The sequence below is a fragment of the Jaculus jaculus genome, chromosome X, assembly GCF_020740685.1.
Source record: "Jaculus jaculus isolate mJacJac1 chromosome X, mJacJac1.mat.Y.cur, whole genome shotgun sequence".
Taxonomy (NCBI): domain Eukaryota; kingdom Metazoa; phylum Chordata; class Mammalia; order Rodentia; family Dipodidae; genus Jaculus; species Jaculus jaculus.
In genome coordinates, this window is record NC_059125.1 from 8,084,198 (window position 1) to 8,156,286 (window position 72,089).

Here is a 72,089-nt window from a genome sequence, read left to right on the forward strand (position 1 = left end):
AAATTTCTATTCATAAAATAGTGATTGACATTTTCCCCTTTGCAAAGGGTGGAGATGGATTCAGAGACTTGTCACTGCTGGGAAAATGAACTATATCACTGATTCATAAGTAGAAAATTTCAGATTAACTAAATACTCTAAAATTGTTTATCTGTTAAACATCCCCCCTCCACCAACCCTGCCGCTTTATGTACCATACAGTGCCTGCAAGGAACCATGTGTCCCGCCTATCCTAAGCAAGCACTCCATCCTTTAACTAACTCCCTATACTGAAAAATTTCAAGTAGTTTATAAACAGAAGTATATTATGAATCTTAAGCAATATAAAGCACAGTACTTTGGTGGTGAAATCAAAACTGCTCAGAAATACACATCACCTCTTGAGGAAGGTGTCCTTGAAAGTAGCAGTGCCTCCACAGGTACCAGGAGAAGAACCATTAGAAATGGTGCTGGATCCTTTTACTGCTGAAAGGAAAAATCCAATTGTCAAAAGGTTTCTATCTCTAACGAGCTCTTTTCAAACTGAGAATGAAAAAAAAAAAAAAAAAAAGAACACTAGCAAACCCGACTAACTCAAATGAAACTTGCCAGACACTGCGCAAACTCTGCTCTCTGCAGGCTCTCTAGTCTCACCACAAATAATATGCGCAGGGAAGTGAGAAAATCAGAGATAATCCACCAGGAAAAAGATATGCACAAGGTCATTGAGGGCCAAACTGGCACAATCAGCTTACCAGAATTGGTAATTACAGTTTCTGAGATTTCAGCCTAGGAAGTTTTGAAGCATATTGACTGTTGGAATCTGTAATTCACAGGAAGATCATTTAGCTTACTACAGAATACAGACCCCACACAAAAACTGCATGTCAATATATTAATTGAATCAGAAAATACATACTTTTTATTTTAAATTTTAAATAGACACAGAAACATATGCAGAGATATGAATGACTTGAATATCTAAACATAAATCTACTAAATACCACAGAAGGCAAAATTTGATAAAAATATAAATGAATAAAATTAAAAGAAAGAAGACAAAACAATATTGATAATAATCCTACAATTCAAAATAGAAAGTGTAGTTACACAACTCTGTTGGAAAACTTTGGCAATTAATAGATAAGTGAATAATGTTACTGCTACATTACATTATTTATTACTATTACAACATTATACTGTTACTGTTACATTAATTTGCATGTATATCAAAACTGGAGACAAAAACACAAAGAGCTGATCATGGTGGCACTTGCCTTTAATCATAGTACTCAGGAGGCTGAGATGGAAGAATCACTGTGAGTTTGGACCACTCAGGAACTACAGACTGACTTACAGGTCAGCTTGGGCTAGAACAACACCCTAACTCAAAAAATTTTTCAAAAATGAAAACACTGTTGCAGTCCACATTTGAAAGTTTCCCAGTTAAGTATACCAATTATACTTTTAAAAAGCTGCTTTCAAGCTCGGTGTGGTGGTGCACACCTTTAATCCCAGCACTGGAAGGCAGAGGTAGATAATTGCTGTGAGTTCAAGGTCAGCCTGAGACTACATAATGAATTCCAGGCCAGCTTGGGATAGAGTGAGACGCTAACTTGAAAAACCAAAATAATAAATAAATAAAAGTAAACCTGATTTCACGTTTAAAGCATGAATGCCTCAAGAGGCATACAAACAAAAGTTGCCACATGATATAAGAAAAAGAAAATGTTGGAAAATATTGAAACTCTTAGCTCATCTAGAGAATTTGACATGGAAATGTAAAATGAAAATAAAGAAAAACATACAGTAAAATCATGAAGTAAAATCTTCCTATCAATAGTAAAAGACTAATAATTTTAATAGGTACAAATATAAAATAATTCCAGTGTTTTCTCCTTCATAAATGTCAATTAATTGCACAGATATCTAAATGGAATGGAAAGATAAGGAATCATCACGACATCCTAGAGATACAGACATAAGTGTCCACAGGAAAAATGAAAAATGCATTTCTATATACCATAAATAAGTAGTGTTAACTATTCAAACTAACTTCATGGAGAAACAATGAACACCAAAGTTTTGCTAGGATCTTTAAAAAAAGATATAGAAAATATTTCCAAAGAACTTTACAGAAAAGTGTTGAGTGTTATTGATAAATAAATAAGCACCGGCAATGGGGTAGGAACATCAGGGGGCATAGGGACAGGGCTTGCTGGGCAAAAGCACCAGCTGCATAACCATGAGGACTTGAGGGTGATACCCAGCACCTAGGCATAAAGGTGGGCATGGCTCCACATACCTATAGACTCAGAGCTTGGGGGTTGGAGATAGGAGCATCTCTGCAACTATCTGGTCATCCAGTCTGACTGAGAAATGGCAGAGGCAGGTTCTGTGACAGAGAGGGTCTCAAAGAAATAAGATGGAAGTACAATGGAGAAGGAAACTTGTCATGGTGGCTAGGGTCACACAGAGTTCTGGCACTCAGATTGTCTTTAGCAAAGCTCTTCCCCACACAAACAGTAAGGAGGGGAAAAGGGAACCAAATATCTACCATTTGATCCTGGATCTAAGTGAATTTGAACCAGAGCTAAGAGTGCATTGAGACCAACCCACCTACCTATCAATGCAACAGTAAGGAGGAGGAAGGGGAACCAAATATCTACCATTTGATCCTGGAGGTCAAGTGTATTTTAACCACAGCCAAGAATGAACTGTGACCAACTCACCTACCCATCAATGAAACCATATGAAAGCAAAGCAAAGCCAAGACAAATGAACATAAACAGCCTCATTGTTCCAAGTATTAATGCAGGTATGCCAGAAAGGCCTGACCAATGCACTGTCTCCAAATGTGTCTCAGTGTAACAGGCAAAAACAAGACACCATGTCCCTACCCACCAAAATAAACCAAATGCATAGCAGATAACCTCTGTGACATGTACACAGAGGGAATTCCAGACAACGTTCAAAATAATGATAATAAATATTTACAATGATTGCAAAGAAGACACAGATTAACACATAAATGATATTGTGAATCAAGTCAAAGGTGACAAAACTAAACACCGGTATGAGCTCTAAGAGAACACAGATTAAAGACAACATACCAAGGTATGTAAATGGATTGAAAACACAGATAGAAATCAAGAAGAAAAAAGAAAATTGAAATAACCCTGGAAAAGAGAAACACAGCTAGTCTAACAATAACCTCCATGAAAATCCTCACCTATATAATAGATCAAATGGAAGATACACTATCAGGCCTTTGGGAAGTTGAATTAGATCAATTAGCAATGACCAAAGAAAAGTTTAAAATCATAAGAACAGAACATGAGAGACACATAGGAAAACTTTGAAAAGAACAAAGTTCATATTATGGACATAAGTGGAGGAGAACATCAAGTGAATATCATAGAAAGCATTTTTAATAAAAATATGGATGAAATCCTCCTAAAAAAGAGATGGACATCAAGATACAAGAGGCATGCAATGCAAAGATACTTACATTGACTGGAATGGACCATACATAATTAGACAGGACCTAGATTAATACTTTGCCCTGCAATATTTTTCTTGATAGAAATGTAAGATGTTTAAACTGGCTTAAAATGGTCAAAGGGCACAAGAGACATCTCTGTATTATTTCTTACATGAAGACAGGGAAGAGGAATTAGATCAATTAGTAATGACCAAACAAAAGCTTAAAAATCATATGAACAGAATATGAGAGAGACTTACAGAAAGTACACTTAAAATGGTTTAATGATTTTATGTTGCTTTGAGACAGGCTTTAAACTCCCTTTGTAGATCAAACTGACCTTTGGTTCCTTATCCTTGCCTCAATCCATCAAGTGCTGAGGTGATGACCACATGCTACCACACCTGATATGAAATGATTTAACATCTTAGTATGCTTAACTTTAACTGGGAATGAGCCAAAGCACTTTCAAATGAAAAAGATTTAAAACAGTATTTGTGAAAATATCTCCTTGCTATAATAAAACACCACATATACTATTCCTAAACTTAAGCTGGAGAAAGTTGGAGAGATATAACAGATAGATTTGAAATTATTTTATTATGTCAATTCAGCTCACCTGGTAGGAGTTCTGGTGATAGGAATCACTATAGATACTCACTTCCCACAGAGTATCTCACATCAAAGGAGGCTGAAAGAACAAGACTTTGTGTAGCTGAGAAACAGCCTCCTGTTTTCTGCAGCTGTAAGTCCCAGGGGCATGCAAATGAGAGCTCAGGACCCACCAGGAACAAGGGATTCAGCAAACAGTCCAAGAGTTTAACAAATATATCCAAGGAATTTCACTCCCCATGTCAGTAAGAACCAGGAACAGAACATAAATGTCAAGGCATAAGACTCGGCTTCAGAAGGAGCCAATATCTGGTTTGGATGACATGAACCATCTATATCTCAACAATCCACTTTGCCCCTGCAGGCAGGTAACTTCCCTTGCAACACAAAGAAAAATGCTTTAATGGAGGAAAAAAAAAAAAAAAAAAAACTAAAAAACAAAAAAAAAAACAAAAACAGAGCCTCCAATATATTCTTTATCATTTCAACCACAAACCACTATGTTCCATCAAGACTAGCACAAATACAAAACAAAAACACTAAGAAAGATTACCTTCAGTTCTGTGATTTATTTTTTTTCTGTCTACTTGTGTTGTCAAGTTTGCAAGAAGTGTAACTTAGTATACCCATGCAAGCTACAATGACACAGATATGAGTGACGTAACTATAAAATGGGCTACTATTTAAAATCATCATAACAACTGTGAGCAGGAACATACAAAAGTAGGACACTTGGGCTGGAGAGATGGCTTAGTGGTTAAGCGCTTGCCTGTGAAGCCTAAGGACCCCGGTTCGAGGCTCGGTTCCCCAGGTCCCATGTTAGCCAGATGCACAAGGGGGCGCACGCGTCTGGAGTTCGTTTGCAGAGGCTGGAAGCCCTGGCGCGCCCATTCTCTCTCTCTCCCTCTATCTGTCTTTCTTTCTGTGTCTGTCGCTCTCAAATAAATAAATAAATAATTAAAAAATATATTAAAAAAAAAAGTAGGACACTCATACTTGGGAAATTAGCATAAAAACAAAAGAAATAAAGAAAACAGGTATTCTCTGAAACACCTAAAAAATGCCCATATCAGGACTCTCCTAACTCCATTCCACAATCAAATAATTGCACTACCACTATCATCAGCAAGAACAAGGAATGCAGCAACATGATCACTACCATGTCCATAAGCAGAGATATAAAGGCCAACAGGAAAGGCCCAGTTTCAGTTCCCCACTATGCATGTAAATCCACATTAACAAAGTGGTCCTTGGATCTGGAGTAAATTTATAGTAGAAAGAGGCAATGGAGTGCCCATTCTCTCTTTCTCCAATCCTCCCCCCCCCCCCCGCAATCTCTCTCCTGGAAAATAAATTAATAATATTGAAAATTTCTCTTAATACAGTCATTTAAAGACAATTATCTATAAAAACTATATGGAAATACAACATTTTAAGTAGCAAATTAACACCCCAGTATAGCATTATTTAAAAATGCCTCAAAATCTGCTGCATTCAATAATAGTATTATCTTGTCATTGAACTACACTGGTAATAATTTTAATAGGATGTATATCATATACCTTTAATTAGCATATTTAAGAAAAAAAATGTAACATGTAATTATTTCAATACTCAAATTGTAAGAAAAAATATATATATATATATATTTGCACAAAGGCTTGGTTCTTTCCCAATTATGGAACTGTCTCTGATGTACACCCTATAAACTATTTTGCTAATAGGGCTTGTTTTCTAAAGAAGAATGTCACAATGTATTCTAAAACTACACTACTACCAACACATTTTTTTTTTTTTTGCTTTCTAGTTTACAGATATTTCTTTTTATTCTTTGACAATTTCACATATGCATACAGTGTATTTTGATCACACCAACACATTTTGATATAGGTCATAAAGGTGTCCCTTCACATTTTTTTAGCAAGATTTGTATCTTACAATTTTTTATCAATATCAACATTAGCAAAAACTCAATGATAAAATCAATTTTGAGATTTTGCTTGTGACTATGCTAAATTTAGTAAGTATTATCCATGTAAATTTTAAAATGTACTTCAAGTGAGTTAAAATGTTTACCTTAAATGTGTTTTACAAAGGAATTAAAACAATATTTTCCATTTTACTATTTTTTGGGTAAAATTTTGACTTGTTTTGCACTTTGTTTCTGTGGCCAAAATATCCATTGCCCTTTTATTAAAGCCCAAATGCCACTCAATCCCACTGTACCTCACAATGTTGGAAGTTCAAAAGCTCAACCTTGACCAAGCTAGGCAAACTCTCCACACTCCACTGAGCTTCACTCACAGCATAATTTTAGTACATCACTAAAAATGTAGCGGTAGGCTATGTGCACATTTACAAATCCTTTAATAGAGACAATTGAGCTAAACTCAGAAAATGAGTGGACAATATTTGCATTAATAAATTAGCTAATAAATATATTTTAAGAGTAAGTTGACAGGAATAGGACCCAAGGCATCAATTTTTTTTTGTTTGTTTTTTGTTTTTAGAGGTAGGGTCTCACTCTGGTCCAGGCTAACCTGGAATAAACTCTGTCATCTCAGGGTGGCCTTGAACTCATGGCAATACTCCTACCTCTGCCTCCTGAGTGCTGGGATTAAAGGCATGCACCACCACGCCCAGCTTGACATCAATTTTTTTTTAGGCAACATACCACCATGTATTCACAATGCTAAAGCAAAAATGCAAATTTTCAGGATGACTAAATAGCTACTGCAATTATACAAATCTGACCCTCTATTTACAGGGATAACAGTACTTTGGATGGAAGAAAGTGCTTTGCCTATCCACCACAACCAAGCATTCTACAAATTAACTGCATTCCCAGGCCTTAAATGCTAAATTATCTTACTAAAGAGAAATATATTAGAAAAACTAATGCAACCCCAAAGCACTCTAGTTCCCTGTAGAAAATCAAAACTGCTCGGAAAGCTACATCACCTCTTGAGGACGCTATCCTCCAACATGGCGGCGCCTCCACGGATTCCGGAGAAGAACCCTTAGACCTGGAGCTGGGTACTTTCACTGCTGAAAGGAAAAATACAACCTGTCAACAGAACTCCATCTCCAGAAAGCTCTTCTTTACAAACTGAGAATGAAAACCTGCCAAACCACACTAACCAAAGTAGACTTGTTGCAGGACACAGGGCGAAGTCTCCGCTCCAGGCACCTCTCCGTTCTCACCGGAAATCATATTTGGAGGAAAGTGAGAACATTCGAGACGCTGGAAGGGGTGGAGCCTGTACACAGGGATGCTGATGGCAGAAATTGCACCTCCTACTGACTGGAGTGGCTAATTACAGTTTCTTTGTTTACTGTCCAGGAATTTAAGAAGCAATCTGACAGCTGAATTCTTTGATCCACAAGAAGATCATTTAGTTTAGTCCCGAATGCAGACTATGCACAGAAACCGCTTGGCATTATATCATTTGTATGAAAACATATAGACATATCTTTACATAGCTGGAAATAAGGATTCAAAATCACAGTTACCAAAAAATAAATGATAAATAAATAAAATAGCTAGAAATAAATCCAATGAAAATGGCAATGGGTACAAGCAGAGCAAAACAGAATAAATAGAACTAAAGCAAATCTGATAAAACCATACTAGCAGTCAATTTATAATTCAAAAACAAAGAGGGCTGAAGAAATGGCTTAGCGGTTAAGGCACTTGCCTCCGAAGCCTAAGGACCCAAGTTCAATTGTCCAAGTCCCACATAAGCCAGATGCGCAAGGTGGCTCATGCACCTGGGGTTTGTTTACAGGGGCTAGAGGCCCTGGTGTAGTCATTGTCTCCCTCCTTCTCTCTCTAGATAATAAATAAACAAAATGTTTAGAAAAAAAAACGAAAGTCTGCTTATAGAACTGAGTAGGAAAACTATGCAATTAATAAATATGTTAACTTTTGTCACTGTTGATAATTTAACGAATGTGTAGACATATACAAATTGTACACAAGGGGCCACACACGGGGCGGTGGGCAGATGCGGCTGCCGCAGGTGGTGGCTCTGCAGTGCCACACTGGGCCAGGCCGCCTCCTGTTCTCGGGCCACTGCTGCCCCCCCCCCAGCCCAATGCCCTGGTTGTGTGGTCACCATGATGTCCAGCCAGATAGATGGAACCAGCGGTGGAGCCTCAGAGACCCCCAGCCAGCCGAGACTCCTGGGCTGCTTGACCACCGCCTGGCTCACCTTCTGTAACACTGCCATGATGGTAGGTGGTTGGTGCTAGCTGTTGCCGTGGTCCGCTTTTATATGGAAAAACAAACACACAAGGGTTGATATAAAAGTATTCGGGAGACACTGACATTTTTCCAAACATTTGCTTTGCTTGAGATAGTCCACTGTTTATTGGGAATTTTACCTACTTCTTGGGTCCAAGTAAGGTCAAGAATCTTCATGGTGTGGCTCTTCACTCACAGTATAAAACCAATATAAATTTTTTTTTTCATCTTATGTCCTGTCGGAGTTGCTGGGGTACTTCTTACCATATATGCTGTGTTGCCTCGTGTGAAGAAATCGGGAATATTTTCAGTAACACTTCCTAACAAATACAATGTCTCGTTTGACTTATTTTTTTCTTATAACCATGGCCTCATATATACCATTGTTTCCACAAATCCATGTTCATATGTTGTGCCCAAGAAGAAAGGTGCTTTATGGAGAAGTGACTGTGGAGAAGGATGACTAAATGATCAATATAAATAAGGTGCTTTTTCCAGAATAACCAGGATTACTTGAGTTCAAGTGTTACTAAGCATAAACAACTTCATAACAATGTCATGGACTGAATTGTCTCTTAAAATAAAAGCAAAACACACAGTGTTTGCCTACACTTGTCTTCATACTGCCCACAGCTATGTTTTCTAAGAACTATGCAAATATTAGAAACTCGTGGGTAGGTTAGATCATTTAGAAAATAAGTGAATATAACCTGGTGTAGTAGACAGCTTCAGGTTCGTTGAGATGAACTTTCAGACCAAGCACAGTTATGGAGGAAGGGATTTATTGAAGCTTACAGATCCAGGGGAAGTTCCATAATGGCAGAAGAAGCTGGCCTGCTTTCACAGGACCAAGCAGAGAGAAAAAGGTACAAGCCTAAAGGTCAAAAGCAACAGCACACTTCAGGAACTTCAGCTAGGCACACTTTGCATATCTTTATATTGAAATCAGAAACCCACCACCAAGCCTTAAGATCACCCAGTGACATTGCCTCCAGCCAGGTAGACAGCAGATGCAAACTACAAACAAACAACTGAATATATTGGGGGCCATCTATTCTATTCAAAGCACCACTCCTGGGAAAAAAGTTGTTTTTTTTTTTGTTTTTTTTTTTGTTTTTACTGTTTTATTGCAATATATGCTCAAAGCTTTTACAATCAATATTTAGAAATTAGTTTAATTACATGATGATATTTGCCAGTGAAGTTCATATTTATAAATGAAAGCAAATATAAAATTATAACAACTTCTTTAATATGTATTGGAACCTACAATCTATTTTTTCAAGTCATAAGGCAGCATTCAAGGTTTACTCAACATTTGGAGTATGGACATCACTTGCTATGGTATGACTTATGGTGTAAAGTAGCAGCATCAGAAAGCAATATTGAAGTAAATGCCACAAGCAGAGAATATTTTATTTCTTTTGTGGAGGAGTTGGGAGGGCTGCGGATAGAACCCAGGGCCTTGTGAAGGTAGGCAAGTGCTCTGTTGCTGAGCTGCGTCCCAGCCCCCCCCCCAAAAATAGTCTGTATAGATCTTTACAGGCTGCTGAAATTATTTATTAAATAAATTTGTTTTTATTTGAGTTAACCACTTAAGAAAAACCTGTAAGAATTACCAGAGTTAACAAAAAATATGAATGCATACTTTGCCCACTGGTGAAAAAAAAAGGATCATATTATTCTCAGAATTCTGGCTGAAAAAAGCTATTTCATATTGTAGAAATATCTTCTAAAATCAAGTTATGATAATCTCTTGCAATACTTAATTAACTAAATTTTCCAAAGATCATCTGAAACATAATTTTACTCTGAATTTCACTTGTAATAAAGCTCCTGACTGGTGTGTAATAAAGAGACCCTGAGCATACTTCACTGCTGCTTGAATTTCTAAGTAGGCCCTTACGTTTTCCCTCCTGTATTAAAGTGTGCTGATTTACTGCCCAGGTTTAAATCTTCAATAAGGATGCATAACAGTTTTTCCTTATTATAGTTCTGTAGATGTAATTTTGGCTTTCAGTGTTCTGTATTGTTATGTTCACAATCACACGTGACATTACACTTCTCAAAATGCTTGGTTGTGTGTTACTGTTTCCTCTACAGATTATTCTCATGTAGCTATTTAGAGCTCAGAACAACTTGGCAGACTTGTTATTAATCACTTGATGTTTTAAAGGTGCTATCTCTTGTTCCACTTTGTCTCCTGGGCAGCTGAGCGAGTCCATGATCAATATATGTTAGGCCACCACTCCTTCATGTGCTGTTGCGCTCCTTCAGTTTCATCTTGAACTTTTATATGCAAGGACTTTTCAGGGAGTTACATCCCTTTGGTAACATAGTACAAAAATTCACATTTACTAAATTCCTGTCTTATGAAAAAATACTTTAAATTATACTTCTAAAATTTGTATTAAGTCAACAGGCACTCTTTAAAAGCAGCTGTAATACTTTTCGCATTCAAGTTGCGGTATATTTTGAAATAGGAATTGTGACTAAATTCAATAAATATGAAAATGAAAAAAAATTATACACACTGGAGCTCACGTCTGGCTGGCTTGAGGCAGGGGCAGGCTGGTGTTACTTGCTAAAGGGTTTTAAAGGGAGGGGAATATTTCCATTGGGAACTCGTTCAAGGTCCAGGACCATTCTATTCCAAATGATAAAGGACAGTAGAGAAGGGCTGCCTTGCTCTAACACAAAGTAGTTCCTGCACAGGATGGCAAGGGGTTGTAGACTCCCTTCTATATTTATTGTTTCTCAGAGAGAAATAAAGACTGGCCTCCATTGGTCGAAGACCGACAAGGCCAGGTGCCATGTTTCCAAACATAATGGAGCACCTGGCAAAGAAAAACCTGAAGACATTATGTGGATATTAGATATAGCTTAATTACAAAGAAAATGCCTTAACCTGCCTCTGAGCTGACTAAAGGGCAATAATGGTGATTTTGCGCTGAGCTTAGCCATCTGCCTTCCACCAAAATCAGCAATGAATTTTGGCCATCTCTCGCTGGCCTTGTCTCAAATAAGATACCTGTGGACAATCTAACAATGAAAACTACCAAGCCAGCCAGCAGGAAATACAGCATATTGTGAATCAGCATGATCCTGAGGCAGACAGGATTTATTACACTGTCTTTTTTCACATGTGGATTTCAGTGGCGATGGTAAAAAAGTTTTTTGCAGTGGCAAAAATTTCCATTAGATTCAGTTTCTGATTCAGTAGTGTGCCTCACTGATTACAAAACCAAATTTTATCTCAACATTGTCATATGCCATTGATAATCCATTGCACTATCAGAAGAGTTTATAGCCTGCAGCCCACTTATTTGCCCCGCTGAGTAAAGTTTTCAAGTTAAGCAAAGTGCAAGACGTAATTTTTGGTCATGTCCTCTTGAATTCTTTCAGCTCAGATGGATCTTCTGCATTCTTACATTGATGCAGATGTCAGTGAAACTCAAGAAGGTGGCTTTCAGGATACAGCAATAGAGGTCCTATCCCTCCTTCTCTCCCATCTCCTGTTTGGGCAGAAGGAAGCCTTTGGAGCTGGACAGGAACAGACTGACACTTTTCTTAAGATGCTGCACAGAGATTTTCATCAAGAATGGTATCCTGGGGTGCCTGTACTACTTTTACACTCTGTAAAAATGTGACATTCCAGTGGACAGAATCTTGCCTGATTCTGGCGTGGGGGGGGGGGGTAGCTGAAACATGATGGAGAGCTCTTTGGCTGATTTCATGCAAGAAGTATGCTATGGATTTTGTTCGTGTATTGAAGAGTGTTGTAATATAATCATGCTGTTTGATATTTGGGTGTGCACTGCTGCCCAAGTTGCCAGGGTTTGGGGAATGATGGTTCAAGCTCATTCAGAATTAACAGATGGTATTCCATTACAGAGTACCTCTGCTCCTTGAAGTGGGGTCTGGAGTGATGGGAAAGATAAAATTGATGTAACACAGACACATACATGGAATGTCAAAGTCCTCATTGATGTTCTTAAAGAACTGAACCCAAGTATGAAATTCAAGGAAGTAACTTATGAACTGGACCATCCTGGATTTCAAATTCATGATAGTAAAGGAATTCATCATGTAGTGTATGGCATTCAGAAGGGTTTGGGTATGGAAGTATTCCCAGTGGACTCATATACAGACCTTGGAAACATACAAAAGGAAGCTCTCCTTTACTCAGCATTCCCTTATAAAATCCCGAGATCTTGTTTTGCTGACTATCCCTGTCATATTGTTGCCAATAACATTCTGAAAGCACCACCAGAGGATGGCAATCTAGAAACTGTCACATGCAGGAGTTTGGACTTGATTGAGTTTCTGCTGAGGGTTGCAGAAGTTGGGCACTATGAACAACTTAAGTAGATCTTCAACTTCCCTATCAAACACCATCCAGACATGTTGGTATTGGCTTTATTACAAATCAACACCTCTTGATACACCTTACACCATGAATTCATCTCTACTTTGATGCCCCTTTTCCTTGGAAACCATCCTAACTCTAATATTATTTTGCACTATGCATGTCGTGGGCAAGAACAGTCTCCTACAATTTGCCACCTTTTCATGCATGCAATGCAAAATGGTATATGAGAGGGGAGCAGTATGACCAAGCTGAATTGTCTTGAATACTTGATGTGGCCCAAGACTTAAAGGCCTTTCCAATGCTAACAAATGGCACTCCATTTTCTTTTATCATTGTTCTAGCTGCACTGGCTTCACATTGGGAATACCTCAAAGTTGAAAAGTGGCTCACATACAACATGAGAGAGCATGGGCAGCCATTTATCCAAGCATACAGGACTTTTTTTTTTAAAGAGAAGAGGACCTTCTATTTTGGGTGGACTTGCCCCAGAGAAATATCAGCCCAAAAGTGCTCAACTTCCTACTGAAACTCTGGTAACAATGTTGGCCTGTCTACAGGCTTGTGCAGAAAGTGTTTCTCAGGAGTTATCAGAGATGATCCTCACCATGGTAAACAATTGTAGCAATGTCATCAATAAGACCAGCCACCTACCTCCTGGAGTTATGCCCAAAGGTCACACTCCTAGTGCTAGCAGCTTAGATGCCATCTCTCCTGTTCAGATTGATGCTCTTGCTGGAATTGCACCTCTTAGTATAGCTGGTTTGCCTGCCCCTCACACAGAGATTATGAAGGGTTTTCATGAAAATTTGGGTTCTACAAAAAGTACCCCTCAGTCACTAGCAAAAGCCTTTTCACTTCTTTCAACCCAAATCAAGCAACTGCATTCAGTGTCATTGGGGGGGGGGATGTTTTCATCATAGATTCCAATAGGTGGTCTTTGCACAAGAAGCCTGACTGGCATAGGAACTGGGGTGCTTGGACTTCCTGGAGTGAATAATGACCCCTTTGTACCAAGGAAACTGGACACCTCTGGACTAAAGCAGCCTACATTCCAATAGACTAAGATGAATAATTCTGCTTTGTCTCAGGTGGGGCCAGAATCAAATCAGCACTTTGGTAAAGAGATGAAGAAGCAAGTAGCTGTTTTCTAGAGAATCTATTATCACCCACCACACATACCCAATTATGTCTGTTGATGAGATATTAGAAATGCTGCTAAGATTCAAAGTTTCTACTATGTCATGGAGATGAGAAGTATTTAACTGTATGCTAAGGAACTTGTTTGAAGAGAATGTGCCTTTGCCCCAGTACCCTAATAAAGAATTGCATATAACAGCGTGGCCAAATGAGCTAACAAGTGCAATAGTGATGTCTGTTATGGGGGAAACTAACTGCCCTCTAATTTGACAGGAGGACCGCAACACAGGAGTGAAGACATCCCTGATACTGAAAACCTACAACAGGGGTATTCATGAGCCCTAAAGGTATAACATCTGCTGGTTTCTGGATAAGTGAATATATTAAGCTCATCAAACTGCCCAGTAAGCAGTTTTATTAATGTCCATACACATATGTTAATGCTACTCTCACTTTTGGTTAGAGAACTTTCTCTATTCAGAGGGTAGTGACCTTGGGATGACTCAGAAGGCACCATGGTGCTGAGAAAAAATGGCTGAGGAGTGCTTGGTACTGATATATTTCTATCAAACCTTGCAAGGCTTAGGGTCCATTGTAGAAGAAGTGGTAGAAAGAATGTAAGAGAGAAATGAAGGTTAAGACACCTTACAAAGTGCTCCTCCAGATACAAAATGGCCTGGATACCCATGACCCCCTAGTGCCTGATACTACCTACACAAGACCATCATAATAGGAGAATAATATCATGACATCAAAATTAAAGAGACCCGGGTGTAGTGGCGCACACCTTTAATCCCAGCACTCGGAAGGCAGAGGTAGGAGGATCACCCTGAGTTCCAGGCCACCCTGAGACTACATAGTGAATTCCAAGTCAGCCTGGGCTAGAGTGAGACCTTACCTCAATAAATAAATAAGTGAATAAGTAAATAAGTAAATAAATAAATAGAGACAGAATGAGGGGAGGAGGGGATATGATGGAGAGTAGAGTTTCAAAGGGAAAGTTGGGGGAGGGAGGGAATTGCCATGGGATATTGTTTAAATCATAGAACTTGTCAATAAAAAGCAAAATTAAATGAATAAAAACTATAATAAAATAAATAGAAGTTTCCAGCTAGAGAAACTGTTTTAAACTCTCTCAAAAAACAGACATAATCCTTGAAAAGTTAAGAGAACTATATGAGGAAAAATGTGTGGAAAATTCTACAATCCATCTGAGTAATGTGTGTGTCAAATTCCTTTATCGAAACTGTAAGGTATAAATTATAATTTACAATTCATTTTAATATCACTCATTAAATATATATATATATATTATAAATGAAGGGTTATAAATGTAATTTAACTGGTAGAATTTTACTTCTCATAATATACTAAGTAGAAGACGCAAGTGACAGTCCCTAGAGCAACATTCAAAACAGTGCATGTAGCATTGAGAGTACTAGTGCTACTTAACAAATGATGGAAAACCAGAACAAAGGGGAGAGAATGCAGCCCGGGCTGTACCTGCCAGCACTTGCACAGTTCCACGTGTCACAGCCCTGTAGCAGGCTAGACTTGTGCTTGGTCCTGGGCCCCGTCTTTTGGGCCCAAACACATAGAGTCACACATGCTTGTACAAATATAGCTGCTTCCTGTCAGAAGACCCCAGTGCCCTTTTTCTCTGTGCAACCATCCTAGATTCAGAAACAGTGATTTCATCTTCATTGTCCTAGGGTGTGATCTCTGTGGCAACTGAAGCTGTGACCTCACCTAGCACACAGTAGCTGATTGAGCCATAGGACACTAAACCTCTTGGCATGCCAGGACAAGGACCCCCGGAAAACATCAGAACCTGCTGGGGCCCAGGAACCAGCTGTGGAGTGCTGAACATCAGTGTGGTAAGCACCCAGGTTCATATTGGCAGGCCTGCCTCTTAGCAGAAGGGGTGACTGATCAGTTCCCAGAGTTATGCAAGGAGTCTTACAGTTTAGGAGATGAAACTGTAACTCCAAGGCAATGGGAGGTGAGTTGGACAACATTACATAGATTTAAGTAAAAGAATGAATGAGCTGAGTTTGGAATCCTGATCCACAGGTCCATGGTGATCCTCTTAAGGCTTAGGGTACCCCTCACCAGAAGGATATAGATGTTGAGATTTGCTGGGTATGGAGACACACACCTTTACACTCAGCATTTGTGAGGCAGAGGTAGGAGGATCACCATATGTTTGAGGGCACCCTGAGACTATAGCATGAATTCTAAGTCAGCCTGTGCTAGAATGAAACCATACCTCAAAACAAACAAACAAAAAAGTCCTAGTCTTATACAAACTACCAAGGCTTAAAGGCACTAGTTATGGGAACACGCACAACAAAACTCCTTTGACTATATTAAGTTAGCCCTCACCAACACACCAGGCTTGAGACTTTTAGGTATGTTCAACCCTTTCTTTTCATAAACACATGGGCCTAGTTTCTTCTTCTATATACATGAGCATAAGCATACTGGCATGGTGGTGGGAGCCCTCACACAAATTTTAGGGTCATGGCACCAGCCAGTGATTTTTCTCTCGAAACAAATTGAGTTAGTAGTACAGTGCAGACTGCCTTGCCAGCAGGCATGCACAGTCATGGCCTTTCTAATATTGGAGGCTGGTAATTTACTATGAAAAAAGAGCTTACAACCCAAGTTTCACATGTCGTCATGACTCGAATGGAATATAATAGACAATACTGGTTAAATAACCAGCATGATTAAATATCAAGGAATGATATGTAGAATCCACACATTCACAGTCAGGTAGTGCAGACTTTAAACACTGCTACCCTCTTGTCTGTTAAGCCAGATCGTGGCAACATTGATGATCATGAATTTAGTATTTTCCAATTGGTTGGACATAGAGACCAGCCTCTCAAGGATCCCAACTATTAGTAGTTCATTGATGGCAGCAGCTTTCTGAAGAAGGGAGAATGTATTGCTGGGTGCTTTTGTTGACCCTGAATGCTAGCAGATTTTGAAATCTCTCCAAAAAGGGACATGAAAACAAAAGGAAGACCTATTCTGCTAACCCAGATCCTCCAAGTGGCAGCAGAAATATATGTCAATATGTACTCATATTCAAAATATGGCTTCTCCACCCTCAAACCACACAGGTATTTATAAAGAGAAAAGGGCCTAAAGAACTCAAGATCTGTGCTCTCCAGCCATTACTCACTCCTGCCTGCTTGCACCTATGGAGTTCCACCTTCAAGACAGTATAACATGGGGCGTACCTATTAAGACATATCGACATATATTGAAGACAAAAAAACCTGGACTTCAAGCAGAACTCTCAGTGGCCATAAAAAGCTAGACTTTTTCTGTATCCCTTGCAAGCTTTTGGCTCCAAACCTACAGAAACCCGTGTCTCTAGGTGCGCATTCTGCAACACTATGTCACCTATGTTATGGTAATCATCTATTTGATGAACATTAAGCTATATCTCAATAAGGGCCTCTATAACATAGTTGATACTTGTCATAGGTGTTGAATTGGGGGAATTTAATTGGAGTACATAAAAGAAATAATTATAGCATAATTCCATTGCTTGGGCAAATTATTTCCCCAAAATACTTCTACAGACACATCCACAAATCTAATTGTGTATAGGAGAAATAAAAACCTGAAACATATCTGAAATGTAGCATGTGGGAAACTGTCTTCTCCCAATAACAGGCAAACCAATCACTTATATCTAACCACCCTGCTGAGCACAACAATAAAACATGAACCATATCGTTGGACAGCTCCCCAAACTCCAAGAGACAGGCAATAAACCTGATATTAAAGAGATGAGGGTAAGCCACCCCCTAACACACTAGTTCTTGCCTTTTTTCTTTAATTTCAAGAGGTGTAAATGATTATATTTCTGAGGAAGAAAATGGAAGCCAAGTAGTGTTTCAAAGCTTCAGACTACATTCAAAATACACCATCACTTCAAACAGAAGCAGTAGACAAACACTGCTCATTTAGATGCTGCCATCAATATTTAATCATTTGCTTATGTTTATTCATCCAGAAAGGAAGATCAGTTACCACTATACTTTGTGTTCAAACCATCACCATCTTCCATAAATAACAAGATGCCATAATAAAACATAGGCTCTTTTATCCATTACTAGCCATCTTTTGCTCACCTCAAAGCCTATAAAGTTTCATAACCATTTCAAAGGAACATACGGGAACAGAGAATCCATACATGGCATATTAACTGGGACAACCCCAATGCTGAGGCTGAGATACTCCTCTCTCGTACCATTTTCTTGTATTTCTGGTGTTTCATCTAATCATAAAGTCAAGCAAACCCAAGCACCAAAAACAAAAACAAACAAACAAACAAAAAACAACAACAAAAACTAAAACAAGACAACAAGGCAAGGCATTCACACAAGCATGATGAGTCCCATAGTTAAAGACTGCTTCAAATGAAAACAACTTAGAGGACTATAAACAGAGAATTCCGAAACACAATTATGATATACATATACAACAAACTTAAAGGAAACATGTACTTAGGCCTGAAGGAAATGAAAGAACATCAACTGAAAGAACTCAATAGACACCTGAATGAATTCCAAGAGGACAGGAACAAATAGCTGATTAAATTTCAAGACAATACAAATAAGTAAATATAATGAGAGATTCAAACCAAGCAATGAAAGTGAAACAATAAAAAGGTAGAGATGCTAAAGAAAAAAAAAACATACAGGAAATCAAAAATGGAATAACTCAATTAAAAAGGCCCCAGGAAAGCCATACCGATAGAACAGTTCATGTGGAGGACAGTGTATGAAGACTTGAGGATAAAGCAGAGGAAGCCATAATTAATGACAGGATCAAAAAAATTTAACAGAGCATGAGAGAAATTTAGAACACTTCAAAAAGACAAAATGATCAAACCATAGGCAAACTAGGAGAGGAACTTCAGGAGGAGAACTTCAGTCAATGACATAGAAAATATTTTCAATACCACTACAGGAGAAAATTACCCAAGCCTTACAAAAGAGAAATCCATCAAGGTATAAGAAACACACAGAACGCCAACTAGACAGGAGCATAAAAGAAATTACGTAAACACTAAACAGAGAAAAGAAAGACAGCATAATAAAAGGGGCAAAAGAGAAGAAATTTATCACTGATAAAGAAAAGCCAATCAATATAACATCTGATTTTTCAATGAAAACCCTAAAAACCATGAGTTGGAATGTAGTATTTAAAATATTAAAAGACTATGGCAGACAGGAGAGACAGATTACCGAAGGACCCAGGTTCAATTTCCCAGAACTGGGTTAATCCAGGTGAATGAGGAGGCGCATCTGTGTGGAGTTCATTTAGAGTAGCTGGAGGCCCTGGTATGTCTATCCCCCCCCCCCGTGTGTCTCTCTCTCTCTCTCTCTCTCTCTCTCTCTCTCTCTCTCTCTCTCTCTCTCTCTCTTTATATCTTAATTTAATAAACAGGCTGGATATGGTGGTGCATGCCTTTAATCCCAGCACTCAGAAAGCAGAGATAAGGGGATTGCTGAGAGTTTGAGGTCACCCTGAGACTACATAGAAAATTCCAGGTAGCTTGGGCTTGGGTGAAACACTACCTCAAAAAAGTGAAATAAATAACCAAAATATTTTTAAAAGACTGTGGCTTTTCTCTATAACTGAGGGCTACTCCCACAATGCACAATCCCCTGACCCCATGGGGATAACTGGCATTCCCAACACAGAGGGTCTCTTTCGGGGAGACAGAGATGAGGGTAAGGATGTTACCAACATATGCTGTTTACATACTGAGTATGTCCATAACTAATTAAAAAAAAAAGACTATGGCTGCCAAACCAAACAACTATGCCCTGCAAAACAATCCCTTATAATAGGAGAAAGAAAAGCATCCCATGACAAATGCAGGCAATGTGAATACATAAGCCTGAAACAAGCCCTCCAGAAAATACTGGATGGAACAGTTGCCACTGAGGGAAGAGTAGATATACTGTAGAGGCTACAGACAGAGACCAACAATAATTACTACTAGAACACTTTTTAGCGGAAAGAAAGATCAAGAAAAGCCCACATTCCAAAAAATCATCTACATGACAGGGATTAACCTTGCAATAATACCTCTGAATAACAATGGACTCAACTTCCCAATCAAAAGATAAAAGTTAACAGATCAGGAATTAGTATCTACCCTTTTCTATCTTCAAGAAACCCACCTTGCCATCTATGACACCACCTTATGGTAGGGGCAGTGATACACATCTGTGATCATAGTGCTGGGAAGGTGGAGGCAAGAGGGTCCCTGGGACTAAATGGCTAGACAGTCTAGATGCATCAGTGAGCTGTAAGTCCATCTAGAGATTCTTCCTGAAAAAACATAAAGTGGGGGTTGAGAGATGGCTTGGTGGTTAAAACACTTCCTATGAAGCCTAAGGACCCAGTTTATTTGTTTGTTTTTATTTATTTATTTGAGAGCAACGGACACAGAGAGAAAAACAGAAAGAGAGAGAGAGAGGGCGCCCCAGGGCCTGCAGTCACTGCAAACGAACTCCAGACGCACGTGCCCCCTTGTGCATCTGGCTAAGGTGGGCCCTGAGGAATCCAGCCTCCAACCGGGGTCTTTGGTTTCACAGGCAAGCACTTAACTGCTAAGCCATCCCTCCAGCCCAGGACCCAGTTTTGATTGCCCAATACCCACATAAGCCAGATGCACAAGGTGGCACATATGTCTGGAGTTTGTAGTAGCTAGAGACCTGACCCACCCACTCTCTCTCTCTCTCTCTCTCTGAAATAAATTAATTAATTACTGTAAAAATTCTGTGAAAATAGATTGAGGAAGACATCTTATATTGAGCAGCTCTGGCCTCCTCCACATGCACAACCCTCATGAACTCATCCACATACAAACATACATATACACATGAAGGCATACCACACACACTGTATAAAATAAATTATATCTGGGGGTCTGGAGATATGGCTCAAGAGTTAAGGCATTTGCTTGAAAAACATAATGACCCAGGCTTCATTCTCCAATACCTATATAAAGCCAGATGCACAAAATGTCGCATGCATCTATAGTGCATTTGCAGTGTCTAGAGACCTTGGTGTGCCCATACTCATTCTCTGTCTCTCTCTGCTTGCAAATAAATAAAGTATTGAAAATTGCATTTGTTCTGAACAAGTAAAACATTTTGTCTTGCCATCATGTCTGAAGCATTACACTAACCATTGACACAACATGCATTACATGTCACATATTATTCTATGAAGAAATATTTACAGTGTACAGGTGGATATGCATTGGTTATATGCAAATGCTGTGCCATGTTACAGAAGAGTAAATATCAGTGGCTTTTGACATCTGTCACAGTTGCGTTTTCATTCCTGAGATGAAACAACTGACCAGAGCAGCTTATGGAAGAAAAGGGTTTATTTCTGGCTTACAGTTTTTCAGGGATGTTCCTAACATGACTAGGAAAATATAGGAGAAGTAGACAGAGGAACAACACATCCCACAGCATCAGGGAGGTAACAGTGAGAGCAATTTCCCTAGGCCACGCTCTGTGACACACCTCTCCCAGCACAACTCCACCACCTGGGGATTAAGTATGAGGTTTAAACAAAACACATAAGGGTATGGCGGATACTTAACATTCAAACCAGCACAGTGTCTGAGTGGACAAAAGGGTCATTCAGCATGAATAGTAATGGAAAAATATATCTAGTGACAATAATCTTGGCCTGCAATAATTGAGCCTGGTCTCAGTCAAAGAATATCCTCTATTCTTTTCACTTTAATTACTAAATTGGTTCTTTGAGACAGGGTCTCACAGCCTAGACATGCCTGGATTTTTCTATGTAGGGCCTACGCTGGCCTAAAACTTGTAGCAAACCACACACCTCTACTTCCCAAGTCAAGCCAGACAGGTTTTATTACCCAGTACCTACTTAAAGCCAGATGCACAAAGTGGCATGTGCAACATCTGGACTTTGTTTGCAGTGGCAGGTAGTGTTGGTGTGCCCATTCTCATTCAATCTTTCTCTCTTTCTTTCTTTCTTTCTTTCTTTCTTTCTTTCTTTCTTTCTTTCTTCCTTTCCTCTTGTCTACTTACAAATGTATTTAAAAAGTAATTTTTTTCAGAGTTCAATCATCAGTGACGCTTACCATTAAAAAAAAAATAAATGAAGGTATCTTCCAGGCATGGTGGTGCATACCTTTAATCCCAGCACTCTCGAGGCAGAGATAGGAGAACTTCTGTGAATTTGGCGCCAGCCTGGGACTACTGAGTATATTCCAAGTCAGCCTGAATAAGACCCACCTTGAAAAATAAAAATTAACACGCATACAGATGTGTTTGAATATGGAGCACATATTATTCAAATCCAAATACTTTATTGTTGATGAACGTTGCATAACTTGGTGCTGAAAAATCTTGAGACACACTGATTTTGAGTACCTAAGCAGCTGTAGTTCAAAGAGTCTAGAAGGTTATCAGCAATAACAAGCACAGGAATTTTTAACTGCAAAATAAAAATTATACCAGGAGGATCCCTTTGCCCATCACTGCTGTAAATTCTTCTGATAAAATCTGTCCTGTCTCCTAAACTAGGTCTAACCACATGTCAGAATATGAGGAGGGCATACATCTAGGCCAGTAGTTCCCAACTGGGAGCAGCGGTGTCACAGGGTAACTAGACAGTGGATACATACACGTTTCGTTGCCACTGCTGAGAGTCACGGTAGTCTTACCATCATAAATGCAGCTAAGCAATGTACAATGTACATGACAGCCCTGACATAATGGATTTTCAGCTCCAGATGGCAGTAAATACTGGGAATTATTGTCCTAAGGCAGTTGTACAACCCACTTCCTGTGGGAATAACTGGTATGGCAAGTGTCCACCATACTGGAAAACTAGAGTCCAAGTAGTTGGGTCAAAAGAAGATCCCAATAAAGTGGAATGGGAACAGAGAATGTTCAAACAAAATCAGCATACTACAAAAGTATTCTGAAAGGAATATTATTTTTCATAATACTTTGGTTTGCATATGCATGTGCATGATTGTGTACACATGTGCACATAAGTTTGTATGTGTGTACATTCACTGTGCAAATAACACAATGTGTGCATGTAAAGGCCAGAGGTTGAAATTGAGTGTCTTCTTCAATCATGTTCCACATTTTCTTTTGAGACAGGGTCTCTTACTAAACTATAGCTCACCAATTTGGCTAGACTAGCTAGCCTTCAAACTCTAGCATCCTCCCCATCTCAGTGTTTTGGGGTTACAGGCATGCTCTGCCAGATCAGGTGAATTCTGGGGGACACAACTGTACTTGGGTGGCAAGCACTTAATCCCCTCCCCCAAAACTAAAATCCATCTCCCCAAAACTAAAATGGTTTCTTATCTTCAACCTATAAACTGAGTGGAGCAAATCTCATAATTTAACCTGGTCTGAAAATAAAACCAATTTCATGAATCAGGAAGTAAAAACGTGAAGAGTAGAAATAGACAGAACACATTAACGGTCTTTCCCAAAGTGCTATGGTAGAAAGAATTTAGGACAGCACTCTGTCAGGACAATAGACTAGTTCAGAAAAACTAAGATTTCTGGATTAAAAGTAAGCTGTAAGAAGCTGCAATTAGGGAAAAAGCAGATCTGTTTTATAGCTATAAGGAAAAGCCTACTAAGAAGATCACAAACCAAAAATAGACTAGGCTCAAAAAAGTACAAAGCACAAGGAAGCACCAAACCCCATAAAGCACCTCATCATGGCAGGGAGTAATTCAAACCTCATAGCGATAACCTTAAATATTAATGGTCTTAACTAACCCAGGATGTGGGGACAGAGGAACTCTTTGGCACTGTTGGTGGGAGTAAACTGACACAACCACAGTGGCCATCAATATAGTGTTTTCTCCAAAACCAAAACTTAAATCTACCATACCACCCAGCTATACCACTTCCTGTGCATCCACCCATAGGCTTCTACCCAGTGACAGGTGCTGGCAAGTCCATGTTCACTGCTGCTCTGTCTATTCACAATGGTTGGGAACATAAATCAACCTGGATACCCATCTGATCATGAATGGATTATGACACTGTTTTGGACATGCACACAAAGGAGTTTTCCTCAGCAGGAAAGAAAAAATTCAGTTATGAAATATGCAGGAAAGCGTGTAATAAAGTAGGATTAGCCAGGGAACCCATGCCCAGAAAAGAAACTTTTCTCTCAAAAACATGGATCCTACCTTTTTGGGTCTGTATGTATGCAAATAAAGGGATGTGAGAGGGAGAATTTGCTATGCTTCAAGACAAAAGACCAGGAGATATAGGTGATGAGAAGACAAACAGAGGACAAAAGGAAACATGATCTGGAAGAGGAAAGTGGAGGCTATGGGGATGAGAGGGAGGAACATGAGAGAGAAGAAAACAACAAACAAAACCAGTTTGCAAACTTCTTTTAAAAAACTCCTTTGTTTATTTATTTGAGAGAGAGGAGGGGCAGAGAGAGAGAGAATGGGCATGCCAGGGCCTCTAGCCACTACAAATAAACTCCATATACACATGTGTCACCTTGTGCATCTACCTTATACCAGCACTTGGGAATCGAACCTGGCTCTTTAGATTTTGCAGTGTCCCAACATCTATACACTACCCCATTAGAATATGCTATTTCTTTGTTTTAATTTTATTTATTTATTTGAGAGAGAGAGAGAGAGAGGAGGAGAGAGAGGATAGGCATGCCAGGGCCTTCAGCTACTGCAAAAGAACTCCAGAGGTATGCACCACATTGTGCATATGGCTTACGTGGGTCTTGGGGAATCATACCGAGTCCTTTGGCTTTGCAGGCAAATGGCTTAACTGCTAAGCCATCTCTCCAGTCCAAGTATGCTATTTCTACAAACCTGCAGGATGTTCAGTGGGGAACAGCAGCCTCTGTAGCATTTGAAACAATCCCTTTAAAGCCTTTAGGAATCTTCAGCCCCTGTCCCTCCCCATTTCCCCTGGTCTCCCAGGAAGCCCCCTGGACAGCTGGTGCACCCTGGCAGGGAGCAGGCTCTGTGTGTGGAGCTCCATCCCCAGGAACAAGGTGGCATGCAGGGGTCAAGAAAGCAGGCGGGTTGGCAGAAAGTGGCATCACCGGCACAGGGAGCCATGTGCATCCAGGTGCTTGCCTGCGACCTGCCTGCCCTGTCTTCCAGTGCCAGGCCTGGACTGCGGGCCTGAGGTGGCATAAGAAGCCTGCATGGACCTCGCTCCCTCTCCTTCTCCAGCTGCTCCAACCTTTGCGTTGAGCTGGGCTTAAACTGTGGCCCACCAGGCGCCATGCCCACCACAGATGTGGCCCTGCTCAGCGGAGAGTGTGAACCTAGCACCATTCTTCCCAGGATGCTCTCAAGTGAGGCCCGCTGAGCAGGGCCTTACATAGGGCCATGAGCCAGATCATGTGCACATGTGCAGACATGTCCTTCTTCCAGACACCACGCAGACATGTCCCCTACACAGGGCATGCCTGAACACCTAGGGACTCTGTGACTGTTAGTACTAATAGCCAGGAGATCCAGGATGATTGGGTGTCATCTCTGCATAGAGACCAAAGTCAGTGGACACACAGAGAGAGCCGCGATCATCCCCTGGAACCCTGAAGTGAACACAGGATCCTCAGCCCTCAGGCTTCACATAGAATGCCACAATGTTACTGACCACTTGGCTCATGAGTCCACTAGATTCTGGAATGACCACTGTTGACTACTTTTTCATTGGTATTGTTTTTGTTATTGGTGATTCAGGAAGAGACTCCAGATGCATCAAGAAACTCATGAGCTCATTAGCTAAACCTTAAACTTTCATACACCACAGTCTCCAGCTCACAGTAAACAAATCAGTCCCCCCCCTTTCAGAGAGCTCTTTCATCAATCATTCAATAAACTACAACTGTGGACATATGAATGTACGGATATGTGCATGTTCCTATGTGTGCAAGTGTACATGTGTGCATGAACGTGTGGTGAGCAGATGAAAACTTCCAGTGTCTTTCTTCGGGGGAGGAGGGAACTTTCTTCCTATTTAGCCAGGATCTCTCACTGGTAAGGAGCTCCCCAATAAGACTAGGCTAACTTGCTAGTGAAACCCAAGGATGACTCCCATCCCCATATATTTTAAGATCAGATTAGTCCTCACTAAAAATTTACTGGCCTCGTGCATCCCCAAGAAGTCTTCAACATATTTCAATATATTTTACATAGCATAGGAGGAGGACCTTGCAGACAGTGGTTCCTAATGACAAGTAGTAAATTTAAGGCAGGGGCCTGTAGACTGTAGTGAATAATTAACAGAAATGTGTGTAGCTCAAGGGCATTTGTAGACTGGGGGAGTCACAAAAGCTGTGAGTATAGGGAGTAGGACAGTATAGACTGTGTGGTTATGTGAGCAGCAAGCAGAGAATGTATGAGTAGGGAACTATAGACTCTCACACGGAGTGACCATTGCTAAATATATCCTAATGGGGTTATAGTCTGTGGAGAGGAATGAATGGCAGTGAAATTAGAAATAATACACTGTAAAGTGTGGTGGGGTAATTAACTGTGAATGTAGGAATAGCATGTTGTAGTGTGCAGTGTGATGACCAGCATTAAGTGTGGGAGAAGATTTGCTGCAGAATGTGGGTAGAAATGATAAGCAGGAAGTGCAGGAAAAGGGTGTATTAGTCTATGGGGTTGGATGGCCAGCAAGGAATGTAGAAAGAGGTGCTGTATTCTGTGGGGGGCCTTGACCAGCAAAGGAGTTAGGAGAACTGTCTTGTAGGACAGGAGTGGGGCCATCATCAGATCAGTGAGTGTTAGAACGGGATCTCTGCAGAATGTGGGAAAATATTACAACCAGGAAGGTGGAAGGAACAGCGAGTGGGGAAGGAGGTTTCTGTATCCTGTAGTGTGGGGTAATGAGCCCTGAATATAGGAGAGAGGACTTATGCACAAGCTTTAGACTGTTTGGTGTGCTCAACATCAGGAAATGTACAAGCAGGATGCTGTAGGCTGTGAGGGTCAATGAAAAACCTTGAATCTGCGAGAGGAAACTGTAGACTTCAAGGGGAAATGCAAACCTGAGTGGGGTGAAAGGGCACAGCTGACTGTGGGATGGATAAAGTGATCAACAGTGAATGTCTGAGGAGGACACTGTAAACTGTGGGGATAATGAAGGGTAGAGCATGTGGGAGAAGAACACTGTCAATCGCGGGATGGAGTGCAGGCAGCAAGTGTAAGGGGAGGGAACTGTAGACTGTGGGTGGGGTAAGGCTGTGAATGTGGGAGGAGGGTGTGTAACCTGTCAGGAGAAATGACCACTGGTGAATGTTGGTGGAAGGCCCTGCAGTGCAAGGGGAGTGATTAAATATACTGAATGTAGAAAGAGGGCACTGCAGATGGTCTGGTGTGTTGAGTAGCAGTAAGACAGGAGAGTCTTGTATACTATATGTGGGGTGACCAGCAGTGAATATAGGAGGAAAGCCATGTAGATTCTGGGAAATCATGAGAAGCCATAGGCGTGAGGAGAGTGTAGACTGTGGGGTTGGGCCAATAGTGAATGTAGTGAGATGGTGCTGTAGTCAGTACATTGGGTTGAACAGCATTGAATTTAAGATGGTGTTATAGAAAGATAGCCACTTAGACAATCAGAAATAATGGAAGTTTGAGGAGGGCGATACATATGGTCTTGTGGAGTGAACATAAATGAACGTACCAAGAGGGAACTGTGCAATGTGAGGAGTAATGATAAGCAGTGAGTGTAGGGGGAGAACCACTAGACTGTGGGTTCATGTACACAACAGAGGGTGTGACAGTGCTCTATATACTGCTATGTAAAGTGTAAACATAAGTGGAGGGTGTTCTAATACAGGAACTCCTTCTACCACATTCCCTGCTGATCATCTCACCCCACACACTACCATATTCCCCTCTCAAAATTGCTGCTTTTCATTCCACATGCATTCTACAGCGAGCCTTCTCCCACTAGCACTGCTGGCCACCACTATAGAGATTACAATACCAGCCTGCTACTTTCACTGCTGGTAACCCCTCCTCACAGATTACAATTCTCCTATACAAACTAATTACATAAATACAATATAATCCTATATAATTACATTTCTCCTATGGTCACTGTTGATCTACCCACCACACACTGTACGGCACACTTATATATTCACTGCTGATAACCACATTTTACACTGTTTTCCTTCCATATTTGGTGTCTTTAATCACCCCATCACAGAGTACAGCCTCATTATCCCAAACTCATTAATATGCACCCCACCTAAGAGCCTTCAATTTTACATTAATATATTCACTGCTGGTCACCTCACTCTACAGTCTATTCCCTACATCTGTAAGTGCCATTCAAGTACACTTATGGATTTTAATTACTCACTACACTCTACAGCTCCCAGCTCTAAATTCACTACTTGTAATTAGGAACACTTGTCTGCTAGGTCTTCCTGCTATACTCTTTTCTGATTACTTCCTACCACAGTCTACAGCAACACCCTTCTCCCTCATGGTTACTCATTACTCTCTATAGCCTATTGGGTATTGACCTTCCCCTCTATAATGGTAACACACCCAACAGTCTATAGTACACTCCGCCCACACACACTGGTTTTCATCACTGACCATGACCTATTGGATGTTCCTTCTCCATTCATGGCTCGTCATTCAACACCACATATTACAGTACCCTCCTTTCTCACTCACTACCATTCTCCCCCTGCCTCAGACTATAGCGTCAACCTCTTAATTCATTACCAGAAACCACACTGTGGTCTGTAGTTGTGACAAACCTCAGAGAATCGTGTGTGGGAACTTTTAACCTCTGGGGTGGTGTAACTATTAGTGAATGTAAGATGATGGAGCAGTATCTTGTGGGGAGGAATGCAAAGCATGAACATTGTAAAATAGTGCTATAGAATCTAGGCTGTGGTGATCTGCAGTTATTACAGGAAAATCTTATACACTGTGTAGTGGTGTGTCCAGCAGTGACTGTAGGGGCAAGGCCATGTAAACTGTGGGGAATAATGAAAAGCAGGAAGTGTGGGAAGGGGACAATGTTGACTGAAAGATTGGGTGCCCTGCAGTGAGTGTTGAAAGGTGCTGTAAATTGAGTGATGCATTGACCAGCCATGGGGGAGAGAGGATTATTAGTAGTGTGGAATGTGGATAGAAGTGAAAAAGCGGGAGTGTGATATCCGGTGAGATGATGAGCAGTGTGTAGGAAGATGACCCTGTGGACTGTGACAGTTAAGAAGCAGTGAGTGTGGGAGAGGGATGCTGTAGCCACTGGGGTAATGTGACCTGCTTGAATGTAGAAAGAGGACAGAACAGACTGTGGAGAATAAGGGATGCAATGGTTAAGTCTGCGTCAACTTGATCTGTTTAGGAATCCACAGACATTCCTCATAAGTAATTTTTTTGAGGTTGCTTCCAGGAAGGATTAACTAAAGGAGGAATCCTTACCCAAGGGTGAGCCCTTCCCCCAGAGTGGGCAGCCCCTCTGGGGAGGGGCTTTACCTAAGGAAGTTCTGGGAAGGAAATTATCCCTTCCTCCCACCTGGCTGCCTGTGCTGCTTGCTGCTTACTAGCATGGACTGAAGAGCAGCATGCTTGAAGAGCAGCATCTCTCCAGGGAGCCTCCAGGCCTTCTGTGCCAGATTAGGACTACTGAGGCATCCACCCTCATGGACTGAGCAGCTACTGGGTTCCTTGACTCTGAGGCCTGCAATTTACTATTTTTGGACTGCCATAAACTAATCTGATAAATTCCCCTAGGATACAATTCATTCTATAGGTTCTGTTTTTGTAGAGAACCCTAACTAATACAAGGAAAAACAGTGAAATTCAAAGGAGTATGCTACATACTGGATGGTGGAGTGATCAACAGTGAATGTACCAGGAGATAAATGTACAATGTGAGGAGTAATGAAAAGCAGTGAGTGTGGGAGCAGGATCCCATAGACTGTGGGGTGGCTTGACAAGCAGTGAATGGAGGATAAAAATATTGCAGAATTTGAGGTTGTGATATGTCTCTCAATGTGGGAAAAGTGTCTTCTTCTCTGAGGAGAATAATGTTTAGTAATAGCGATGAATATTTGCAAATGTCACTGTAGTTGGTGGGCCTGATTTCCAGTTATGAAAGTAGAAGTTTTGTGGACTGTGGGGTGGGATCACCAGCAATAAATTTAAGAAGAGTGCCCTTTTCCTGTAGGGAATAATAAAGCTACTTAGTATTTTAGGAGTGTGTTGTGCACTGTGGGGTATGGGAACTTGCATTGAATGTTACCTGAGGGTGTTGCAGTCTGTAGACATCAATAAAAAGCAGTGAATGTGGAAGGAGGATGTTGAATCATTGTGGTGTGTGATAACCAGAAATGAATATGAGAGTGGATGATGGTCAAAAATGAAAACAAATATAAGGGAGTGTGCTACATATTGTAAGGTATTATGACAACCAATGAATGTCGCATGAGGGCATGGTAAGCAATGAAATTATGGACGTGTGGGAGGAGTACAATAGAGACTTTGGGTTGCAGTAACTTACAGTGATAATATGTGAATGGTGATATATCTTGGAGGGTAATAAAAACAGGTGTTGTTGAAGTGTATGCTCTATATAGTCGATGGGATGATCAGCAAAGAATGCAAAAACAGAGACTTGTAGACAGTGGGGAGTAGTTAAATCACAGAGTTTTTAGGAAGTGTGCTGCGGACTGTTGGGTGGACTGATTGGTAGTCATTATGTGAGGATTGTCCTGTAGACTGTGGAGAATAATAAAAATCAGTGAATGTGCAAAGAAGGCAGACACTAGAGACTGTATTGTATATTCATTAACAGTGAATATCACAGATTTCTGTACACTGTGTAGTGGGGTAACCCACAGAGAATATAGAAGGATGACCATGTTGACTGGGGGCATTAATAAAAATCAGTGTGTGTGGGAGCAGGCATTGTAGACTGTTGGATGTGGATACCAGAATTGAATATAGGAAGGGAATGCAGTACAATATAGAACAGTGAATGTAGGAGGAACATTCTCAAATCTTTGTGTTTGGTGTCCATGGTGCTATATTCTCTAAGGTAGAGATAGCAGCAGTGAATAGGAGAAGTGTGTTGTGGTCTGTGGGGTGATGTGAGAAGATGTGAATGCAGGAGGAGTTGGCTGTATCTGTGCAGTAAGGTGAATAACAGGAAATTTGGGGGGAGGGATGCTACAGAATGTGTGTGGAAACAAAGAGTTTGGAGTTTTGTAGGTCAGAGCTTTAGAGGTTGAGCCCAGTGTATCAGCAGTTAAGGATAGGAAGATGGCCCTGTGGAGTTAAGAGACCAGGAGTTGCTGGAAGAGGAGAGTGCTATAAACTATGTGGTATTTTGTAGGGCACAGCAGTGAATGTAGCAGGAGGATCCCAGAGACTGACAGGAGTAATATAGAGAGAGACTATAACACATGGAGGGCTTGGTAGCCCAGAGGTAGTAATAAACCTAGTGATTTAGGGAGGAGAGAGAGCTCTAGACTGTGGCGTAGAGTGCACAACAGTGGATGTAGGAAGAGGAGATTGTAGACTGAAGGCAGTAGTATATGAAGAGAGTATAATGGATGGAGGTCTTTGTTGACTGAAGGTACCAATAAACCTAGTGAGTTTGTGAGGAGACAGCTGTGTGGTGAAGTGGCATGTAGTGAATGTAGAAAGAGGACCCTGTAGACTACGGGGAATAATATGGAAACAATGACTGTGGGAGGAGTGATTTGAAAACAATGAGGAGGGGTAGTCAACAATGAATCTATAAGGTGATGGTTATGCATCTATAAGGTGTGGCATTCCTGGTATAGCTGACCCACTGTGTATATTAGTACCTATCCAAATCTCATAAAAGCCACATGGGCGTAGAAGTTTAAATGGTTACTGTTTTCCCAGCTAGAAAAAGAAAATCAACCTTTCATATTCTTTCATTTTTCATAATTCCTACCATATTTTCAGTTTACATATCTCTCAAGAAAGTCTGAGATATCATAGCTCATGCTAAAGATAGCTGTCAGATGCCTGACAAATTGCTACCAACATGACACTTCATAGACTTTTCTAGAATCTTCTGCTCTCCTGTACTCTGCCAAGTATATTTGTCATGTTTCATTGAGTGAAAAACCTATGCCACTTTGGCAATGAGAATAACATTGACCAAAGATTTCCCAGAAGGGACTTGGGAATAGATAAGATAATCCCATTTCTCCATTTGAGCATCTGTGCAGAAATCACAGAGTCCATTGTATAGGAGGGCTGGTGAGGATAGGGTTAAAACTTGTAATAAAAAAGAACAGGGCTGAGGGAGAATCCTTTCCTTCCTGAAGCAGAACGTGCTGTTATACTTGATCATTCTTGGTATGCTCAGATACCCTTGGGGTATGACATAGAATAGGTCAATACCATAGCCATTCAAGAATGGCTTAGTTTGATAGGTCATCTCCATTTTGAAGTGTGTGTGTGTGTGTGTGTGTGTGTGTGTGTGTGTGTAGGTCAGGTGGGAAGGAGGGGAAGTCACAAAATCTGTGGGGAACTGGGGTCCCTTGAGAGAGGGGAGGAGCGGGAATGGCAGGTATCCATGAGAGAGGGGAAGACACAAGGACAGCTGGGGTCCTGAAGAGAAGGGAAGGCTGGTGGGTCCTGGTGGGTGGTGGTCCAGGAAAGAGTGGAAGACAAGGGGACCCTGGAGGTCCAGGAGACAGGGGAAGGCATAAGGTCTGCAGGGGTCCCAGACAGAGGCTAAGGGAGAAGCCTTTGTTTTCTGCCTCATCAGCACCTGTTATACTTGATCATTCTATGGTATGTTTAGATAACCTTGGGGTATGACACATAAAATAGGTCATTTCCATAACCAAGAATGACATAGCTCTCTAGGTCCATCTCTCTCTCTGTGTGTGTGTATGTGTGTGTGTGTGTGTGTGTATGCACACCTGCGTGCAGGCCAGGTAATAATACCGGGTGTCCTCCAATGACACGCTTCCAACTAATTTCCCTGAGACAGACTATTGTCACTGAAGCAGGAGCTCCACACACTTTCAGTTAAGCATGATGATTAAGTAGCTCCAGTGATCTTGTGTGCACCCCACCCAATGCTGGGGGTACAGCAAATGTAATCATGTCCACCTCTGTAGAAGGGTCCTGGGCCTCCAACTCAGTGCCTTGTGCTTGTTCAGCAAGTATTCTTGCCCTCTGAGATATCTGGTCAGTTCCTGTAAGGATTATCTTTTATATTGATATTGTACACATGTATGTGCATCCAACGCAACACCACCCATTTTACAGGGGCCATGGGGCTTGAACTTGGGTCTTTAGGTTTGCAAGGCAATTTACCCTCTTCATTCATGGTCTCCAGTACTGGCTACAGTTAGAGAGTGCCCTCAGACATTCAGAATGGTTAGTACATCACACACATTATACAACCCCCTTCCAAACTCATAGCTTTTCATTACTCCAGCGCATGTATAGGGTTCTCCTCTTATACACACTCCCAGTCACCCCACTCCACAGTCTAGAGCATATGCTCAACACACTCAGGCTTGTTTCTCATGTGGTTGGTGGGCTTGCAGGAGAGAGGGGAAGGGGTTGAGACCCTGGCTGCCAGGGGTTGGGGGTGGAGGAGGTCCAGGAAAGAGGGCCAGGAGCATGGAGGGTGGGGGTGTGGGAGAGAGGGGAAGGCACATAGTCTGCTGGGATCTGGGAGAGAGGGGAAGGCGCGTGGGTCCAGGATAAAGGGGAAGGTGCTATCTCTGAGAGTCCCTGAGAGAGGGGTAGGAGCACAGGAATGGAATGGCTGGGCTCTGGGAAAGAGGGGATAGCATGGGGTTGCATGGATCCCAGGAAGAGGGGAAGGCGCTGGGACTCAGGTCGGCGGGGTTTCTGAAGAGAAAGGAAGGTGCATGAGGGCCTCTGGGGTCCTGGAGGGAAAGGTACACAGTCTGGGGGGTAGAGAGGAGAAGGCATGCATACCCTGGTGGCCTGAGTCTGGGATAGAGGGTTAGGCACACAGTCTGCAGGGGTCTTGGAAGCAGGGGAAGGCAAGTGGGCCTTGGTTGGGTTGTGACCCAGAGAGGGGAAGGCACAGGGATGGTGGAGGAGGAAGTATGAGAGAGCTTGGAAGGCGTGCTGGGGAAGGTTGGCCCGGATCCTGGAGAGAGGGAGCGGCAATAAGGTCTTCAGAGGTTGCTGAGAGACCACAAGGAGTTCAGGACCAGGCTGTCAAGAGTCAGAGAGAGAGGGGAAGATGCACTTGCCTTGGTTGGGGTGTGCCCCAAAGAGAAGGAAAGGCATGGGGACAGCTGGATTCAGGGAGAGAGGGAGTGGAGTTTGGTCCCTGGTCTGTGGGTGGTCCTTGGGAGGGGAGAAGGCATGCATCCCCTGGTTTCCATGGGTCCTAGAGGGAGAGGAAGGGGTGCAGGCCCGGGTGGGCGGAGGTCCCTGAGAGTGGGGAAGGCACAAGGACCAGAGAGATCCAGTTCTGAGGGGAAGGCTGGAGAACAGCGGGGTGTAGAGAGAGGGGAGGTAGCTTGGGCCCCAGTGTGGGGAAGGCGATGTCTGAGTGGGTCAGAAATGGGGGGTGGCGCGGGGTGTCTGAGGGACCGGAAGGACCTAGGGCCCCGGAAGGTGGTGGTTCCAGAGAAAGGGGAAGGCATGCAAGACCAGGTCAGCCTGGCCCGGGGTCATCCCTTTCTCCCGGACCATCGAAGTACCAGCGCCCTCCCATCTTTCTGAATCCCTCCTCCTGTGCTCCTTGCCCTCTCTCCGGATCCCCGCCTACTGTGTGCCTTCCCCTCTCTCTAGATCCCAGCAGTCCGCAAGTCTCCTCCTCCTCACCCAGACCACCTCAGACTGTGTGCCTTCCCCTATTCCTGGACCCCCGCCCAACCGAGTCCTCAGGCCTTCCCCTCTCTCCAGGAAGTGGCAGACCATGCACCTTCCCCATAACCCAGGCTTTCTTGGGCCTTTTGTCTCTCCAGGACACCATCCCCCTCTGCTCCTTGCACAAGCCTTCCCCTCTCTCCAGGACTCCAGCCAACCTGGTCCTGTGTGACTTCCCTTCTCCCTAGACCTCCATGCTCAGTTATGCGCCTTCCCATCTCTCCCAGACCCACACCCAATGGGGTGTAAGTGCCTTCTCTCTCCAGGACCCCTGGGAACCCGGGCGGACATTCTATTAGAAAACCTTGTACATTTACTGCTGGTCTACAGAGCTGATCTATCCCTGCTTTTTTTTTTTTTTCTTCATTATGTAGTTTTTTATTTTAGATGAGTAGTATTGTTAAAAAAAAAAAAAAAAAGTTCACCTGGGGTGAAATCCATTTTTAAAAAAAACAGCATCAGTCTCAGTACACAGTTAATGAATTGGCTGAAACAAGATTAACCAAATGACAGTCCAAGTTATCCACAGGAGCTTTTCACATTAAGCCATTAGAGAGAAAATAAAATATGTTTCAACACACAAGTAGGTTAATTCGATGGAAAAGCTAGAGTTCCCATCAGTACCCCTGCTTTTAATTACTGCCCAGTCTATAGAACATAAATCCCATAGTCATTGATAGTCACCCAGCCTCAGAGTGACAGCTCCTTATTCCTGATTCACTGCTGGTCACCTCACACCTTAGTGCACACTGTCAGGCTGCCAGAGGTCCCATAACTTCTGCTACTTGCACATGACTGATGCCCTGTTACAATTTCACTACAACAATCTACACTGGCACCTGTGCTCTGCATGAAGACAGGTACAGAGGACAGGTCAGTGCCCCATGAATTAGGGCATCAGGGTTCAGTGTGTCTTGGAAGTCAAGGCAAAATGAGGAGGGGCACTGTGGCCCCTCTGCTATTCTACTGCATGAGGCCAGTTAGCTGACAAGAAGTCATCACACAGCATGGCTGTAGGCCCAGAGATGCCATGAGCCAGTCAGGTGAGAGGTTAGAAGGACTAGAGGATCCTCAACTAATCATTCAGAGTCTTCCCCACCCTCATGGCTTGATGTCAGCTCTTCGTCTCATTGATTTTTTAAAATTATTTTCCTAGTTTCCAGTTCATTAATTTCTGCTCTAATCTTGATTATTTCTTTCTGCTTGGAGCTCTTTGGTTTGGAGACGTCTTTATTTTCCAGAGCCTTTAGGTATAAAGTCGGGTTATTGATTTGTGATCTCTCCAGTCCCAACCCAGTATTCTTTTAAACATATGTATTATTCAGTTTTCTATCATTATAGCAAAATAACTAAAATGAGAAAGTGCAATGATTGATTCTGGCTCCCAGTTTTAAGGCTTCAGTTGAAGGACTGGGCTGTGGATTTCCAGAAGACATGCTGGCACTGTGGGAAGCACATGTCAAGGTAAAATTCCCACCTTGTAGTCATGCATCAAAAGGAAAAGGGCTCCTATAATTCCATTCAAAGGCATGCTGCCAGTCACCTAAGGACCTCCTAATGGGCCCCACTTCCTAAATATTATATATCCTTCCAAGAGCATCACTCTAGGGACACTTTGATTTCTGCAAGAAACTATCCAAACCACAACAATAGATATTTATAAGCATTATAATGTGGTAACTACATAAGCACACTGTGGATAATAATACCACAAAAAACAAATATAAAACAGAATGTTCAATAATCACACATTGTCGAAATGCACATGCATTTCTTTCAATATTAGGAAAGCGAGATCTGGGGTTTCAGCTCAGTAGTGCTGCCCTAGCAAGTTCAAGGCCCTCAGTTTTATGGCCAACACCACACATACAAACACATTCAACTGGGAAAGAAAAAACAAAAGCACAATATCATCTTTGTAAAATGGTGATTTGTTTTTCCTTTCCCAACTTTGTATATTATCTAAACATTCAAGTAAATAACTAGTAAACTATTTCATAAAATTAGATCTAAAATATGATGTCTTATATGTTTTTAAAAACTGAAGCCAGACATGTTGGAGCATGCCTTTAATCCCAGCACCTGGGAGGCAGAGGTAGGAGGATCACTGTGAGTTCCAGGCCAGCCTGGGAATACAGACTACTTTTTGACTACTTCCAAAAAAAAAAAAAAAATAGGGCTCAGCTAGGCATGGTGGCACACACCTTTAATCCCAGCATTTTGGAGATAGAAGTAGGATTGCTTTGAGTTCGAGGCCACCCTGAGATTACACAAGTGAATTCCAGGTCTGCCTGGGCTAGTGTGAGGACCTACCTCGAAAAACTAAAAAATAAAAATATGTATATAGGTTTAGAGAGATGACAGAGTGGTTAGTGATTAAAACACTTGTCACCAAAACCAAAGACCCAGGTTTGATTCCCTAGTATCCACTTAAAGTAAGATGTACAAGGTGGTGCATGATACATGTGTCTGGAGTTCATTTGGAGTGGCTAGAGGCCCTGGCGTGCCCATTCTCTGTATTTTTCTATCTACCTCCTTCTCATGCTCTTTAACATAGATAAAGAAATGAATAAAATAAAAATTAAATAATAAAATTATGAAGTTCAAAAAAAATATTCCATTGATCCAGGTTATAAACTACAAAACTCACTTACTGATTCCTTCCTATGTGCAAAAATCTTTTTCCCATAAGGATTTTTTAAAAAAATGAATAAGATAGGGATGTTGCATAACATTTAATGACCTTATAAATCAGTTATAAAGTAACAGAAACTAATTATTTGAAGGAAAAATATCATTCCACTTGACGTTTGCCCAATGCTAATGATGCTCTCTGAAATGTTTAATGAAAATTCAAGAATATCTGGTTGTGTTTAAATTATTTTTAAAATATGGTATTTGCTTCACCTCTAGGTCACAGAAAATTCTTTAAAATATATAGAATAGCTCTCATATAACCATTATCTTAAAACTTTATTTATTTCTAAGAAGACAGAGAGGCACACAGAGAGAGAAAGAGAGAGAGAGTGAGAAAGAGAGAGGGAGAGAGAAACACAGAGAGAGAATAGGTGTGCCGGGTATCTAGCTACCACAGATGAACTCTAGATGCATGTTCCACTTTGTACATCTGGCTTTATGCGTGTCTAGTGGACTCGAACTCCATATGAATTTTGAAATCAATGCTTTTCCATATCAATTTTGAGATCAATTTTTCTATCTCTATGAAGAACAATGTTGGGATTTTGATGGGAATTGTATTAAATCTGTAGATTGCCTTTGGAAAGATTGCCAACTACACAATGCTAATTCAAAAAACTAACTTTTCGTTTCATCAATTTTCTTAATTGCTTTCCTAATTTCCAATTCATTAATTTCTGCTCTGATCTTAATTATCTCTTTCTTTCTGGAGCTTTTTGGGTTGGATTTTTCTTGCTTTTCTAGTACCTTTAGGTGAATGGTTAGGTTATTGATTTGGGATTTCTCTCTCTTTCTATGAAGAGATTTAGTGCTATGAACTTTCCCCTGAGGACTGCCTTCATTGTATCCCATAAGCTTTGGTACGATGTGTTCTCATTGTCATTCATTTCTAGAAATTTCTCTATTTCATTTCTTACTTCATTCACTACCCATTTATTGTTTAAAAGTGTGCTGTTCAATTTGAAGGAGCCAATGGGATTTCTGGTGGGTGTTTTGTTTTTAATTTCTAGCAATATAGCATTGTGATCTGATATCATGCAGGGGATTATGTCACTATTCCTAAGTATATGGAGGCCAGCTTTGTGACCCAGTATATGATCTATTTTAGAGAAGGTTCCATGTGCTGCTGAGAAGAATGTGTAGTCCATGGATTTGGGGTGGAATATATTATAGATGTCAATTAGGTCTAAATGTTCTATGGTTTTGTTGAGCTCTCTTATTTCCCTGTTGAGTTTCTGTTTGGATGATCTGTCTATTACTGATAATGATGTATTGAAGTCACCAAATATGATGGTGATGGTTGTTATTTCTGTTTTATTGTTGATTAGGTTTTGTTTTATGAATTGTAGTGCACCTGTGTTTGGTGCATAAAGATTGATGATTGTAATATCTTCTTGCTAGATTGTTCCCTTGATCAGTAGGAAGTGGCCTTCTTTGTCTTTTTTGATTATTTTTGGTTTGAAGTCTACTTTATCAGATATTGGTAAGGCTACACCTGCTTGCTTGTTTTCCACCCTTTCACCCTGAGGAGGTGTCTGTCTTTAGTGGTGAGGTGGGTTTCCTGAAGACAACAGATTCAGGGGTCTAATTTTCTGATCCAACCTGTTAGCTTTTGTCTCTTGATGGTGAATTAAAGCCATTTATATTTAGCATAATGACTGTGAGGTTTGATTTGATCCTTGCCATATTATGTTGGTTTATGTGGTTTGGTGTTTCAACAGACTTTGAAGTTTTTTGTGCCTTCTCTGAGTTAGGTTATTGTGATCACCTTCTGGTAGGTACTTGAGGTTGATTATTTGATTCTTCTGTGTGGAGAATTTCCTGAAATACTCTGTAGGTTTGGTTATGTGTTCATATAGTTGTAAAGTTGAGTTTTGTCATGGAAATTTTGTCTTTCACCATCTATTATGAGGAATACTTTTGCTGGGTAGAGTCTTTTGGGTTGGAAGCCATAGGTTCTTAGAGTTTGCAGTGTTCCATTCCAGGCCCTTCTGGCTTCCAGGGTTTCCATTGAGAAGTCTGAAGTGATTCTGATGGTGTTACCTTTAAATGTGATGTGCTGTTTTTCCTAGCTGCTTTTAGGACTTTTTCTTATCAATGTTTAGAGTCTTAATGAAAATATGGCTTGGAGAGTTTATCCTTTGGTCCAATCTGTTTGGAATTCTGTTAGCTTCTTGTATCTTGATGTGCCTTTCTTTTGAGAGAGTGGGAAAGTTTTCTTCAATTATTTTGTTGAATAAGCTCTCCATGTCTTTGGTGTGAATTTCTTCCCCTTCTGGTATTCCCATGATCTGAATGTAAGGACGTTTGAGGGTGTCCCACATTTCCCTCATGTTCTCTTTATAGAAGTTCTTGAACTTATTGAAGCTTTTGCACTCTCGAACTGTTTCTTCTGTTTTGTCTTCTAGATCTGAGTTTCTATTTTCCACATGGTTGTCAATATTCTTGAGACCCTCTAAGGAGTTTTGACTTGTTCAATTATGTTTGCATTTTCTACTACTTTTCTATGTATGGTTTTCATCCCTCTGTTAAGTTCTCTTTTCACATCATTTTCTGATTTTCTTCATGCTTCTTGGAATTCCTCCTTGCAATTCTGTCTTCATGTAGCATAGGTTTTTTAAGTCCTCCTTTTTTTTTTTTTTTTTTGCTTTCCTTTATATCATTTAACTGTGTTTGGACCCCTTCTATTTTCTTATCTATTAGGTCTAGTCTACTAATGGCAGCATCCACACAATTATCAGACCTTTGCTGCTTTTGTGCAAGTTCTACCAATAGCTTGGGCAGGGTTGTATTACTCATAACTTCCCTTTGGGTTTCTGATCCTATTGTTTCTTCTATATATATATATTGGTTTTTCAAGTTAGGGTCTCACTCTAGCCCAGACTGACCTGGAATTCACTATGGAGTCTCAGGGTGACCTCGAACTCATGGGAATCCTCCTACCTGTGCCTCCCAAGTGCTGGGATTAGAGGTGTGCGCCACCACGCCAGGCTCCTCTTCTATATTTTGATTAGACACTTCCATGATAGGGCTGGGAGATCTTATTGGATTTACTTGCATTTGATTTTTTATGCTATTTCTTTTGTGTTGTGGTCTGCCCATCACAGTATGTGGTCCAGATGCCCATGGGAGGTGGTGCAGCATCACAGGGGGTGGAGATGGTCATGGGGCAGCTGTGGAGTTTAGGAGTGGCTGTGTGGTGTCTTGACAGAGAGTGAGGGTCAAGACTAACTTGGGGGCAGGGTGGAGACAATTTGGTCTGAATTTGCAGGTGGCAGGTGAAGGGGCTAAGCATTGCAGGTCTGAAGTCCAGCTGGTTGGGGCTGGAGCACAGCAGAAGGGGTCAGATTTCCCATGGGGGCATGGCCAAGCAGTTGGATCTGATGTCCCGGGGTGGGGGCTGGTGCAGAGGCGGGACCAAGCAGAGTTGGTGTTAGAAAGACACCTGGCCCTGAGAATTTTAGAGGGTAAAGGGGCAGGGTGGAGGGAGCTGTTGCTGTGGGCTGCGGTGGAGCACATGGGGGTGGCAGGTGTGGGGCCTAGCAGAGCTGTGCAGAACAGGTCTGAAGTTGCACACTGGAGATATCACAAACTTGGGGTGGAGCAGAGTTCAGGGGGTCAGAATTCACTTGGGGGTGGGGCCGAGTGGGTTGAATCTGAAGTCACAGGGCAAGGGCAGAGCCAAGGAGAGTGGGTGGAAGCCAAGGGGTTGTTGGGGCAGAGTGCAGTGATTCCAAAGTTGGGGAAGGCAGGGTGAAGAGGAATGGGGGGGTGTGAGGGGTGTCTGAAGACACATAGGGGATGGGGGAAATCTGTAACCTCGCTAGCAGTGGTGGATCCCAGCAATCGCTTGTGCCTGGCTGTGCAGATGGAACTACTGACCTGGGTCTCCTTGCCTGCAGTTATTGAGAAAGTAGCCTGAGGCTGGGACTCTGGTTAGGATGGATGCTTGGGGTGATTGGGGGACTAATGGGTTACCCAAGAGCATGGGAATCAGCTGATTCCCTTTTTTGACCCTCAGCACCCTCCCACTGGCTATCTATTAGAGATTGCTCTCCCCTAAATGTCCCAGTGACCCTTTGGTTCCTTGCCTCTCCTTCCCAGTTGTGGCAGTTTAGGCAGATGCCATGTTGAACCGAAGTCTAGAATATTCTTTAGCACAAATATTTATATACTCCTTGTAACCAAAATTACTCAAGACCCATTTCACTTCACATAAACTATTTTAGCTCTGATTTCATTCTACTGTACATGACTGTTTAAGTGACAATCTCTACTAGCCTGCAGGATCTTCGAAGTAAACTACTCTTTACTTTTTAATTGAATTGATAACCAGCAAATCCCCACAGGTTTGTCACATGACTTAAATAATACTTTTATTTCTGTAAATAAACCTGCAAGTAATTTTGCAACAACAACAAAAAGTTTACACACTGAAGAGATGGCTTACTGGCTAAGGCATTTGCCTGTAAAGTCAAAGGACCAAAATTCATTTCCACAAGACCCACATAATACACATGCAAGGTGGTGCCTGCTTCTGGAGTTTGTCTGCAGCAGCTGAAGGCGCTGGCATGCCCAATCTCTCTATATATTATTTTCTCTTTTTCTCCCTCTCAGGTAAATAAATAAATAAAAATAAGTTTACAGCACAAAAGCAAGTGAAATTAGAATTCAAATCCAAGGCCTCAAACAATAAATTCCAGCATTTTCTTTTGTTTTGAGGTAGGAATTTGCTATGGCCTAGGCTAACCTGGTATTCATTTTGTAGTCTCAATCTGCCCATGAACTCCTAAATCTGCCTCTCAAGTACTGTGATCAAAGGTGTGTTCCACCACGCCCAGCTAAATTCTAACATTTTTTTTCACCACCTCAATAGATATTACAAGTAAGTAGTGGCCAGTTGTGTGAGAACTATGTCTTATAGAAGCTGTTTATAGTTGTAAGGTAACAATTCATTCATAAAAATGAATTACAAAGAATTACAATAGTAAATGCTCTTTAAAGACTAAGACATTTGAACCTAAAGGTCATTTCTTCCTTCTAAATATACATGTAGGTTGTGTTATAGGGCACTCCTTTATTCCCAGTACTTTGGGAGGTAGAGATAGGAAGATCACTATAAGTTCAAGACCACCCTGATGAATAATGAATTCCAGGTCAGTCTGGGCTAGAGTGAAACCTTACCTGGAAAACCCCCCAAAATGTAAAAAAAAAAAATAATTAAATAGTCATTTAGTTACTACTATGACAATATCAATAAGTATGTAAGAGTTTACCTTTTACTTCTTTTTTTTTTTTTCTTGGTTTTCTGAGGTAGGGTCTCAGTCTAGTCCAGGCTGACCTGGAACTCACTATGTAGTCTCAGGGTGGCCTCAAACTCACAGGGATCCACCTACCTCTGCCTCCTAAGTGCTGGGATTAAAGGCATGCACTGCCAAGCCCGGCTTACCTTTTATTTCTTTATCATGATATTTATTTTAGTCCAAAGTTCCTTAAAGTCATTAGATACGTCTGCAGAACCAGGGCTTCCACAATCGGTTCCATAGATGTTCATCTTAATAGGCTCCACTCTTGTGTCTGTTTTAGGTTTTCTGACCTTCCCTATTAATTATATAGGAGAGAAGTTGTCTTTAATAGCAGAAATATCTGAAATGGCAGATTGTAACATAAATCAATTGTCCATTCATCCCTACTCCTCTCCTTATGTCTCTCCCTCCAGAGAAATCCCCTTTCGAATTTCCCATCTTTCCATACCCATCCTTATGTGCCAGTACTGTCTCTGGGTACCTGGGCGGATGTAAACTGATCACACAGTACAGCATACAGTTTGAAGTGGAGCCAGGGTCTCCACTGGAGTCAAGCCCAGTTCTGACTTTACTCCGAGATTTTATTGAGAGTTTAAGGCAGTAAAAGCTATGTGGAGACTAGGCCAAACTAAAAAATGTTTACTACTTTTCCCATAAGACTGACACAAGTTGTTGACTCATGTTTACCATATTGGAGAAATCTTTGGAGAACCTGTGTCCTAGGAGCTCCACCCAAGGCACATAGTTGCCATGTCTCCAGGCCTACACTGTGCAAAGATTACACTTTTGTGGATAAGCATGATAACCACATCTCTTCTTTTAATTTAATTTTTTCTTTCAAAAGAAATCTTACAAACCAGGCATGCCATTTTTAGTAAGTATTACGTATTCCTATTCCTCCTCCTGTACAAAGAACAAAGTACAGATAATTGATCTAGTGGCCACCAAAGTGGAATACCAAGTGCTTGAAAACCTGGTGGATGGATAACATCAAGAAAACCTCTTGGCAAGATCCTGGTACCAAGATGTCTTTTCGATATTATTTCCTAAGGCAAGCATTGCTTGATTAATTTGGTCCCTTATTTGATTAACATCTGTAGCAATATTATCACATAGGAACTCTTGAAGATGTTTCCTAATACTCTCCCATGTATGGTCAGGCATCCTCCAAAGATGTGAAGTCACACGTATGCATTTATATTACCTATCACAACTTCAAGTAGCCTGGAACCAGTTGGCCTAAATTTGCTCTCCAACATATGTTTTAGCTGGTTTGATAAGTTGTATTCAGGCTAGCAAATTTTGTCTATGTTACGTTTGATAAGCATGGTGCTCCTTACATGATGTACAGCCTGATCTACAAGTTGCACAGTTTGAGTAGGTTGGGTGATTGCTGCTACTACCATGGCAGAAGAAGCTAGGCAAAAATGGCATTGACAGGCGAGTGTGATGGTGCATGCTATTAATCCCAGCACTCAGGAGGCAGAGGTAAGACGATATCCCCAGAAGAAATCCACAGAGTAAAACACAAAAAGGGGGAAGGTGCTCGAATTCAAAGGTAAACATTTTAAAAATATTTTTACTTAGTCATTGGTAAGAGAGAGGGAAAGCCCTCAGAGAGGGAGGGGTGTGTGTCAGTGTCAGAGAGAGAGAGAAGTATGGGCATGGTAGGGCCTCCTGCTACTGCAAGCTATCTCCAGATGCATGTTCCACTTTGTGAGTATGCCTTACATGGGTACAGGGGAATAGAACCCGGGCCATCAGGCTTTACACACAAGGACATTTAATTATGGAACCATCTCTTCCAGCCCCAAAGGTATCTTAATCCAGTCCATACATGTCTCACTGGCAGAGTACTTATCCCCAGCAATAGATACTGTGTTATTCTTGTGTGATGCATTGCTGTTAACTCTCAGACCCAGTAGCAATCATCGCTTCTTTTTACATTTCAGGTCATGAAAGAAGAGAAACTCTTGTGGAGCAGTAAGAGGCAAATGTCCAGGTAGAGTGGTTGTGTCCCTTAGTCACACTCCTGCACAAGACAGCATGCGGGAATCTTCCTAGGACAAACTCAATTCTGACGCACATACATGTGTACTTGTCTACATACATACATGTACACCTATATCTACACATACAGGTAGATATGTGTTGATAGTGTCCTTTATGTTGCCCGTGACTGTGTTTTGCTGGCTGGTTTGCAGGTGTGAACTAATGGTATCTCTACTAGTGCATATAAAGACAAATTTGCATATTTTATAGCACGGAGAATGTTTACCTAACACTGAATGTCAAACTAACCTTGAGTCTAGGATTTATCCTGGGACGTTTTGTAGAAGAGCAAAAAGGAAGGAAAGACCTTCTAGACAATATATTTAACTGAAGAATCCAGACAGAGTTGACATATTACTTAAAAGTTAAAGTGGCTAATATAGTAAGTGTCCTAGGGAGAAAATTATATTCTGGAACACATCGGTGCAAAACGTATTTTCTTTTTCTCTTTTCTAGGGATTGTGACGGTAGTTGGAGTTATACAGCCAGGAAAATGTTCTACCCCTGAGCTTAGTTCTCCTTCTTTCTAAGGAAGTCTCTCAGGCAGTTTTCTAGGATAACTTTGGACTCCCTTTGTAGCTTAGACAATCCTTGACTTTGCAAACTTTTTGGCTAAGCCTCCCAAGTAATTGGAATACTTAGCTTGTCTCACCAGGCCTTTCTCAGAGTTACTAAGAGAGTCTCTTAATCCCAAAACAGTTTCTGATCAAATATTTTTTCTAATGAGGTCCTTGATAAAGTGTTTATACCACAGTACAGAATGATCTTCTATATCCAGGTCGATGAACCTGTGCCTAACCAGGAGATGGCACATGTTTTCAGAAAGTGTCTTGTTACTCTCTTGGCTAGTGTCAGATATGAGACAAAAGCACATTTATTCCTTAAAGATTTTTATATGTGCAGATTTTTTTTTAAATTTATTTATTTATTTATTTGAGAGCGACAGAGACAGAGAGAAAGATAGATAGAGGGAGAGAGAGAGAGAATGGGCGCGCCAGGGCTTACAGCCTCTGCAAACGAACTCCAGACGCATGCACCCCTTGTGCATCTGGCTAACGTGGGACCTTGGGAACCGAGCCTCGAACCGGGGTCCTTAGGCTTCACAGGCAAGCGCTTAACCGCAAAGCCATCTCTCCAGCCCTGTGCAGATATTTTTAATAAATATACAATGCAATTTGCAATTTCTAAAAGATTTTTGGCATCCATACATTTTTCCCCTAATTATACCATGTTAATATCAATGGTTTTATGAATGCTTGTTGACAAACTATGTAGGTTAATGTCTATCTTGGTAGAGACATCAGTAGAGTTGGATATGATTACCATTGTGTCCTTTACTTTAGTATTGTTGGTGGAATTTCTACAGGTATCTGCTCTGTGGAGTAAACATTCTTTTCAAAGGCTGTGATGATAACACTATCCAATATCCATATGAGGGAAATGGAACTTGAAATATAAAATAAACTCATAAAATTTGATATATACAGGTAGAATCAGATAGAAACCAACTTGGTTATCTTTTCTATTTTCGTGAACACAGATGCATTTCTTACAGTGGAAGGTCTTCATGGAAATGATCGTCAAGAGTCCACATGCTCATAGTGTGGTACATGCCCATGGCACCCAGAATTATCCCAACAGGACACATGATGTTCATCTACCAGGTAAGTTATGATGGAGTCCCAACTCTGCTTTTCAGTGCACACTTGTTGCAGCTTCCTAGGTCAAGAATCCATGGAGTCTTTAGCAATTCTAGCTAGCATGCGTTCATATGATGCATGTGCCCAGAAAATATAAGTTGTGCTTGCGAAGGATGACAGATTGATTCACTCTTGGCATGTTGGTATTGCTGTTGACATTCAAGAGCAATAAAATCAGGGTTGAGATTGTAGACCATGAAAGAATGGGAAATCATGAATTGCAGGCTAATTGGAAGTCATTGAATCATCTAGTTAGAACTGAAGCTTCTCTTAATGGTATTCAAATGCCCAAGCCTGTATACATGAAGCCACATCCTGATACAATTTTTCCCTCTTCATTCATCCTTAGCATATTATTGATGAGGCCTTATTCCTTCCTTAATAAATGAGGAAGGGAATATACCACAGTGAGACCATCTGATAATAGATAACCAGGTGAGTGAGGAATGGATGACTCATATGTTGCCACAACAGCTGGGAATTTTCTACTACATTTATCATACTTTACTGTTTTGAGGGAGCCTGTACTCATTCATTAAGAACTGAGTGTCCTCTGTCCTTATGAGGAATGGAATGTGTGGGGCATGCTTACACTTCCTCTTCTTTTTACCTATATGTGGTTAAACATGAATATATTTCTGACATTCCTAAGACTCATATTCTTATATCATTGTCAGCAGGTGATGTGTATTTCATATGAGTAATTGCAGAATCATACAAAGAGGTTCACATAAATTTCATTGTATTCATCACTGTGGTGTGCATGGTGATATGGTTGCACATGACTACTCAAGAGTGTCAGAAATATTTTGTAAAAACTCTTGTCTTGGCATTGTTCAATTCTCTGAGGATCGTGAAGTGATAGTGAATTTATGGTTGACAGCCACCACATAGATATTTTAAGATGCATCTTTCTGACAGAAGTCAAGGCATCATCATGAGATAGACACTGCCATTAACTAGAACATTGCTATTGTACAGGCCACTGTATTCCACCACAGTATTAGGTATTCCTTCATCATTAATACAGGAATCTTCCTTGTCACCATTCTTTTGTTGCTGCTGCTTGGGTAACAAATGATGGAATGCTTCAAAATTCTAGTGTGAATGAGTATATATTTCTCAAGTGGAAGACAGAGAAAATTTCTGATGAACCAGTATTACTGAGGTATTGAAATTTTTTATAGTCCATGCTCTGATATTTTCACCATCAAATTGTGGCATATAAAGACTCAAGAGACTGAGATTTCTTTCACATTGCTTTGTCTGTGATTTAATAGATTAAAACAGTGCAGAGACTTGAGAATGTTGAGTTGTGTAGATTGAATAATAAATGCACCAATTTTGTTGCAGGATCATCTTCAGACACAGAACAAGACATGGCACAGTGCCAACAAGGTCGTTGAATGAAGCAGTGCTGTTATTAAGGTAAGTGCTGATGTTGTCTTATTAATGAGAAAGGGAACCTGATTTTTATATATCTATCTTATCTATATGTTTGTTTATATGAGAGGCAGAAAGAAAAAAAATGGTCATGTCAGGACTTCTAGCCACTGCAAACAACCTCCAGATGCATGTGCCACCCTGTGCATCTTGTTTATGTGGGCCCTGGGGAATGAAACTTGGGTCCATAGGCTTTGCAATCAAGTGCCCTTACTGCTAAGTCATCTCTCCAGCCTGGCATCTAAATTTGGCTTTCACAGGAAAGTGTTGATCATTTCCTCAGAAACTGCAAGGTATGTGATAAGATGTTCAAAGCACAGTGCAGATAGTCTCTCCTTCATATCCAGGACATTGATGGGGTGAGCTTCAACCAATGTTGTCCCATTGCACCAGACTAATGATCTTGACTAGTGTGCAGGTGTGAGATTATACACATCCACTCATCAGAGTTCTGTATAGTTTCAGGTGCTTATACAGTAGGTGTTTTGGAGACTCTGTGTATCCCTGTCCTTATTCCCACTTTCACAGATATTTTTAGCATCCCCCCAAAAAAACATTATTATATCCTTAGTGAATAATCATGTGCTTTTATATTCACAGTGTGGAGCCATAAGCAGGGTTGCTGGGTAGTAGTAATAGGATCTCAGACATTTACCATGGAATTTGGCATACATCAGGGACAGAGAGAGTAAAATATTCTTTTATAATGCCTCTTCAATGGAAGCCTACAAATATCCACTTGATGTCCAGAGGCTTTGTAGTGATGCACTGAATTCAGGAAGGATGTGAAATGTATGCAGTGGTAATTCCAGAATGTTTTTCAGAGGTGCTCAAGACATCACAGCAATATAAAAATGACATTAAATCAGACATTGCTGGAAATGGTGTAAGTACTAATTCGGAAAATTCAGAAAAGAGGAAGTTTAATTTTCTTATGATTTGTATAGGTTGATATCTTTAACTCCTTTTGTAACTATACATTTCTGGCAATTACTCTGGTATGAAATGTACTTAGCTACTTCACTGGAGGCAAGTTTGACACTCAGTAGGATAGAGAAAATTAATTTAAACCAGTGGCTGTTGAACTTACCAACAATTCTCTGGATCCTGAGGCTCATTGCAAGCTTAGGTTATTTTGTCTTCAGACAATCATAAAAGAATGGCCTTTCTCTTGGACTGAAGATATGGCTTAGCAGTAAGCGCTTGCCTGTGAAGCCTAAGGACCCCAGTTCAAGGCTTGATTCCCCAGGACCCACGTTAACCAGATGCACAAGGGGGCACAAGCATCTGGAGTTTATTTGCAGTGGCTGGAGGCCCTGGCTCGCCCATTCTCTCTCTATCTGCCTATTTCTCTCTGTCTGTCACTCTCAAAGAAATAAATAAATAAATAATAAAAAAAATTTAAAATGGCCTCTTTCAATAATACATTGATAGAAATTCACCCAACTGTCCTGCTGAAGATGAAATATTCCTTAACAATTGAGGAGGTCCTGACAGTAATTGCAGAGAGCATATGATATCCTGTAATTAATGCGAACACATGTTATACATACTTGTGCATATTTTTGTTTCTTTTTGTGTAATTTTAACTATTTAATTTATTAAGTTGTTTGCTCTTAGTACTGTACACCAAAGATTTTTTTAGCAGACTTGATAATTTTTTGCATTAAAAATAGTAAACTGTAGAATTACTTACAATAATCTGAACCTTATGTTGGATGTTTTGGTAAATTGGGAATATGGAGGACTGAACTCAGTGACTCAGTTAATCTCAGTATGCACTCCACATCTTTATCCATCATTTATTATTTAGTGTTATATTTCGACAGAATTTCACTAAGTTTCCAGGCCTTCGCTTGAACTTCTGTAGCAGAAACAAGACTTGAACTTGCAATCCTCCTGCCTAACTCTCTAGTGTAGCTGAAAGCACAGGCCTGAGCCATCAGCCTAGGTCATACTTTCTTACTCTCTCAAGGAAAACAATATTTTTTAAAGGTCACTGGTAGAAAATTTCTCCAAGTGAGGAATATTACAAAGTAGTCTTCAGTATTCATGTACATGGGTATGGTATGCCTATCCTGGCATGGCAATATTTTCTAGCAGGGATCCTAACACCATATCACCTAATTTATGCCTTATTGATTCATTAGAGAATTTCAGATGTTTTTTATCCTTAATGAATCTCAAGGTAATCACGTATTATCTACAACACTTTTTCTTGTCCAATTTTAGTAAATTCTAAATATGATATGATATGAAACATTTTTATTATATGCTAGCTGACAGACTATATATATATATATATATATATATATATATATATATATATATATATATATATATATACATATCTCCAATATTTCTCATAGTAGAAGCATCAGCAGCATTCTGTATAATTCTCATTGTCTCTATCCCTATAGTAGTGAAGGTAGTAAGAGTTCTCTTATCAGACTGCATCCATGGCCATCTGCAAGAACAGAGGTAAATTGGATACAAAATAATACAATAATATGGAGGATTTGAATAAGAACAGATAGAATTAGATGTGTACAAAATAGCTTTTCTTGGAAGTGCATCTGAGAGACAGGTCAAGACATCCCAGCACCTTGGAGAGATGATGAAGAGAGTCATAGTTCATGTCTAAGCAACTGCAAGTATGATCCTACACAGGACAGTTGATCCTCATTTACAGTAAATAATGATGGTGCTGGTTACCCACCCTTTTTTTAAATCAATACACAATCATGTGAGGAGCTTGTCTCAAACTTCAAGGAGGCTTTAGAAACTCTAGAGAACATGCTTTCATAGGATGTATCTGGTCAGGAAATAAACTTTGAATCTGTGAATGTCAAGGAATTGACTGAGTCAGTGTTCACTGACATTGTGGTGGACCTGGCAGACCAGTAGTAAGCTTAGTTAATGTTCAGATTCCAGGTCCCAGAAGGATGGAACCTGCTAATACACAGATGAGGTGGAAGTTGGCCAAGTATCCAGGTACAGTTACAGTATTCTTCAATAATATGCATCGGCCAGAATCCTGGTAGAGCAAATTGTATCCTCACACATGTTTTTTTTTTATGTCTTTTTGCATGCCATGTTCTTTGCATGAAGGTATAGTGATCACGTACATATTATCATTGGGGCCTTGATAATTCTTAGTTAAGTCCTAAAGTAGACAAACCACAGAACTTTCTGCTGGTTAGGACCATTGACGACTTTCCTCCTCCAACCCAGTATGTACAACTCTCCTGCCTTGTGACTGTTAGTCAACAGGGAGGAGGCTTCCAGCTCAGCTGAAGCTTGATTTCTCCGTGATGTGCAGCCCACGCCTTTGGAGTCTCCAGTACCTAATCAACTAGTTCTGGTGGGCAATCAAGAGCCTTGGCCATAGTTTGTAAGGGTTTGGCGGCATCTGTCGATTACATGAACAATGAAATGCTGGAAGTTATCCCATTCCTGGCAATGAAAATTTTCTAATAATAATCTATAGCTTCTGGGTGCATTAATCACCTACAAAAGATACTTGTTTCAAAATTTGTTCTTCCTTAACATATCTATTATTAGCTACCCAGAAATAGGTTTCCAGAAAAGCCATATTCATGTCTCAAATTTTAATTAGCTCTCCTCACTTCTCCACTTCTCCATATCTTTCCATCACTTAGATTAGACCATTTCACCCCCCAATATTCTGACCCTCTAATTATATACATATTATAACCTCCCCATAAGCCCTCCCCTCTCTTCCCTAAATCATGGCCCCTTTCGAAATTCCTACTGGACTGCTACTGCAGACTTGCTCCAACTCTCATACAAATCTAATCTTTTGAAGGTGGGACCCACATTTGACAGAGAACAAGGAGAGTTTGATTTTCTGAGCCTGAGTTACCTCAATTAGTATAAGATTTCCATATCCTCCCTTCTCCCTGGAAAGTTTATAATATCACTTTTATTTACAGCTGAATTCAATGCCTTTGTCTAAATATAATGCATCTTCTTTATTCATTTATCAGTTGAAGAGTATATAGGCTTTTCCATTTCCTAGCAATTTTGAATACAGTAGCAATATACATGGGTGAACAATTATCTTAATAGTAATGGGCAAAATTTTTAGGGTTTGAGGTAAGGAGTGGTGTAGCTGGGTTGTCATAAATTATTATTCAGATATCATGGTATCCTCCACATTTCCTTTTACAATGACTGTACCAGTTTATATTCCCACCAACAGTAGAGGAGGGTTTCTCTTTCCTCACATCCTTGCCAGCATGTATTTCCAATGGATTCCTTGATATCCATTCTGACAGAGAAGATGAAAGCTCAAAATACTTTTAATTTGAATTTCTCTTATGTCTAAGCATGTAGGACAAATTTTTACTTTTTGTATTTTTATTTACATAAAAAATAGGGAGAGAGGGAGGGAACAAAAGAGCACACCATAATCTCATTTCATTGCAGACAAACTCCAGATGCAGGTGCCATTTGGTGTATGGATCTGGCTTTAAGATAGTACTCAGAAGTTGAACACAGGCTGTCAGGATCAACAAACAAGCACCTTTAATAGATGAACATTCTCTCTATCCCTAAATACATGTTTATCAGTTTTTATTGGGTATTTTTACTTTTTTTCTTTTGAAAACTGTCTTTTTAGCTCTATAGCTAATTTTTTCAAGATATTTATTTATTTATTTATTTTTACTATTTGAGACACAAACAGAGAATGGCTGTGCAAGGGCCTACACATGAACTACAGATGCCAGCATCACCATGTGCCTCTGGCTTAGGTGGTTCTGGGAAATGGAAGCTGGGTCCTTAGGCTTCATAGGCAAGCACCATATCAGCAAAGCCAACACTCCATCCATATAGCCAAATTGTGATTGGATTGTTTAAATTTTTAAAGATTTTTTTTGAGTACTTTGTAAAGTACAGATAATGATCCTCTTGCAGATGTGTAGCTGGCAAAGACTTTCTTCCATTTCGTAGGCTGCCTCTTTGTTGTAGTCACAGTGCCCTTTGCTACACAAGTGCTTTTTACTTTTCATGATGTCACAGTGGTTTATTAGTTGTCTTACTTTGTGAACAACTAGGGTTCTATTTAGAACGTCACTGCTATGCATACATAGATATACAGTCACCAATTTCAGGGTAAGTACCACCCTGATCATGAATCAGAGCACAAGACACTTCATGTTCATCTATAAAAGTAAGTGATGATGTGGGGGTGGGGAGGGAGGGAATTACCATGGGATATATTTTATAATCATGGAAAATGTTAATAAAAATTTTAAAAAAAAAAAGTAAGTGATGATGCCAGTAACTAGGCTTTTTTTCAACATGTTTCTTGAAAAGGCTCAGATAAGACTCATGGAGTCCTTACCAAATCTGGTATTCATGAGTTCATATATAGAATACGGACATTGAATTTATATTAAACTTGTAGATTGCTCTCATTTCATTTTAGACTTTTACATTTTTGCTGTTTTTGCAAATATCTATATGAAGTAATTGGATACTGAAATGGTACAATGGCCTCATGAATTTAATATGTACAGGTAGAATCAGACATAAACTTACTTGATTATCTTTATAGTTTTGTTTAACAAACAAAAATGAAAACCTGACAGTGTCACAAAGAGATCTTCAAGTTTCTACTTTCATTGACAACATCCATGATCTAGGTTTCAGTACCCACATTTCCTCACATGATTAACATTTCAGCAGTTGAAAACCTGTCTCCTTAATGTTTCCAGTAATAGCAAGACTTGGTTGTCATTTATGGATAATGCATTTTTAATTGTTAATGTGGCAGAATGAGGCAGGATTCATAGACATACCGGAGAGTTAGTCACTATGTTGATGACCGGTCAGTTTTTGCCCACACCTCGACTAAAATGCTGTGTCCATGAATAGCAACAAGTAAACAGGTAGTGGACAGCTGCAACGAATTTGGGAAATGAAAGCATTTAAGAAGGATGAGACATTGTAGAAATGCAAATTTCCATGAAGTGTAATCTAGAGACTAAACAAGACCTAACAGTGAGGGGGCAAAGTCCTTCGTGGCATCAGGGATATCTTGAATCAATGCTGAAATTGACCTTTCACGCAACAGAGTATCTACATATCTAAATGTAGTTACATGCATGCACACATACATATATACATAAATGCAGTTAGGTCTCGATAGTGTCCTTAATGCTTCCTGACACTATGGTTTTTTGGACAGGTTTGTAGGTATTAGTTAATGGTATCTCTACTAGTGTATATAAAGAAAAGTTTGCATGTTTTGTAATACAGAGAAAGATGAAACTGAATATCAAAATATTGACCTTGAGTCTAGGATTAATCTAGGATATTTTTCAGGAAAGCAAAAAAGAAAGGACAGATGCTCCAGAAAATACAAATTTCCAGATAGTTGATGTATTACTTAAAAAAATGCAAGTGGCTAATATCATAAGTATGCTGGGAAGACTATTGTATCCTGAAACACATCTGTGAAATTTTTCTTTTCCTCTTTGTTTTCTGGAGTTGATGAATGTAGTTGAGGTTGTATGAACTAGGAAAATGCTCTACCACTAAGCTTGGCTCTCTTCATCCTCCTTTCTAAGGGAGTGTCTCAGGACTTAGACACTTAGAGTTGCCTAGGACAACCTTGAACTACCTCTGTAGCTTAGGCAAGCCTTGACCTTGAAATCTTTCAGGATCAGCATCCCAAAGAATTGGAATACTTAGCTTGTGTCACCAGGCCTTGCACAGGGTTACTTAGAGATTCTCTTAATCCCAAAACAGTTGTTGATCAACTGTTTGTCCTAACAAGGTCAATGATATAATGGTCATGCCACATTATATACTGATCGTCAACATGCAGGTTGATGAGGACCTTGTGCCTAACCTGGAGTTGCCATGTATTTTCAGGAAGTGCCTTGTTACTCTATTAGTAAGTGTCCAGATATGAGACAAAGCCAAATTCAATCCTTAAAGATCTTTAAATTTTCATACATATTTGATAAATTCCTAAGGAAAAGGTCACATTTCCAAAATTTTTTTTGTATCAATACATTTTGATCTCCCAAACATGTTAGTATCAATTTGTTTAATGAGTGCTTCCTGAGAAACTATGTAGAGTTAATATCTATCATGGTAGAGACATCAGTAGAGTTGGATATCATTACCACCATATCTATTACTTTTAAAATGTTGGTGGAAATTCTAAAGGTATCATCTCTGGAGTAAAAGTTCTTTTAAAAGGCTGTGACCATTACTAAATTTCTGTGTGAGTTAAATAAATCTTGCAACGGCACAATAACTTCATGAAATTTAATATAGGCAGGTAGATTCAGACAGAAACTTACTTGACTATGTTTGCTATTCTCACAAAGATAGATGAAGATCTGACAGTGTCTCCAAGAGATCTTCAAGAGTCCAATTGCTCGTATCTTGGTACATGACCATGGCATCCAGAAGTACTCCAACAGGACACCTGGTGTTCATCTCATCTACTAGGTAAGTTATGATGGTGTCACAATCATGATTTTCAATACACATTCATTGTAGGTTCCATAGAGTCCTTAGCAAATCTAACAAACACCGAGGGATTGATTCACTGTTGGTGCATTGATATCGTTGATGACATGCAAAACCACTAAAAACCAGGTTATTTTGAGATTATAGATCAAGAAATATTCAAAGTTCATGAACTGCAGTGAAATTGGAAGTCATTTAAGTGTCTAGTTAGAATTGAAGTTTCCCTTACCATTAGCCACTTGTCCAAGCCTGAATACATCAAACTCCACCCTGACACATTTTCTTTTTTACATCTTTGTTCACCTCAAACATATTCTTTTACTTTTTCTTTTCTTTTTGCGAGGTAGGGTCTCACTTTACCCCAGGCTGACCTGGAACTCACTATGTAGTCTCAGGGTAGCGTCCAACTCATGGCTATCCACCTACCTCTGCCTCCCAAGTGCTGGGATTAAAGGCATGTGCCACCACACCCAGCACAACATATTGATTGATTCCTTATTCCTTCCTCAATAAGGAATGAAGGGGACGTACTACAGTGAGAACATGTGATCATAGATAACTAGGTGAGTTAGGAGAGGGTGACTAACAACATACTCCCACCACAATTCATGTAGATTTCTATTTACATTTCACATGATGTACTGCTTTGAGACATTCATTGAGTCATCCATAGTCATATTAAGACCTGATAGTCCTATGTTCTCAAGAGAAATGTTTGGGGCATGATTACATTCCCCATTCTTTTTACAAATATGTGGTTAGAACATGAATAGATTTCAGACATCATTTCTAAGACTCATATTCTTGTATGCTTGTCAGCATTTGATGTGTATTTCATACATATAATGGCAGAGTCATACAAAGAGATTCACATGAATTCCACTGTGTATTCATCACAGCAATATGCATAGTGATACGATTGCACATGACTTCTCAAGCATGTCAGAGATCTCTTATAACATTTCTTGTCCTTAACAGTATTCAATTCTCTAAGGACCATGAAGTGAAAGTGGATTTATGGTCGACAGACACCACATACACATTTTGGGATGCATCTTTCTGACAGCGGTCAAAGCATCATTTTAAGACACATAATGTCATCATGTAGAAAAAGAGAACATAGTTAGTATACAGGCTACTGAGTTATATCAGCATAGGACATCTCATCTTCATTCCACGAATGCAGGACCCCTGTATGACCCAATAGAAAGGGGAAGCTCATATCTGGCAATGACCTCCCTCAGGAGTGCTCACACTACATCTTGCACCTTCTGTTGTGTATAGAGAAAGTTTCCAGCCAACTCAAGTAAGTGATGATAATTACTTAAAGATATCAACAGCTCCTGTATGGCTTGAACTCAGAGAAATCCACGTCAAGGTCTTTAATGGGAGTAGTGCCTACTATTTGCACCCCTGGATTCAGTTGAGCGTCTGGCTAGCATTGTTCTGGGTGCAGGTGATGCACTTACACTTACTTGAGCACTTACTTGAGAGTGGGAAGCCTGCGGACCAAGTACTATTTGCTCAGCAAGTCTTCTAGGATTGTTTTCCCTAGATGAGTCAGTTTTGTGGTACTCTGTCACCAACCGATATGCCACTATGTGAGGAGTAAAAGACTCTGGTCAGGCAGCCTCCACCAGCCTTTCTTTCCATTAGTCTCCTCTTTGTCTGTCACCCATCATTGTTCTTTAGTGTATTCTGGGGAAGAGAGTAGCTCAGGTGTGAGCAGGATCATGGCAGTCAGCTGGGAGGCTGATTTATGGAGCAGCTTCTTTTGCAATTTGATCAACAACTTGATTTCCCCTCTTGATATGGTCAGATCCTTTTTGGTGGCTTCTACAATGGATTAGTGTTACCAGAGTCAGCTTCCAATAAATGGAGAATATTTTCTTTGTTTCTGATCTCTTTTCTCCTGTTGTTAGCAATCCCTTTTCTTTGTAGATGGCCCATGGACATGTGAAATGGTGAAGGCATATTTTGAGTCTATGAGGATGTTGACTCTTTTTTCCCTTAGTGTATTTTAGGGTCTGGATCAGGACCCAGGGTCAGCATGCTGGGCTGTCTATACTTTGGACAAAGCCTTTGCTTGTATCTCTTTATCCGGTTTTTCTCTGTCCCTCCTGGACAATGCTGTTGCCATTGTTGAAAGCTCAAGTTCTGGGGCTAGAAAAGGGGTGTTGATCAAGTCAGGTCTGTTTGAATAGCTTTAACCTACTCCTTCCTAGTCATGTTCTGGAGGACCCTCTTTACCTGGAGGAATGTGGCTGGTACAGTGTTCGTACAGTATCAAGTTTTACCTGGAGGTTTTTACAAAACAACCCTTGGCAATGACCCATTCTGGAGCTAGTCAGTGACTTGTGTCCTTGGCTACTACTCATCAGGGCTGTGACTGTGTGGGAAATTTGGAATTGTTTTGTCTTGAGGTAAGATTATCAGTTTCCCTGACCAGGATCGCAATGGCATCCAGGGCATGGAGACATGGAAGCCTTCCTGACACTACCAGGTCTAGGCACTTGGACAGGTAGGCTACTGGCCTGACATGGACCCACAGGTTGAATTTGCACTTTCAAGGTGAAGTGGTGTGTGTGTGTGTGTGTGTGTGTGTGTGTGTGTGTGTGTGTGCTAACAGGAGAAAGTCCTTTGTCACAGCTGGCAGGCCTAGGGCAGGTGCACTTATCAGGAGACTCTTGCTACAAAGGCCCTCTCTTGGTTTGGTCCCTATTTCAGAGAGTCTGCCAGGCCCTGCTACAGCCTCATACAAGGGCCTGGCTATGTCAGAGAAACCAGGGATCCAGATACAGCAGAACTCTTTTGTTCCAAGAAATTCCCAAATCATCTTTTTTTGTGGTTGTGCTTGCTGTGGAACAGATAGCCTGTTTCCTCTCTAGTACCAAGCCTGGTGCCTTTGAGATGATAAATCTGAGGTATCTGACCCTCCATTGATCTATTTGGGCCTTCTTCCAGGATACCTAGAAGCTGATGATAGATAGTAGAGTCATCAGGGCTTGTGTCCTTTTCCATCAATCTTTCTGGGTGGGGGGAGGACTAGCCCGAAGGAGATTGTCCCTGCATCCACATGAAGTAAAGTACAGTTGAGCACTTCCCCAGGAAAGGCTGTCCGGTCTGTAACTAATGCATCCCTTAAATCAAGTAGGACATTCTTGAACCCCTGTGGGAGACATGTACAGGTCATTTAGGCTTTTTTCTGGTCTTTGGATCTTCTTATTCAAAGGCAAACAGTGGCTGAGTAGCCAGAACCAGGCGGAAGCAGCAGAAAGCATCTTTATTATCAAGATGGGTGAACCAATTCACCTGGTAGGGTAGAAGATGCAAGAAGGTATACAGGTTTGGCACCATCGGGTATGATGTAATGATGGCATCATTAACTGTTTATAAGTACTGTGCAAGCTGGAAGTCTTTTTCTTTTGCCTTCTTGAACTGCTAGTAGCATTTCGTTCCAAGGGGGTTGACATTCCATTAATATTCCTGCATGTTTTAGCTACTGTACATGGTCTTGGATCCCCAAGTATGCCTCTCATCAGACTGAGTATTGTCCCTGCCTACCCCAGAAGGTCACAGATTTAAGATCCATTATCATGGGTGCATGGTTATGGATGAGGCCTGAGGGTCTGCTCTCTGTCCAGATATCAGAAAAGTCATCTAATACCCTTTCTGGCTTTATAATACTTCCCTGTATTTGTGGCAATAAAGCTGCCATTCATTCTCAATGTGCATAGTCATTGTCATTATCAAAGTTCTTGGTCCTTATAAGGTGAGACTCCTGGCATTCCCAGGATCATGATGATCTGGGCCCTAAGTTTCATCATTAGGTGTTTCTCTGGTATGGGAATAAGGCACATCAGTAAGTACAGCCAATCATGACTCCCCAGATGTTCTTCCAACTGGCATGTCCACCACTGGTAGAAGGTAATTGCGGCCTGTGCCCCATGGCCTCAGATGATCACTGCCTTTTATATGGTGAGGGGACTTACATGTGTGGTCCCTACTGAGTGTACTATGTCATTATCTACCATAACAGTCATTTATTGTCCCCACTTTAATTCTAATAATGGGTTCCTTGGAGCCAAGGAGCATAGAGATGGTTTCCCTAAGTCCCATCTGATCACTGCCAGGCAGATAACATGTTGAGCATCTGGTTATGTCATTTCTGTTGGTCAAGTGCCACTGGTTTGGGAAGTCCTCCGCTTGATTTGTGATGGGGGCATTTGTTTTCCCAACGTCCAGTCTCTGTACAGTACCCACAATGGTCTCATCACTAGAGTGAATCACCTCGCTGGTCTTTGTGCAAATATTATCTCAAGGGGTAGGGATTGCCCAGAGCACTTGCCAGCAAAGAAGCCTTTTGCCTTTTCAGTATTATTGCCTCTTTCTGGGCTTCTCTATCTTGTTTAACATAGATCTTGTTTGATATCTAGAAGTTATGTGACATTTACGTTTTCAAGTTTTTATAGCTTGCAGTGAATGTCAGCATGGGACTGGGAAACAGGCTGCATTGACTATGCACTGATTTTTGAGGTACTTCTGAATAAAATGAAGTATATACTCAGAATGCCTCGCAGAGTCTCTCACAGAAATCTATTCTTGGGACTTCTATGGTTAAAATGGCAGCATAGGTACCAAGCCAAAGCAGCCTAGGGAGGAAAAAGCCAAAAAACACCCAGCAAAATACACACTTTTACTAAAACATGAGATGTATAGGAAATTGAAACAGCAGCAGAAAAGTAGGAGAGATCCAGAGCATCTAGAGCTGCTCCGGCGGGGCAGGTCTGAGAGCCAGACCGTGGCGGTGGTGCTCGGCTTGAGCTGCAGGAAAAGCCAGCAGAGGGGATTTTCCACTCACACTGGAGCTCTCTGCAAACTCAAGAAACATGAAAGGATAACAGCAGTGAACAATGGCGGAACAGATCACAAGGTAGAAGAACGTGTGGAACAGCGGGCGAACTAGAGCAGCATTGGCTCCCTCCCCTTCCCAGCTGCCTGTGCACAGCCCTGGAGAACAAAGCAGTGGTGCACAGACCCGGCCACGCCTAATGAACTGACAGAGCACCAAAGAGGGACCCAATTAAGAGTGCAGCTGAGACCAAAATCATCCCAAGAGGTAACTGGGATTACACCACGTTAGTACCCACCTAATAAACCTGGTATATATGCCTGAACCAGAAGTGCTAATTGCACTTTCCATAATAGGACAAATTTTATGTTAAATTGGATGGATGGCCAAATTTGCATTCTTAAATAAGCTATATTTTGAGCTTGTTATTTGTTGCTTCTTGAATTATAGTGGCTTTGTTTACTCTTGTGTTATACATTAGGGAAGGGTCTCATCTGGTCACAAGCTGACTGGGAATCTTCTACAGACAAGAAATCTTAACCGCCTTGTAGTCAGGATTAAAGGAGTTGGTGAGGCACCACACAGCCTAAGGGACAGACAGAGGACCTGGTTGTCGTAGTACCTACTCTTGGATAAATACTCTGTGCTGTTTTTCACTGAAAGTGTGCATTGTATAGTTAAATTTTAGAATCTGCCTGTACTTAGCCTACTTGTATACTCTCATAGCAGGCACACCCAACACCTAGAGTCACTTTTGTAGATACTCTCAGAGTCTTCAGAGCCATACCTAGTGCCATAAGCTCCTACCCTGAAGAATTATAACATTAGATTGATTGATACATCTCATAATACCCAGCTAACTGGAAAATCCAACCATTAAATAATTCAAGATGCAAAAATATATACATTAAAACACAAGAAACACCAAAAATCAAGATAATATAAATCCACTGAAATGTATTAATACATCAGAAACGACCTCCAGTGAGAACGAGTTAGAGGAAATGCCTGAGAAAGATTTCAAAAGAATGATTATAAATATGTTCAAAGAACTCAAAGAAGAAATCAAAGGAAGCAAAGAAGACACAGGATGCCAATTTAATGAAATAAAGAGGTCAACAGTAGACATAAATAAGGAAATAGAAATAATAAAGAAAAACTAGTTAGAATTACTAGCAATGAAGAACACAGTTAATGAAATTAAAAAAAAAAAAATCTCTGTAGAAAATTTCACCAGTAGAATGGATGAAGGAGAGGACAGAATATCTAAGCTAGAAGACCAGGTGGCAGATATAATACAGTCCAACAAAGACAAAGACAAACTTATTAGAGAAGTATGAGTGGGAATTTCAAGATATTCAGGGCACTATGAAAAGATCAAACATAAGAATTCAGGGCATGGTAGAAGGAGAAGAATTTCACTCCAAAGGCCTAGTAGGCGTCTTCAACAAAATCATAGAAGAAAACTTCCCCCAAATTGTGAAAGAGGTGCGAATGCAGATACAGGAAGCCTTTAGAACACCAGTAAGATAAAACATGAAAAGAACCTCTCCTCGCCATATTATAAACAACTTACCAAACATACAAACCAAAGAAAAAATATTGAAAGCAGTCAGAGAGAAAAATCAAGTTACCTACAAAGGCAATCCTATCAGGATTACAGCAGATTGCTCAACACAAACTTTAAAAGACAGAAGGGCATGGAGTGATGTATTCCAAATTCTGAAAGATAACAATTGTCGACCAAGGTTACTTTATCCTGCAAAGCTATCCATTCAAATAGATGGATATATAAGGACATTCCATGACAAGAGCAGGCTAAAGGACAATTTGAAGACAAAACCAGCTCTATAGAAAATACTTGAAAGAATCCTCCATGCTGAAGAAAAAGAAAAGCATGCATATAAGGAACCAGGAAAAAACAAACAATACTCAAATACTACTTAACACAAGAGAGCAAAGGCAAAACCAGAAGAACTACAAAAAAAATGGAAAAAAAAATGAATACACACCTGTCAATAATATCTCTTAATGTCAATGGCCTCAATGCCCCAACCAAAAGACATAGGTTTGCAGACTGGGTTAAAAAGCAGGATCCTTCAATTTGTTGCCTCCAAGAAACCCAACTTTCTACAAAGGATGGACACTATCTTAGGGTGAAAGGTTGGAAAACAGTGTTTCAAGCAAATGGACCTAGAAAACAAGCAGAGGTTGCTATCCTAATATCTCATAAGGTAGACTTCAGTCCAACATTAGTTAAGAAAGATAAGGAAGGCCACTTTATATTGATTAAAGTCACCCTCCAATAGGAGGACATTACAATCCTAAACATATATGCACCTATCATGGGGGGCCCAAAATACATCAAACAAGTGCTATTAGAACTAAGGTCACAGATAACACCAAACACAGTGGTAGTGAGTGACTTCAACACCCCACTCTCATCAATTGACAGGTCATCCAGGGAAAAAATAAACAAAGAGGCATCTGGACTAAATGAGGTCATAGAAGGAATGGACCTAACAGATATATACAGGACATTCACCTAAAGGCTTCAGAATATACATTCTTTTTAGCAGCACATGGAACATTCTCTAAAATAGACCATATATTAGGACACAAAGCAAATCTTAACAAATTCTGGAAAATTGAAATAATTCCTTGCATTCTATCTGACCACAATGGAATCAAACTACAAATCAATAGCAAGAAAAGCTATAGAGTATACACAAAACCATGGAAATTAAACAACACATTACTAAATGATGAATGGGTCAATGGGGAAATCAAGAGGGAAATCAAAAAACCTATAGAGTCCAACGATAATGAGAACAAAATCTCTGGGACACAATGAAGGCAGTTCTAAGAGGTAAATTTATAGCTTTAAGTGCATATATTAATAAATTAGAAAGGTTGCAAGTAAATGACCTAAAACTTCACCTTAAAATCTTGGAAAAAGAAGAACAAAGCAAACCTAAAATCAGCAGATGGGAAGAAATAATAAAGATTAGGGCAGAAATTAATGAAATAGAAACTAAAAAAAAAAAAAAATCCAAAGAATCAATGAAACAAAGAGTTTCTCCTTTGAAAGGATAAGCAAGATTGATAAACCCTTAGCAAATCTTATCAAAAGAAAGACAGAAGCAACAGAAATTAATAAAATTAGAGATGAAAAAGGTAACATCACAATAGATGCCAGAGAAATTCAAAAATCATAGGGACATACTATAAAAACATATACTCCACAAAGTATGAAAATCTGAAAGAAATGAATGAATTCCTTGATTTATATGAACTACCTAAATTAAATCAAGATGAGATTAATCACCTAAATAGACCTATAACAAGCATGGAGATCGGAACATTTATCAAAAATCTCCCAACTAAAAGAAGCCCAGGCACAGATGGGTTCACTGCTGAATTTTACCAGACCTTCAAGGAAGAGCTAAAACCATTGCTTCTTAAGCCTTTCCATAAAATAGAAAAAGAAGGAATTTTACCAAACTCTTTCTATGAAGCCAGCATCACCCTGATTCCAAAACAAGGCAAAGATAGAACAAAAAAAGAAAATTACAGACCAATCTCAATCATGAACATAGATGCAAAAATTCTCAAGAAAATATTGGCAAACAGGATACAACAATATATCAGAAAGATCACTCACCCTGACCAAGTAGGATTTATCCCAGAGATGCAAGGATGGTTCAATATATGCCAATCTATAAATGTAATACATTATATAAAAGGATTGAATGAAAAAAATCACATGTTCATCTCATTAGATGCAGAGAAAGTGTTTGACAAAATCCAAAATACCTTGTTGATAAAAGTCCTACAGAGACTGGGAATAGAAGGAACATATCTCAATTTAATAAAGGCTATTTATGACAAGCCTATAGCTAACATATAACTAAATGGGGAAATCCTGGAAGCTTTTCCACTAAAATCAGGAACAAGAAAAGGGTGTGCACTGTTCCCACTTTTATTTAATATTGTCCTGGAAGTCTTAGCCATAGCAATAAGGCAAGAGACACACAAAAGGGATACAAATTGGAAAGGAAGAGATCAAGTTTCATTATTTGCAGAGGACATGATTCTATATATAAAGGACCCTAAAGACTCTACCAGCAAACTGTTAGAGCTGAGAAACACCTACAGCCATGTAGCAATATACAAAATGAATACACAGATATCAGTAGCCTTCATATATGCTAACAACAAACACACAGAGGATGAAATAAGAGAAGCACTTCCATTCACAATTGCATCAAAGAAAATAAAGTACCTTGGAATAAATCTAACTAAGGAAGTAAAGGATCTCTACATTGAAAACTTTAAAACACTCAAGCAGAAATTGCAGAAGACATTAGGAAGTGGAGAAACATCCCTTGTTCCTGGATTGGAAGAAACAATATTTGAAAATGGCAATCATACCAAAAGCAATCTACACATTTAATGCAATCCCCATCAAAATTCCAAAGGCATTCTTCATGGAAATAGAAAAAAACAATCCAAAAATTCATTTTGGAATCACAAAAAACTCGAATATCTAAAATAATACTGAGCAACAAAAATAAGGCTGGCGGTATCACCATATCTGATTTTATCCTATACTACAGAGCCATAGTAACAAAAACAGCATTGTACTGGCACAAAAACAGACAGGTAGATCAGTGGAACAGAATACAGGACCCAGATGTAAGTCCAGGTAGCTATAGCCACCCGATATTCGGTAAAAGTGCCAAAAATACTCATTGGAGAAAAGACAGCCTCTTCAGCAAATGGTGTTGGGAAAACTGGATATATATCTGTGGAAGGATGAAAATAGATTCTTCTCACTCTCCATGCACAAGAATTAAGTCCAAATGGATTAAAGACCTTAACATCAGACTGGAAACTCTAAAACTGCTAGAGGAAAAGGTAGGGGAAACCCTTCAACAGAAGAAATACGGATGGTGTATAATCATCTAAAAAAAAGTTCTACGTCCCTAGTCATCAAGGAAATGCAGATTAAAACTACATTGAGTTTCCATCTCACTCCTGTCAGATTGGCTACCATCATGAAAACAAATGATCATAAATACTGGTAGGGATGTGCAAAAATAGGAAGCCTTCTACACTGTTGGTGGGAATGCAATGTGGTCCAGCCATTGTGGAAATCAGTGTGGAGGTTCCTAAAACAGCTAAAGATTGATCTACCAATGACCCAGCTATTGCACTCCTAGGCATATAGACTCATCTCATTTCCTTAGATGTACGTGCTCATCCATGTTTATTGCTGCTCAATTTATAATAACTGGGAAATGGAGCCAGCCTAGATATCCCTCAAATGATGAGTGGATAATGAAGATATGGCAGATTTATACAATGGATTTCTACTTAGTGGTAAAGAAAAATGAAGTTATGAAATTTGCAGAAAAATGGATAGATCTGGAAAGGATTATATTAAGTGAGGTAACCCAGGTCCAGTAAGCAAAGCACCACATGTTCTCTCTCATATGTGGATCCTAGCTACAGATGATTGGGCTTCTGTATGAGAAGGAAAAAAAAAATATATCAGTAGCAGAGGCCAGTAAGCTAAAAATGAGATACAAATGGAAGAGAATGGAAGAGAGGAGGGAACTTAATAGGTTGGTATTGTATATATGTAAGTAGAGGAATAGATTAACGGGGGTAAAAAGGCCCAAAGTGAGGTCAGGGTAGTAAAAGTAAAAAAACGTAAAAGTGGAGGGCTAATCAAAATCTAAGAGGATATAAATAAATCATATGGAATTCTCTGATTTTGGACAATGGAATACTCAGGAGCTGTAGTTCGTTGCCAGAAAATTATCACTGCCAGGGAAGGGATACTTTCCAGTGAGTTGTTGGCCAAAGAGGTCCCTGATGTCCCCAAAACATTATAGGCCATTGCTGAGGCCCTTGTTTTCCCACAAGGAATTTATGGTAAGACCCTATTGCTGAAGACTCCACATACTTGGGCTGCAAGTCCACTGAGAAATCCTGCTGGAACTGAGCTGACAACCTCCTCCATGTAGACCAGCTGACACAATGCTGGACAAAGCCATTCTAAATGCAGTTCAATGGGAGAAAGAGATACCACCAATGAAGATACTCAACAGTGGATACTACAAGCCTTATAATTGGCCATCCAGGCCAAATGAGCCATCTGGTGCAATAGTGTTACATCTGTCATGGTGGAAACCAACTGCCCTCCAATCGGACTGGAGGCCTGCTCCAAGGGAGGGAATACATCCCTGATATTGAAAACTTAAAACAGGGGTAGTCATGAGCCAAAGGGGTGTTAACATCTGCTGAAGTCTGGATAAGTGTATATACTATGCTTATCAAACTGCCCAGTAAGCACTTCTCTTAATATTCAAACCCTTATATTAATGCTACTCTCACTTTGGGTAGAGAATCTTCTCTTTTCATATGGCAGTGACCTTGGGATGACTCAGAAGGTATCATGGTGCTGGAAAGAAGTGACTGAAGTACCGAGGAACATCTAGATCACACCTTCCAAGGCTCAGGGTCTAATGTGGAAGAGGTGGTGGAATGAATGTAAGAGCCAAAGGAAGGGTAGAACTCCTTACAACGTGCTCCCTCCAGACATAAAATGGCCTGGATATCCGTGACTTCATAGTGCCTGACACTACCTACACAAGACCATCATAAGAGGAGGGAAAGATCACGACATCAAAATAAAAGAGAGACTTATTGAGATGGGGAGGGGATATGATGGAGAATGGAATTTCAAAGGGGAAAAGGGGGGAGGAAGGGTATTACCATGGAAAATTTTTTATAATCATGGAAAATGTTTTAAAAATTTGAGAAAAGATAAAATAAGATTTAAAAAAAATAAATCTATGGTTGGTTCTTCCAGTTTCTGGACTCTGTAGTCTTAGATAGTTTAGTTGGCATTTTAGCTTCTGCCCTCATTCCTTGAAGTACTGTCTCTCGGTAATCAGGCAGGAATTCTTGTCCGGCCTCCCCATGGAAGTTTCCCTTTGGGCTGGTCTCAGGAACTGCCTCTGATTCCCACTTCTGCATCTAAGGTGACAACTTAAGCCCACTCCTGTAGCCACTTTTCGGCCTCCATCATGATCCCTCACTTCTCTCCCATTCTGAAGAGGTTCAAAAGGAGTTGGCAACAGTCTTCACACATTGGTGGACTTGAAAGATTGCTTCTAAGAAATTGATCAAAGCCTGTGGTTTCTCAGAATTAGCCAGAGTGTGTTGCCTACAATTCAAGAGATCAGTGGTGCTGTAGTCCTGATAGTACAGGATGGAATGTGCAGACTGACCTGAGCTATCTGTGTCTTCCTATGGGGATCCTTGAGCCTCCTGCAGAGGCATCTGAAAGCAGGCTGGGAGTCACGCTGCTGGGTGACTGCATCTTCCATCCTGCTTGTTCTGAACTTGCCTCAAGAAACTGATGGTGTTGGCATAAAAGGTGCTGCCACAAAAGGGAGGTGAGCTGAGATTGGCCTGCGGTTAGATACATTGGGAGCTCATCTTCTGGGTCCCCATAGTGGATGGGATTTTTAAAGTCTGGGTATTCTTTTAGCCCTGCAAAGCTTCGTGTAGCAGACAGATTCACATTTCTGGAATGAACTTCCTAACCTGGCATAGTTATGGAGGAAGGACAATTATTGAAGCCTATAGATCCAGGGTAAGTTCCATAAAGGCATAAGAAGCTGGTCTGCTTTCACAAGACCAAACACAGACAGAGATAAACTACCACCAAACAGCAAGCAAGCAAACACACTTTATGATATCTAGGCAAAGCTCAAGCACTTTGCACTTAGGCCAGAATTCCAAATCCATTCCCACACCTTAGGGACAGTGACACTGCCTTCACCCAGGTTGCTGTAGATATAAATCACAAACGTTACTAAAATCCTGGATATATTGGCTGCCATCCATTCACACTACTACAGTTGGGATATCAACATTTTACATTGTCCCTGCCCGTTAACAGAGAACTGAACCAATAGTTGCAGTACCTGTGCTACCTGTAACCAAGACTCAATATATGATTAACTGCTCTTACTGACCTGGGATTCCTGGTAATACCCCATAGACAACCCTAATTAAGACCACTTCTAATGTTCCCTCTGTGGGATATTCAACATTAAAAGATAGCCATTTATGTTCACACAGAGTGTGGAGCCTGCTGGGTGATATCTTTTTTCCATAGTCCACTAAAAATTCCTTTTAAAAGCTTTTAACCATACAGCCTAAAACCTTTGATTCTGAGAAGCTTTCTATCATCGTCATAGTTTTTTTTTTTTCTTTTTATGGGTTTGAGTCTTGCCTTATAATACCTCAGCTTGTGTCTTATCTGGTGGCCTAAGCTGTGTCAGAGCCACCTGTACTCCAGATACTGTGGTGGTTTGATTCAGATGTCCACCATAAACTTAGGTGTCGTGAATACTAGCTCCCCAGCTGATGGATATTTGGGAATTAATGCCTCCTGGAGAGAGTGTATTGTTGGGGGCAGGCTTATGGGATTTATGGCCAGTTTCCCCATGCCAGTATTTGGCACACCCTCCTGTTGCTGTGGTCCATCTTATGTTGGCCAGGGGGTGATGTCCACCTTCTGCTCATGCCATCGTTTTCCCCTGCCATTGTGAAGCTTCCCCTCGAGCCTGTAAGCCAAAATAAATCTCTTTTTCCCAGAAGCTACTGTTGGTTAGGTGATTTCTACCAGCAATGTGAACCGGACTGCAACAGATACCATGTATGTCTCTACTCCTTGAATGTGTGGAGCTCCCCAAGGCCTGGTCCTGGATGGACTAAGGATTGACATAAGACAAAGAGTGTTCAGCCTGTGGTCTTCAATATGTGGGAATGAAACCCCTTCCAGGGATCAAAGGGGAGAATCTGAGATAGTGGTAGGTAGTTGGAGAAAGCCTCCTTCATAGGCAGATATGGCCAAAGGTGCTGGAATGCAAGCAAATGGAGAGAACCCAGGGGTCCATTCAACCCTGCCTTTCTACTATCACAGGGGTAATGAAGGAGACTCTAGAACCACCAGAAAATGACAGAGAAGATGATGAGGAGAAATTAATTCTTGCCTGAGCCGGAAGCCGAATGAAGTGGAGCAATCCAGTCTGCTTTCCACCTCCCATGGGCAACAAGAGTATATGGCACAAAAAGGCAGTATCTGAGGATGAAACTCACACAACTAACTTAGTCCATTTTCTTGGCACTTAATTACATCTTTGCAATATCCTAGAAGAAACCCCTTACAAGATGCCTTGGAAAATTACCACTAAGACTTTCATAAGAGAGACACTCAACTCCTTTAACTTTGCTCTTTCCTCCCATGTGATCCCTGCCTGCATTGATATGCAAGATGAAAGGACCATCACATATATCTGACTTCCCACATCCCACAGGAACTTAAGTACCTTCTGTCTTCCATTAGCAGGTCAGATTGTGACTCTGAATTGGGGTACCCACAATGCTGCCATAAACCATATGATGATCACAGAATCAAAGGATAAACCCTGTTGTGTTTGGTAGCCTTAATGGAGTCAATTAGCACACAGCCTTAAAACAACAGACTTGAAGGGATGTGAATTGTGTCACCTATTCACTCACATATTCATTCTGAGGCTGCACAATGTCCCTCCCCTTTCCCAGTATACTTCAGGTTGTGGGCAGGGGTAGAAGGAAGGGATCACCATTCTCTTCCATCCAGAGTTGGATCCTAGCCATGGGAAGACAGTCTTCTATCCCAACCACTAATGTGGGACGCAGCCTATGACCCCAGGGTCTTCCCTTGTCTTATAGCACTGTCTTGTGAGTTATGAGTGGCTCTACCTCTGCCTGGAGTCCTTCTGGCACAGGCTGATTAGAACAGCAGAGCTTTCATACCGATGGGCACCCAGTCAACTGTTAGGCAGCAGGTTAGTTCTGGATCTCCTTTTGTCTCTTATGTGGGTCCTCAGTGACCCAGGAGCTATAAAGTGTCCAAATGTATGTTCTGCCCATTGCAAATTACTATCTGAGTCACAGTATTAAAAGGTTGCAAAAATTTGGTTTCAAGTCAGTGAGAAAGCCAAGGGCCACTCAAAGAGGTTTGAAGAATTCAAGAATTTATTATGCCAGCAGGCTAAAGTGATGTTTGTGCTCCAAAATTCCTTCAGCAGTAATAATTTTGTTGGCTCTATTTTACGATAGACTGTTTTTAGGACTATGTGTCTATGGGCACATGAGGAAATTTTAGCAACAAACAAATTTGTAGAATTGGGGAGAGAGCTATGTGAATTAGAATACACATTGTAAACAGGTCTAAACTGTTTAGGGAGGAAGTCCCAGAGTCATGTTATCATTAGTATGAACTCACACAATAGCAGGCAGATACAAGTGTGGTTGTGCTCCCTGCAGCTTCCTCCATCATCACCCTCACAGCCAGTCCCAGAAGTTCTGGTGGTGCAGGGGTAAGAACAGCTGTGGGGACAGTAGCTTTCAGACTGTCCTTAGCTCACAGCATCTGAGAGTACAAACAGGAAAGGGATCAGTGTCAGGTTTCTAGCACAAAAATGTACACTTAATTTTTTTTCATCACAACAGAGATGTCTCATTTAATGCTGAACTTTCTGCTGTCATTTCTCTGCATTATGGTGAGTTTTGAGTCACCCTGTTGGTAACTACCACCTGAAAAGAAAAGCTTCTTTAATCAAACCTGAGTGTAATGTTAATATATAGGCATAAACATAATTGTTTAGAGGACAATTTGTTTGGCATAATATATCCATGTAGCCAGACAACAGTAGTTGTTACTCCTCAAGGGGTTATGATTTCCCAGCCAAAGGCTTTTGAGTAACTTTTCATTACCAGAAATGTATTCCATTCCATGGAGTGAGCCTCTAGTCTAATCAGTGATCAGTTGGTTTCCCTCATCACAGATATGACACTATTGACCCAGTTGGTGTATTTGGCCAGGCTAGTCATTGCCTGGTCCACTACAGGTTAACACCACTGGTAACTAATCTCTCCCAAAAGGATGCATGTTGCATAGCTCTTTAAAAATTTTGACAGCTAGTCAACAAGGAGAAAGTTTACTGAGAGGCATGTCTCTTTGGTTTTGTGGTCTTTTCAGTTAATAACCTTCAGATCTTTGAGATTTCCTAATTTTATTCAGCATGATGGTTGTACTAAAATGCTTGGTCTAACCTTCCTAGAAATGGACAGCTCTGCACATAACATATTTTGAAGTAATGCTGAACACTTTTCATCCTGCAATCAGTTCAGTAGTCATGCCAAACAAAGTATTATCTAAAGAGTGTTTATTTATTTTTTTGGTTGTTTTTTAAATAGTTTATTTTTATTTAAGTATTTGAAATTAAGAAAGAGGCATAGAGAGAGAGAGAGAGAGGGAGAGAGGGAGAGAGGGAGAGAGAGTGATAATGGGCACACCAGGGCCTCCCGCCACTGCAAATGAACTCCAGACACATGCACCATCTTGTACATCTGGCTTATGTGGGTCCTGGGGAATTGAACCAGAATCCTTTGGCTTTGCAGGCAAGTGCCTTAACTGCTGAGCCATCCCTCCACCTCTGTTTTTTTTTTTTTTGTGGTAGGGTTTCACTCTAGCCCAGGCTAGAGTGTTTATTTATTTATTTTGGGTTTGCGAGGTAGGGTTGCGCTCTATCCCAGGCTAACCTGGAATTCACTTTGTAGTCTCAGAGTGTCCTTAAACTCACAGAGATCCTCTTAACTCTGCCTCCCAT

General features: G+C 40.5%; 2 pseudogenes; both read left to right on the forward strand.

Annotated features, from left to right (window-relative positions):
* Nucleotides 1–8,182: 8,182 nt before the first annotated feature.
* Nucleotides 8,183–8,788, forward strand: LOC123456760 (annotated as a pseudogene).
* A 2,519-nt stretch (nucleotides 8,789–11,307) lies between these two features.
* Nucleotides 11,308–47,941, forward strand: LOC123456644 (annotated as a pseudogene).
* Nucleotides 47,942–72,089: the final 24,148 nt, after the last annotated feature.